At 38.1% G+C, this 71,653-nt stretch overlaps 6 protein-coding genes across 7 annotated transcripts in view; 3 read left to right on the top strand and 3 right to left on the bottom strand.

Moving 5' to 3' along the window:
* The first annotated feature begins 4,464 nt into the window (after nt 1-4,464).
* On the top strand, nt 4,465-14,957 carry gabra2a (gamma-aminobutyric acid type A receptor subunit alpha2a). Its single transcript, XM_047015053.1, has 10 exons — nt 4,465-4,515; nt 4,933-5,009; nt 7,022-7,137; nt 8,152-8,219; nt 9,581-9,801; nt 10,904-10,986; nt 11,302-11,445; nt 12,440-12,592; nt 13,895-14,097; nt 14,664-14,957. The coding sequence occupies exons 2-10, from the start codon at nt 4,948-4,950 to the stop codon at nt 14,955-14,957; spliced, it is 1,344 nt and encodes a 447-aa protein (XP_046871009.1). The 5' UTR covers nt 4,465-4,515; nt 4,933-4,947.
* Nucleotides 14,958-21,976: 7,019 nt separating this feature from the next.
* gabrg1 (gamma-aminobutyric acid type A receptor subunit gamma1) lies at nt 21,977-36,552 on the top strand. Its single transcript, XM_047018412.1, has 9 exons — nt 21,977-22,148; nt 24,054-24,218; nt 28,988-29,051; nt 30,012-30,232; nt 30,480-30,562; nt 31,667-31,804; nt 31,985-32,137; nt 32,837-33,036; nt 35,178-36,552. Exons 1-9 carry the CDS (start codon nt 22,048-22,050, stop codon nt 35,451-35,453), a joined length of 1,401 nt encoding a protein of 466 aa, XP_046874368.1. The 5' UTR covers nt 21,977-22,047; the 3' UTR covers nt 35,454-36,552.
* Nucleotides 36,553-43,907: 7,355 nt separating this feature from the next.
* On the bottom strand, nt 43,908-49,094 carry LOC124466434 (glucosamine-6-phosphate isomerase 2). Of its 2 annotated transcripts, none has more exons than XM_047018280.1 (7): nt 48,812-49,094; nt 48,331-48,510; nt 48,148-48,249; nt 47,098-47,280; nt 46,493-46,677; nt 46,082-46,256; nt 43,908-45,178 (listed from the first exon to the last, which is right to left on the bottom strand). In XM_047018280.1, exons 2-7 carry the CDS (start codon nt 48,452-48,454, stop codon nt 45,120-45,122), a joined length of 828 nt encoding a protein of 275 aa, XP_046874236.1. In that variant the 5' UTR covers nt 48,455-48,510; nt 48,812-49,094; the 3' UTR covers nt 43,908-45,119. The 2 variants fall into 2 exon arrangements, with proteins under 2 accessions (XP_046874236.1, XP_046874235.1); XM_047018279.1 differs by having other exon boundaries at nt 48,792-49,094.
* Nucleotides 49,095-50,312: 1,218 nt separating this feature from the next.
* On the top strand, nt 50,313-54,409 carry rrh (retinal pigment epithelium-derived rhodopsin homolog). Its single transcript, XM_047017440.1, has 7 exons — nt 50,313-50,564; nt 51,291-51,481; nt 52,076-52,175; nt 52,565-52,718; nt 53,050-53,218; nt 53,643-53,821; nt 54,029-54,409. Exons 1-7 carry the CDS (start codon nt 50,453-50,455, stop codon nt 54,132-54,134), a joined length of 1,011 nt encoding a protein of 336 aa, XP_046873396.1. The 5' UTR covers nt 50,313-50,452; the 3' UTR covers nt 54,135-54,409.
* Nucleotides 54,410-55,482: 1,073 nt separating this feature from the next.
* Nucleotides 55,483-67,191, bottom strand: LOC124466512 (glutamyl aminopeptidase). The gene is made up of 21 exons (XM_047018417.1): nt 67,121-67,191; nt 66,260-66,924; nt 65,052-65,193; nt 64,443-64,577; nt 64,059-64,179; nt 63,809-63,963; nt 62,505-62,618; nt 62,220-62,354; nt 61,784-61,849; nt 61,458-61,523; nt 60,713-60,873; nt 60,414-60,496; nt 60,079-60,215; nt 59,770-59,825; nt 59,512-59,662; nt 59,353-59,426; nt 59,119-59,223; nt 58,301-58,471; nt 57,355-57,495; nt 56,859-56,940; nt 55,483-56,497 (listed from the first exon to the last, which is right to left on the bottom strand). Exons 2-21 carry the CDS (start codon nt 66,892-66,894, stop codon nt 56,348-56,350), a joined length of 2,880 nt encoding a protein of 959 aa, XP_046874373.1. The 5' UTR covers nt 66,895-66,924; nt 67,121-67,191; the 3' UTR covers nt 55,483-56,347.
* Nucleotides 67,192-70,267: 3,076 nt separating this feature from the next.
* lrit3b (leucine-rich repeat, immunoglobulin-like and transmembrane domains 3b) overlaps nt 70,268-71,653 on the bottom strand; it is a 2,452-nt gene continuing 1,066 nt past the window's right edge. Inside the window, exons 4-6 of the mRNA XM_047051746.1 lie at nt 71,208-71,504; nt 70,447-70,748; nt 70,268-70,288 (exon numbers count right to left, since the gene is read on the bottom strand). Of these exons, the coding sequence (XP_046907702.1) occupies nt 70,268-70,288; nt 70,447-70,748; nt 71,208-71,504 (620 nt within the window). The remainder of the gene's footprint in view (nt 70,289-70,446; nt 70,749-71,207; nt 71,505-71,653) is intronic.

Below are 71,653 nucleotides of genomic sequence, written 5' to 3' on the forward strand. Positions count from 1 at the left end.
GCAATTTGGCACAGGCAGACTCAGTAAACTGTAGGTCAGTAATTCAAATTTGCTGTACTAAGCTCTTGTGAAAACATATTTTAACTGATGTTCTTCTTCAAAAGGCCATAATAGGAGCACTCGTAGATGTGATGTATGTAGAAGTTATTCATATAAGTAAGTATGGAGGTCACAAAAAATACTAATATGTATATATATATATTAATGAATTGTCAGTGTTAAAGTATTCTTGAATAATACATTTTATTTTAATGTTGTTGTTTTTTTCAAATAATTAAATGCAACCAAATTGTTGATGGTGGATTTACATGTACAGTATTATTTGTATGCAGTATATTTCTTATCTTTACCTCCTTCCCTTCACTACATCTACCACATTTCCCCCTTGAAGCAAACAGAGGTGTCGTCCACGTGACAGGCTGGCACCAGCTGTCATTTCCCCACTTTTGCTCCTCATCCACCTACTAATTTTGCCCCATTTCCAACCCATCACTGCCCCAGGAGGAAGACATCTGCTCTTTGTTCAGCTCCTGTTGGTGAAGACAGATCATGTGCAAGAGATGGAAGAATAGAGGCATTTTAACATCATGTTAATTTCTGACCTTTTTTGTACCATGTTTGTACCATCACTGGCATTATCCATCTACATACGTACAACCACAAAAAGCACATTTGTGAAGCATTATGTAGCAGGGAGAATTAATCAATGTAGGGGTAGTAATGGAACTATCTCACCCTGAACGATCGGGTTAGGGAAAGGTTCCAGGTTCACTCTACCAATACAATTAGTGACATACAAGGCAAAGATCAATTAATTTTGTGGTCACATGATCAGATCTACAGCATGTCTTGGACACTCGGGTAAAGCTGAGCAGAGCGGTCAACTGATCACCACCTGGTGGCGAGTTGGATCAGATGGCAGGGGAGACTGCCAGACAGACCTGGTAAACCCAAAACATGTAGTGAAGGTGGCCTGGAAACATCCGATGGAAGTCCCTGTTCATGAGAGTTTTCAATTCCCTCACCCAGAGGAATTTCTCATGCATCCCAGGTGAGGTTGGAGACCTTTCAATTCTGAAATGTGAATTGGCCATGTTTCACGGCCACTTAGGAAACCCACTGGTGGACACCGGCGAGGAAAAATGCAGTCGAGTTGAAGGTGGCCATCCGGGCTTGGTTGGCCCAGGGGTTCCTGAAGCAGCAGACAGGTACCGACAGGCCAGAAGGGCTGTGGCTTCTGTGGTCGCTGAAGCAAAAACCCGGGAGTAGTTTGGGGAGGCCATGGAGAAGGAGTTCCAGTCGGCCCCAAGGAAGTGCTGGCAAATAGTTTGGTGACTCAGGAAGGAAAGTAAGGGCTTGCTTGTTGGGGGTTATATTATTGAGCGGTGGAAAGGGGTGGAAAGGGCACTTTGAGGTGCTCCTGAACCCGCCTGACCAACACGCCCCTCTTGGAGGAGTCAGAGTCTGAAGACTTGGGGGAAGCCTCATCCATATTCCTAGCAGTTTGCCGCAGAGGTGACCTCCAAAAAAGGGGACCGGAGGGTGCGCTCCAATTAACCCACTGCCCAGCCTCACCGAGAAAGTTTATTTCAGGGTGCTTGAAAGGAGGCTCTGACCGTTTGTCAAACTATAGATTCAGAACAAGCAATGTGCATTCCTATGGAGCTAGAAAGCTGACAAAAGTATCTGAATTTGAATATGAAATATATGTATGCTGAATTCAATAAAACCTAAATGTTTTGCTGGCATAAAAAAAATCTGATTCAGAAATACAATTTGCGTGAATTCAGATTTTGTCTGAAATAGACCAAAGGTGAAACAGCTTGCATTCCCAGGGAAAAGTAGAGAATTTCCGTATTGGACAGAGTTGAAGGATGGAGCCCAATAAGGTAAGTGCTTATGAAACCCGTGTCTTCTCCTCTGCCAAATTTGAAGTCTTAAGTAGCCTAACCTTGTCCTTGTCAATGTTTGTGGTTTTCATTAAGTATAACATATTAGCTTATTTGCCCTAGCCTAGTCCAGGACAACATTTTAAAGTACATAGGCTATCTAATAGTGTACATGACTACCTATTTAGTTAAGTACAATTTTGTAAAAGCTTCATGAGCACTTACCTCACACATTTCTCTACACCAGCTGCAATCTACTTGGTGCATTAGTGACACCCTGTGGCAATCCGGTTGAATTCCCAAAAGCCCAAGGGGCATAACAATGCTGATCTATGCTTTTCTTGTTCAGCTACTTCAACTTCATAATAACTTGACTTGAGATCCAGAATAAAGAATCACTTTGTGCCACTGAGAGCAGAGCGGTCGCTCCCCCTCCCGTGCTCCCCGGAGTCTTTTGGTTGCCAGTGAGGCTGATGAGGGAACGAGATGCAACTGTGCTGCTCTTTAATTTGCCACAGAACGAGAACTCTGTGATGGGTGCTGTTCACAGCTGTGTTCAAGCTGGTTTTGCTGTCCCTGGAGCTGAAGGGACATGTACTCATGGTTCTGGCTAGTGGCACTGTCCCTGGTGCTGAAGGACATGTTCTCATGGTGCTGGCTAGTGGCACTGTCCCTGGTGCTGAAGGACATGTACTCATGGTGCTGGCTAGTGGCTCTGTCCCTGGTGCTGAAGGACATTTACTCATGGTGCTGGCTAGTGGCACTGTCCCTGGTGCTGAAGGCACCAAGGGACCTCAGTCTCAAAGGATTGTCTGTTACAGTGTAGTACAGAGCGAAACCCAAATGCAGCACAGAAACTCAGGATAAGGCATTAATTCAATGTTTTGGATGTATTGTGGATGTTGGCCGGAGGATGTGTGGCGGTATGCAGGCAGACTGACAGTCAGGCAGGCAAGGCAGGCAAGCAAGCAGGTAAACCAGTGAGTTGGCAGGCAGATGGCTAAGTAGGCAGGCCGAAGGTTAATGGTCCAGTACAATCTGATGAGGAGTGGTTGGAAAACTGGGGTTGATATAATGCTGGAGGATCAGTGGATGGGCATCAGGTGTGGAGGATTCAGGCAGGACAGGATCACAAACAGAGAGGGACCAGCCGGGGGTGAACAAGGACAGAAACCTGAACACTCTGGAGGCTGTAACATTCTCACATTGTTTAAACATGTCTGTCTCTCTTGTGTAATGTAGAATATATTTGTTGGTAACCCCCCAATAAGCAATGGGAACTGTGCTAGAAAGGCACCTAACAACAAAAGGAAATGTTGACTGTTTTGGACAAATCATTGTAACAAATGGAAACAAACGATGGACTATAGGGCACTCTATTGAGAAGGAACTGTGAGGCTACTAATTTCCTTGATAGGTGTTAGGTTACTTTTATTTTACTGAATTGAGTTGGGAAAAGGGGTAGTGTTTGCTTCTGTTAGTACATACATACGGTTGATTATTTGTTAGATAATTGATTTTTTCAAAAGCAGACATTTAGTTGCCATCATCGTCTTTGAGAACACTGAAAATGAATTGGGTTGAATGTTGGAAATAAACAGTTTGGAACTACTGGATGCCCCACAACATGCGTTACCTTCTCATTCTTTGATAACAATGGGAGTGTCTTAACTATTTTTCAATTGACTCTGGTTTGCCCGTGTTTTTCCTGTATTATTATGTTGTAACAAAGGGGTAATACTGTTGAGAGTGCACTGCCTGCATGCATAATAGTGTTTTTCCAAATTTCTCCATAGGATGGCGTACTAGGCTTGTTTCATTTTGTACCCAAACTGCACTCTAAGATTTCTTGAAGGTGGTGGGAGAGTGGTGTTCTGAATAAAATATAGCAGTCAGATCAATCTTGACATATTTTTCTGTGAAACTTCTTAGTGCCCCAGGATACGTCTGGTTTATACTGCCAATTTTTATTGTCATTGTGCTATTACTTTTTCAGGAGTTAGTTTTCAGGAGTTTTTTGTGTGTAATGAATCTAATAGACAAGGCAAGGATCTAAGGAGATGTGTATCTACATGTCATTGAAATGAGTCACACGTTTGAGGTTTCTCATTGATCCACATCAGTAACCTGTAAAAAGGACACACCGTTTTTTAATTCTTATTTTTGGATAAACTGGAACTGCTGGTCATTGCCTAATTTCAAGGCCAGAGAAAGATAATCTAATACGAATATAGCATCAAAAACAATAATGTACAACAATAATTTCTAATCTTAGAGGTTTACGCGTCTTTGGAATTGCCAGTCCTGTCAAAAAATGAAAGATCAGTGGAGTTATATGAAGTAGGAGTATGCCTACGGATGTCTGAATCTAGACTGGCGTTAGGACCTAGTTTGTTTCTTTGCACTGTTCAACTGAGGTTTGCTTCAGTGGCTCAAGCAACATCGAGTTGATCGTGCCGGTGCAACGGTTACAGGTGAACAGCAAGTAGCTTCCAATATCCTTTAGGATGGAATGAACAATCAGGATTCACGGCAGTTTCCATTTTCTCTCGTGACAAATTTTGTTGGGTGCTATTTTATTTCTAGCCTACTTAGGCACTTCTTCAGTGAGATATCTGCGCTTTAGGTAAATGGGAAATCTAAACCTTACCCTAACCGTAATACAATTACAGAAGTCTAATATTATAAGAGACAAAAAATACGTGGTGCATTTAGATGGAAGACATAACACATGAACGTATTTGTTGAATTAATTGGTTGATCTATATTGCTCTGGACTATTTCTCAATAATTTAAAGCTTTATGTAGCCTATTATTAGGCTGGGTATTTCTATACCTTTTTATATGTGTTGTCGGAAGGCTCCGCTGACATTAACTGCTTTTTTTCAGGACCGTGATGCGGATGGTAAAATAGATTGAAAACATTTGTTGAACAAAATACAACGATGTTGGTCTCATCTGTATGGGAATTTGAGCGAGTTTTGATGAATGAGATTACGTTCCAGAGCAATTGCATTATTATACCTCTCTCCGGTTTGTACAGGCTTGACTGTCAGCAATGAGAGCACGGAGCTTAAACTTTCAGGCAATGTTTTCTTTGGTGGTACTGTGGCAGACAAGGTAAGCATTATTGTCCTATATCTATCTTTTTGGTATACTTATATATTTAGGTAGAAAGCGAAAGCAATGTGTGGCAAGCCCTACTCCCCTTTGCACATATTGTTCGCAACTAAATCTATTGAATAATTGTTTATTACATCACATTACCGTTTTTTTTGCGTACGTGTTTTCATAGTGTGCTATTTATAAGGTAAATTATAATGGCACGAAATTACCCAGTGACGCGCCCTACAATGGAAACTGTAGGTGGAGTCCTCGCACAGCATCAGGGAGTTTACCATTGTTTTACAGAGCCTGTTCCCTGTCCATCCCCAACCAGTATGTTTAGTGACTAGGCCTATAGTCAGAGCAAGTTGAGTTGGTGATTTGTTTTGGAGACGAGTACATCATTCCTATAAACGGTGCTTCCAAAAGTAGGCCCTATTCAACACCCTGACCAATTCTATTATTTACATTACATTAGGCCAACATTTTAATCATTTAGATGCACAAATAGTGCACATAGAAATACTGATCTCATATTAGTGACTTACAAATTGTATATTTGAAACACTGAAAACATAAATATTTTTGGGGTGGATATACTGAAAGATTTTGCATGCATAGCCTACGTTGGATATTCAAACCCTGGAGTTATTTGGTCCATTCTTGCATGTGTCCCAGTTTGTTCAGATTTCAAATAGTTCCGTTTTTAAATCGTGACATACATTTTCAATGATACTGAGATTGGGACTTCAATCTTCAATTCTCCCCAGCCATGTCAAGACCTTTTAGCTGGGGAGAGTGAACTGAGCTCTGCAGCTCCTTCAAAGGGATTGTTGGGTTTTCATTAATGATTGTATCATGATTACTGATGCAACTGTGCTCACTGGAATATTCAAACACGTTTTTTTACCCTTTCCCTGATCTAACTTTCTATTCATCTACTCTAGTCTTGGAAATGTTTGATACCACAGATTCTGGAAAGGAAAGAAAAAGATGCAATGTTTGTCCAGATACCATATGAAATGAATGGCCAGTGTCCAGAAAGCTGACATTTTGTCCAGATATAGTATCAAATGAATGACCAGTGTCCAGAAAGCTGACATTTTGTCCAGATATAGTATCAAATGGATGGCCAGTGTCTAGAGGGCTTACATTTTGTCAAGATATAGTATCAAATGGATGGCCAGTGTCCAGAACGTTGACATTTTGTCCAGATATACAGCTCTGGAAAAAATTTGACCACCGCACCTTTTTCTTTATTTTCCAATAACGTTGAAAATGACCATTTTGAGTGAAGACCAGAAGGGTTCAACATCAATCAACATGTTCTTACTCAATGTTTTTGGATAGGAAAGGAAAAGGTGCAGTGTTCCAAAAAAAATTGGGAGCTGTAATATAAAAAAAATTGCCAGTTTCCAGAAGGGTGGCATTTTGTCCAGATGCAGTATCAAATGAATTGCCAGTGTCCAGCAGTCTGACATTTTGAGTAACAGAAGGGTTCAACTTTTATTGGCCTCTTAAATTTAACCCTTCTGTTCCTCACTCAAAATGTTCCTCCTCAACCTTTTTGGAAAAGAAAGATAAAGGTGCAGTGGTCTTAAATCTAAGTATTAAGTTATCATGACAGTAAAACATATACATTTTGAATCTCTTTTTTATTTACCAATACATAAACTGATTCAGTATATTATTAGTCAGCACATATACATGCAATGCATCTTGAATGGGAGACCATTCTTATGGACTGAGGTAGGGGTTACTGAGGACGGCTTTCAGTTTGGGGTTTTTAGTACAGTGAGAAAAGCAGATAAACTCTCACAAATTCACCAGCTAATGTGAAGCATATTTTTCAGATTTTCAGATTCAAAACATCTTTAACTTTCAAAACTATTTACTGTTGAGTGTGAAATTTAGTTTTAATCCAATAGATCTCCTTCTCTGCTTCTCTTTTCTAGAGTATAATGTAGTTCTCCCTTTCTCTCAAATACATTATTGCACACGGACAATGATTTGTTGCCTTCTTTTAGATCAAGAGCAGAATCCAATTCCACAGATGTCTTCAAGAATAACATCAAAACCTTCACCAAAATATTAGACAGCCTTCTGGATGGCTATGACAATAGGCTGAGACCTGGACTTGGGGGTGAGAACATCTTTAGTACTATGTAATTTTGTTTATTTTGTTATATTTACTTTCCAACAAATAAGCATTTCTTGCAACATGATCTATTAAATTGTGTCACTGTACTGTGAGTGAATATGCTGTAGAGTAGGGATCTACACATCCTGATTAAATTGCTAATGATAAGTCTTGCCTGAGACTTGATTTGGTCTTCTGGAAATTTGGTTTTTGGTACAACTCACCTGACTAGGATTCAGTCAATTACACTCAAATTGAGATTTCTATCTCAGATCTTTTGGGGGTAAGGTAAACCCATGGTATTCATGACTTAAATATGATTCAACCCTCATATAAAATATGTTTTCAATTAAAACCAATTTTATGAATGACTGGCACAACAATATGCTGCTTTAGCAGGAAGTTTCCAAGCTTCAACTTAAAAGTCTGTCTAGCTGGCTAGAAATCTCTACATGCTTTGTGCGTCCGTGCATACAAGTTGCAGTAGTTTTGTACAGTTTACACTTTTGGAGTTTGAATTATGGGAAAACAGACAATGAAAAAAAAACATTCCAAAAAGTGCCGGAAGATTGCTGTTGGTGTGAAAGCACAAGTCTGGGGATGAAGTATCACTAATAAATACTGATTAACGCTGCTTAGGAACAAGGGAACTGAGAACGTTGCCAAAAAATAGGACAATAAAATAATTCTCAAACCTGCCTATCCAAATAATGCCTCTCTAATACCTAAAATCAAAACACTTGCATCAGTGTCTTCACCTGGCCATCACACCTTTTGTGATGATATTCAAATGTCTAAACAATTAAGAAAAACTGTAATTTTTCAGTTCAGTCTTTTGTCAATGGAATGCATAGGAATTGTGCAAGATGATGCAACGCTCCTAAAGACCATATTGCGAGTTTACAAACGAGTGTTTTTGAAACAGAGGCCGTTTTACTGTACAAACAAATGTCGCAATTAGAACAGTACTAGCTTAATGAATGTGTTTTTATATGTTTTCTTTTGTGTGTTTCACAGATCGGGTGACAGAGGTCAAGACTGATATTTATGTCACCAGTTTTGGTCCTGTATCAGACACAGATATGGTAAGTTTGATCAGTTTTAACCTTCATTTCCAATTCTTATCCTCTGTCTTTGTTCTCCAAGATCCTACCTGCTGATGCTTGAAAAGCTTTTTTCTGTTCCTACATAATACTCTCAGTCCTGCTCTGCTTTCAAATATTTAAACCGTGAAGAAGAGTAGGGAAATGGTCACTAGAGCCAGCGCCTTCAGAAGGGAAAGGAATGGTGTAATATATTATTCATCCCGTGGCTCCATCAAATTCAAAAAGCATAATTTCACAGAAGGGGGAATCTCTATCACTTGGCTTTGATAGTTTTTCTCTGTTAGGCACACCCGTCTAGGTCTCTTTCGGATATATTTGAATGCATTCCTGCTACTCCTTGTGTCTGTGTTTTTATTCACTTAAATCTAGTTATCCACTGTCACTGTGATTAAACAATACACCTTGTTTCTGTTTTATTTGCACAGACAAGGTTCGTCATCACAGGCAGACAGGGTAATACAGGCAATCCAAAGACATACTCGGGGCTAACAGACAAAGGTCAAAACACGATGAAAACGACAGAATACAATGGATTATTATAGGTTATGCTTAGACTGAACTAAGAAAGACTTTTCAGAAACCACAAGAACACGGGTATACTGTAACAAGACACAGGAGCAGGCAGTTATTCTCACAGGGAAGCAGATCACAGCCTCCTGGTCTTGGGTGTGCTACTAATAATACAACATACAGAGGGTCAGATGGCTGAGCGGTTAGGGAGTCGGGCTATTAATCAGAAAATTGTTGGTTTGATTCCCGGCCATGCCAAATTACGTTGTGTCCTTGGGCAAGGCACTTCACCCTACTTACCCCGGGGAGAATGTCCCTGTACGTACTGTAAGTTGCTCTGGATAAGAGCATCTGCTAAATGTAAACATACCTTAACTTCTAAAAATGAATGTGTGATTGCACAAATGTTTTGTGCAAATATTTCATATTATAATATATATTTTATTTGAAAAGAATTACTATAGAAATATCTACATTCACAACAATGTAGTTCCATAGGAACTGGTATGTAGTTACACTTCCTTATGGTTTAGCGCTACAAGTTATTACACATGTGAAACTTGGTATGGGGGTCGTTGGCCTTTCAGGGGGAAGTGGATGTTATATGTTTTAGCCCTTCACAACATCTACTTACAATTACACCCATCACCATACTGTGCCATATTACACATTTGTAATAACCTATACCACTAACACTTACTACCATTTCATTACATAGCAATTCCTATCTACCTACAATGTTTTACTAAAGTTATTGCTGAGTAGACTTGTAAGTGAATGTAACCTTCATGTGAAGCGTTGCCTAATTCTTTTACCTTCTCCTTCCTTAGGAGTACACTGTAGATGTATTTTTCCGCCAGAGTTGGAAGGATGAGCGATTGAAGTTCCATGGGCCAATGAATATCCTGCGACTAAATAATCTAATGGCGAGTAAAATCTGGACTCCAGACACTTTCTTTCATAACGGGAAGAAGTCCGTAGCTCACAACATGACCATGCCCAACAAACTTCTCAGAATTATGGACAATGGAACTTTACTGTACACCATGAGGTATGTAGTGACTTACACTCGTGATACCAAGTGTCTGTTTTATATTAGAGTATTTTATTTGTTTTGTGTGTTTCTTAAATTCTTCAAAGAATATTCTTTACGGGTTCATGGTTGTACAATTTGAAGGCAAAAACAGCAGTGCTGCTCCTCCTAAACATGCCTCTTATCAGCGATTGTAATTTATTTCCAAAACCACAATTCCAATAAAGGCCATCATTGTCACTAAGTACATTTATTTACATTTATTCATTTAGCAGACGCTTTTATCCAAAGCGATTTATAGATATGCCATGTAAATCTTTAACTTGCATAAATATTCAGGCTGTTTGCAACCCAAGAAGTTAACTCACTCATATATATTGTATTAGCCTACCTTGGGTAAGAACAAGATTAGTTTATATTACGACATTTGTAACTAACCAGAGCGATGCTATAGACGGGTTGCTGAGAGTCAACAATGATTGTTCATTAATGACTGCTCATCAGGTCATTCTGTTCATAGTCCCCCTCTGAGACAGTACGCATTCAATCAGTAATGTCAACGTCTCACGTTGTAATTCAAAGAATATTTGTCTGCAGGAAATTGTTTTTCCAATCAGGGCTCTCCATGATGGTGAATTTCTCTCAGCCTCGGGTTACCTTACATCTCTGCACAGTTATTATGTATTTCCACTTTGGGTAGATAAATTATACAGTAGTTAACTTTTGCATTTAACATTGTAGACATACACCCAAACACATACTGTACATATGGGTGCACACACAAACACACACACGTGTGCACACACACACACACACACACACACACAGAGAGGCATATACTACTGCACATAGAGACTAGTCCTTGACACTCTGTCTACCCTTGTTGGTATGAGACAACAGAGATGTACGAATAAATAAACTGCCTGACGTCATCTGTGTTGTTCTTACTTACTAATCAAATAATCGGAGCCCTTGTGTAAAAGCCGCACCAAAAAAACATGTTGTTCGAAAATGCGTCAGTGTTTAATAGAATAAATCTGGTATGTCTATTAACCAGGCATCACATTCTGGAACTGTTTTGATATGGACTCTTAAGAGTGTTATGTTTGTGCCATCTTAGGTTAACAGTCCAGGCGGAATGCCCCATGCACCTTGAAGATTTCCCAATGGACTCCCACTCCTGTCCACTGAAGTTTGGCAGCTGTAAGTTTAAATATAGTCCAAATGAATTCACACACAAGGGATGGATCTGTAGCTAAATACTGTATTTGAAAAAGCACAGATCATTAGGGCTGCTCAGTAGGTACTGAAAAAATCATAATCACTATTATTACTATTCTGATTACTTTGAGTTTGTGTATCTGTGTTAGTTACACTACCTACTACACTATGAACAATTTCTCAACCCTAAACTATAAAGAGTATATATTTAAATGTCCTCCTTCCATCTTAATTACTATATTGTCTTTAAGCCTGTTTGTGGAATTTCATGTTCTTATCCCAATCTACTCTTTTCAGATGCCTACACCATGACAGAAGTTACTTACATTTGGACTAGGAATGCATCTGCGTCTGTGGTGGTAGCCCCGGATGGCTCCCGGCTGAACCAGTATGACTTGCTGGGTCAAACAGTGGAAAATAACACAATCAAATCTAGCACTGGTGAGTTTATTATAATATACTATGGGTCATATAGTATATTAGGTAACAGTAATTCGAGAAAGAATAAAAGAACACAGCATGTGCTGTGATATATAATACACAAGTGAAAGCACTTGGGCAGCGCGTTTCAAAACACTCATTAACTACACCTGTGTAAGGTGTAGGCGGCATTATAAGGCCGCACGGATACGCACACACTTACTCCAGGTTGTTGTATCATTGTGCTGCAGCCGCCCTCCACCGTCTTCATCTCCCCCGAGTTGTCTGTATGTTTCTGTCCATCAGGGGGATCCTTTTTCTATTTGCTGCCCGCCTCATATTCTATGTATGTTGTGCGCTAATTTTAGAGGCAGATACATCCACTCTGGTTATCAATAAATGTTCAAATCTAAGTTTTGATTGAAATGTGGTTGTCTCACTAACTCACAAAGTTTAATATCACCAAAAAATGACACACTTTACTTGACAAATAAGTGAGTTAATGATAACGAATCACTATGGCCCAGTTTTCCAGACATGGATTAATCCTAGTCCTAGACTGAAAACTTTTTCAACAGAAATATTCCTTGAATTATTCTGTTACTAAAGGACAAAGCTTAATTCATGTCTGGGAAACTGGCCCATAGTGATTCGTTAGTATTTTCAACAAAGCAGCAGTTAAAGGTATAATTGGTATGTTTTTGTCATAAACACGTTGTGTACGATAAAGTGGCTGTCTCAGAGTTGTCCAGTAGTGCCAATGGAATGTCAATTTCAAAATTTGGGAGTGGCATGATTCTTTCCAGTCAAGTAGGTCCCAGCCATCCTGTGCCAGCCAATCACCTTCTAAAGATCAGCTTTCCTTCTGATTCTTTTAGTTTTTGTTGCAAAACCAGTCAATCAAACATGAGTGGGATGAAAACGTGGAATTCTGATCAGAGTTGGGGTTCTGTTCATCATATACTATATATATGTTTTTTCATAATCTTGCTGCTCTCTCTTTCTCTTTATTTAGGCGAGTACACAGTCATGATGGCCCATTTCCACCTGAAGAGAAAGATTGGTTACTTTGTTATCCAGACCTATCTTCCCTGCATCATGACTGTCATCCTCTCCCAGGTCTCCTTCTGGCTGAACCGTGAATCTGTGCCAGCCAGGACTGTCTTTGGTGAGTATGTAGCTGATTTGTCTTCCAATGTCATGGTAATACTGTATTTTAGACACAGAAAACGGAAACCTTAACCTTACATTCTAGAATGCAATATCCCCACCATGTCATAAAATAAGTCATTCTGATGCCAACATGAACAACCTGTGACATTGTATAGGCCTCTTTGACACTTGCAATTAATGTTGTATATAATGTGATCAGGCTCGTGCACAGAACACAGAGCCCCCCCCCCCCCCCTACAAAAATAAAACTTAAATTAAAAAGCTAAACAAAAAACAAACAAGCAAGGGCTCCTGCCCCTCTGCCCTGCCATTGACAAATTGGCCTCGTCTGGATGTTTTTTTGTGTTTGTTTTTGAAAGAACACTACCAAAGAGTATGTGGGAACATGAAAAATGAAAGTAAAAAACTGAGCACTCCTCTCCTTTGAAATTATTTTGACTGAAATGAAATGCACTGCTTGTCTTGTGTTCAATGCACTGCCCATTAGCTGGTTCAAATTTGTAACAGAAAAACAGCTAACTATCGTGAAAGAAATTCTGCCTTTTGCTGTTTAGAATATTATTCAATGGAGCCACAAGTATAAAAAAGGCTCACAAATTATTTAATTGTGCCATCAAAACGTGTTTGAAGAAAGCAAGACATGTTTGAGTGTAGCACTTATGTTTGTAATTTATTTTTAGGCAAGTGTTTGTCACTAAGGCAGTGGGGGAGTGGGAGAAGGTAGGAACAAGCTTGCTTTGGTGTGTCTGCCAGTGAGTGTAGCAGAGCGAAGCAACATCAAAAGGAAAACACATTATTCACTCAAAGCACTAGGGTGGTGTGTTAGGAATGTGATAGGGTGAGATTTCCACATGTCCTACAGCACCCAACAGTGTGTGTGCCACAGGGAGGAACTTGAATCAGCTGTGGGGTAATACTTTGCCTGAAAATGCCTAAACCTGCCTCAAGTATTACTCACTGCTAATGCTTTCTCTTCTAACGCCATGGAATTGAATACCCCAGGGTTCACTTATACTGGCATACAAAACAGAAATCTGGGAATTAACTTAATTGACCATATACCATTTCTCGGTCCCTCAATGGGTTTGTGTGTGTGAAAGAGAGATCAGTATGTTAAGCAGACTCATTTTACAGATGAATCTAAAGAGCTTATACATATTCAAGGTCTGTCAATCAGAAAGTAAGACAATCATTTTATTTAGCCTATTCCATATCAATTTTACAGATTGTGTATGTTGCAATAGCTAAATTAATTTTAAAAAGATTTTCCTTTTGTCTCTGCCCTTTGATGATGCAGGTGTTACAACAGTACTCACTATGACAACCCTCAGTATTAGTGCCCGTAATTCCTTGCCTAAAGTTGCCTACGCTACTGCCATGGATTGGTTCATTGCAGTGTGTTATGCCTTCGTTTTCTCTGCACTCATCGAGTTTGCTACAGTCAACTACTTCACCAAAAGAGGCTGGGCCTGGGATGGCAAAAGTGTGGTCAATGACAAGGTAATGTCACTTAAAGAACTCTATTTTTGCACTTTTAGATGTAGAAGACTGATGCAGTTTTTCTGATTGTTTCAGAGAATCATTAGCTGCCAGGCAAATAAGAAATATAGAGACTTGAGCATAGCTTCTAAACCTTAAAATATGTTGAAAATATTTTTTACAATATTTTTTATTGTTTATATGAGCATTAATCATCAGCATTTTTCCCTCACATTGACTGACAAGACAGGGCAGATAATACATAGGCCAGGGGATAGCCATTAGCCACGGAGAACAGTAAGCTGATAGGGTCAAGTAGGTTGTGTCTCTGCAGCATGGGATGACTAGGGACATACCCCTACTTTGAGTGTGTTTTGCTTTCATATATAGCCTACTTTCAGTTTTGAGATTCAATCATTTTGATACAATAGAGGCCAAAAGCATTTCATTTAAATAATAACTATAAGTTATTACAACACAACACAAATCCGCACCCAAATGATCACACACACAATCTCTTTCTTTGTATTCATACTGCTTTACTGATTTGTGTAGTTTACTGAAGATTGGTTTTCTCTTCTCTACAGAAAAAAGAGCCATCTGTCACAAAGAAGAACAATGCATTTGCAGTTGCTGTGGCAAACTATGGTCCAAATGTCACCAAGGACACAGGGCTGTCCACTATAGCCAAAAGTGCTGCCACCGACAAGTCCAAACCAGAGCCCAAACCAGAGCAGAACAAGAAAACCTTCAACAGTGTGAGCAAAATTGACCGCATGTCCCGGATCATGTTTCCTGTGCTCTTTAGCAGTTTCAACTTGGTCTACTGGGCCACATACCTCAACAGAGAACTGGTTATACAAAACATCCCGTCAAATTAACAAAAACCTAAAAGAGTGTTCACACCGAGACTGAGACTAATTTTTATGTGAATTTGGTTACTTGCAAAGTCTTGGAGTATATTTTCCACTACATTTATTGGAAATTACATGTAATATTTGTATTGCTCGTAGCATACGGATTTGTTTTAACTCTGAAATGCATAAAATGTAGCAAAGCTGACTTGTAGTATAGCATACTACTTTCCAGATTCAGAATTAGCCCCACCCTGCCCCACCCTGCCCCGCCCTGCCCCACCCTGAGTCCACCCTGCCCTACCCTGCCCCGCCCTGCCCCACCCTATTATGGAGAACATCAGTCAGGATAATAATAGGAGTTTCCGTGATTGTAATTGTATGCCTAGTATAATGTTATGACATTAAAGTCAGCACCATCACGCCAGGTATAAACTGATACTACTAGCAAACAGTAAATATATACTACAAAAATATACTTTACATTTACAAAAGCTAGTGAACCCAAATAAGGTTTCTTCATTGGTAATTTGGCAGTTTAGCCTTCGACTCCAGTTGTGCTGACAGTGTTTTGCAATCCCACCCTCCCGCTAAATTATTGGAATTCTTATTAGCTATTTTATTCACTTAAAATGCCAAATACCATATCATTTAATATGTTACCTACATGAAACACATTATGTTTTCAATTGGGTTTAAGATACATTTTAGAAAATATTGGGACTGTAAAAAAACAAGTGATAATGCAAATACTGATATGACAGTCAAGGGTTCGACAACCCTTGGTATAGTAGTGGAGAATAGCTAGAATATTATCTTACATATCAAAAACTGTGCCAGGCAAAAAGTGGAATTACCTTTTGTTCAGTACTTATGTGGAAGCTATTTAAACATGTTTAAAGTGTTACTAATTTGATGCTGTGCATTATACTTCTAGAAACTTGACATGTATGACAACATGACAACATGTATTAAAGAACATGTACTGTAAACAAAAGCACAAACCCTAAAATTCAGGCCACAGGGATGATCCTCACCAAGCCTCTCGTAAATAGTATACGTCATTAGCAACCCTTGTTTAAAAAACATACTGAAGAATAATGCTGCACCATCTTTAAACCAAGTGAACTCAAACTACTTTTTCAATGATCACCATAAGTTCAGGGTATATATTTTACATCTGCCACTCAAAATGAAAACAACAACACTGTGACACAAGTTACTAAATGGACACATAAGTGTAATGAGTGTAGAAATATATGTCAGTACTGTAAGGGACACATTTATAAAGTTATATATAGGATATATGTCAATCAATGTAGTGTTTATTCAGTTTAGTATTTGTTGAGTAGTCTCCTGATATGGAGATACTGTATGTAGATCGTGCCCACACATGAGTCTAGTGTATTTAATCCGTGGGAGATGGATAGAGGTTATTGTTTTTTTTTACAATAATTCTTAAGAACAAGCATCTCGGGTTTTCTGTAAGATTTGAATCACTTGTGGACAAAATTGTTTCTGATGTCCTATGTGTCTCTACATCACCTTGTGAAATGTTAGTATTATGCATATCATTGTTATCAGAAACTGTTTCTATGTTTGTAAATTTGTATCTTAATTTTTATGTTTCTATGTTAATATACTGTACACAAATGTGGTATATCAAAAAAAGTTACACAAAACATTCCAATTACAGATAAGACACAATTATGATATCTAATTGTTTTGTAAAATGTTTTTATGTGAAGTCTGAGTGAATTTGATCTTGTTTTTCTCATGCTCAAAATGTCAAAATCAATGGGAAAAAAAACTATTTTTTAATAAAGTTTTGCACATTTTAATTCATTACTTGATTTGAAATCAAAAGGGCAACTGTTTATCATCCCTCCATTGACTGGTCTATGTCAATCAACTCGGTCCCACCATAGTAATTTACAAAAAACCAGACACAGGTGATGAGCGAGTGACACCCTATTTTCGTGTGCCTCCTTGTGTGTCACGTGATCAAAACGAGGCACTGAAGACTGCAATATTGACTCCAACATCAACCGTTCAACGGTTGTGTAGTCAACACGAGGGTGCATCAGCGAAGCGCAACGCTATCAGGAAAATGTACAGAAATTGAATAGATTAATTGACCAATGTACACGTTTTTATATTAAGAATGCTATCAACCTACAATTCCCATCAGGGTTAATAATTGTTTCTGCTCAATCAAAATGTAGCTTTTACTTGGAGCTGAATTTGAGTTTGTTGGATGCCAACATTTGGCCAATGAGCGAAACCCAATGAGCCCAGTGCACATAGTCCAAGTGGGCCTTAATTATAGCCCAAGGTAGACCCCTATTGCTCCAACCTGGTCATGTCTGCAGGAGACTTGAACCTTGCCACTGAATGGTAGAGTTCAATGCCTACTGTAAGCTTAACAACACTTAATTGTGTAGATATGGAAATATGCATGTTTGGGAATAAATGTACTGAATGAATTAGGATTAGGGATTAAGGGGAGGATTAAGAGGATTGAGGATTAAGCCTTCAATCAGGAGAACCTCTTCCACCAAAAGGACATGCCTATGGTTGAATATTATGAATGTTTTAATATTGTGGATCAACTACCCTCTTCCCTATAACTCTACTTGTATACATTTCATATCATGTGAAATTACATGTTCATTGACAACAAAACGTAAAAAAATACAAAATAAAAAATAACTTTAGAACTCTCAATGTTGAAATATGTTCCAGTCACATTTCATTTAAAGTGGCAGATGGAACCTTGCGCACGTTTAAGCTTCAAAATGAATCAAGCTTGTCCACATACAAGCCACCCCTTAAGCAGTCTCAGCTCTCCTAGCCAACACACATGCAAGAGTCAGCAAGACATCTAGTGCATGCGTCCACAGCTGAAATCTCAGCACTGCTACAATGTGAAACACTGCTGATAGCAAGTTTGAGTATTAAATGCTTGGACTTGCCCAAAAGTCCACAATCAATACATAGAGGCTATGCAAGAAAACAGCAAGTGCTGCACAGTTCATCAGCAGATTTACCTCTGTGTGAAGTCTCACACTTAATCCTCAACCTGCTTCTGCATCATTAGTCACAGTTACTGTCTGCTTTTGAATGATCTACCCACTCTAATAAAAACCCACGACTGGCACTTTACAGTAAGATGTAAATAAATCAACCCATTGAATGTTATTTTTGTTGAAGTTCAAGCAGAGACTTGAATGGCTCCAGTATAATTTACACTTTATTACAGACTAATTTAGTGCTAGAAAAACTGTTTTCATGGTCATTAGGTCTCTCTGTGGATAAACACTGTCCAGTACAAAACTGTTAATTCATACATAAATTTCAACTACCATAATTACAGTTATTAACCATCAGTAAGTAAATAGTCTGTCACGTTTTAAATTTGAAAACATTAAAGGCGGTAATGATCCATAATTAAGACCGGAGACTTGTAATAGAGAAGTAAATTCATTAGATTAATAGCAGAATTATTGGTGGTATGTAAACATTAAACATTTTTTCTTTAGTTGGATACAACACACCGGATGGACAACCAGTTACAATATTTCCAATGATACAACTAAATGGAACTAAGAAAAGATCACACCCCATACCAGCTGTTGAAGTTAAAACTCTGCAAACTACCTTTGGAGTCTTAACTACATGGCTGCATTATCATTAAGATCAGCAATTAAGTAACAAACCTCATCATTCAGCTGTCCACCAAGCAAGACACAACTTTGACAGTTGCTCATCGTCTTTTTTTCCTCATGAGAAAAACATGCTGTCGGATAAAGATGAGCTATCATGTGTGCTATGTGTATTTTATTTTAAAAAATATTATCAAATTTATCAGTGTCACAATCGCTGGATAATCTGACCATTGTCATTTCTATTTTAGCACATGAAGAATAAAGAATGAATTGTATATCCAACTCCAGTTATTATCAGCCCAATCCCTAACTATTCTATTTCTTGACACATTTCTCAAATGTTTTTACATACACTGACACACTGTTTGCTGTTCGATGACCAGAAGATGTGACATAAAAGATGAACAAAATAATGGTAGAAGACTGACTGTATAACAGCAGTAAAGGTAACATGTAAAATGGTATGAGGGCTGTAAAGGAGGATACACTGTTATGCCTTATGCAGGATCTAGGTTCAGAGCAGAGCTGGCCTGAACATGGAGATCAAATGTGATGAGTGGTGTTATTAATAGATTTGTACAGAAAAAGAGACAAAGACTGTATGTGGACAATGTCAGTACCTCAGGTACTTTGCAGCGCTCTTGTGAATGCTTATGGTTTACATCTCCATGGTGACATTTCATCTCCTTTCAAACTCAGTATGCATTTTTGACTGCTGTCTCATTGCCTTTGTTCCCTTTAACTTTGTCTTTTGCTAAGCTTGGCCTAGAAAACAAATGTTATTTGAGGAAATTAGGTTCTAATTGCATACGTTTTTAAGTACAGGGCATTACATCTCAAATAATGGTGGTTTATTGAAAAGGGTGGGAAATTGCTGTGCAATAGATTGACTAGCACAGTATTTCACAGCTTGAACACAAGCAGAGCCTCAGCATTCTTTACTCACAACCCTCCACGCATGCAATTGTCTTCTGTGTGCTAAGGGGTTTTGGAAAGTTTTTCAAGCCAACCCTGTCTAGAAAACAAAACAAAAACAAAAAAACTATGTTGCTATTCAGTAGCATCATGGGACATTCAATCAATATTTTAAACAAATGACAACTGAGGAAACCCAGTCCATCATCCGTCACACAAATATTGTGTAGGTTGCAGCAGGCACAAGTCACCTTCGGGGCGACCAGAGGCTGGATCTCCAGGGTCCTCAAAAAGAAGCTGCATCAGCGTTTTCGAGATCCCAAAGGTGCGCTCAATAACGTTTCTTGCTTTTGCATGGTGCCAGTTGTTCTGGGCTTCAGCTCGGCCTGTTCACGTTGAAAACATATGGTGTATATTTAAGTCACCAATGTAACAATTTGCTCTGTGTGTGCGTAAAAAACTGTCAGATGGATTTATAATAGCATTAGGACATTGTGGTTATAGGTATCCTCCAGCTCTCCCAATATAAAGTATCTAGCTTGTGGATGCAGCGCCTGTTGGTACATGGGCAATCTCCATAGGACAAGTGCATCCTATACAGATCCTGTATTGCCAGTGTAGAGTACACACCCTGAAGTGTAGCCAGGGCCGGCGCGAGTACCTTCACCGCCCTAGGCAGGATGTTTCAACAGCCCCCCCACTCCATCTTGGCGCCCTCTACTGGTGGTGCGGGACAGTTAATTAATGGACGCACTTGGGTACTTGGGGCCCCCCTCTTCATGGCGCCGTAGGCGGCTGCCTAGTTCGCCCATAGCAAACGCCGGCCCTGAGTGTAGCCTTGGCATTGCAGACGCCCTGCAGTAGCACAGATGGAGAAAACTTTCTGCTAATTTAACATTTCCTCTGTGACTCTGCGGGCAGAAGAATCTTGACGTGGCACACGTCAATGACACCGGCAGCGCAATGCCTCATGGCCATTCAGGTGAACAATGCCAGCCTCCACCTCCTCCGTTTTCTCTGGTGTTGGGAAAGCTTTTTTGAGGATGGTCATCCTTTCCTCCATAACATTGTGAACGGTCCTGGAAACTGTGGCTACTGGCATGGCAAAGATGTCTGCAGCTACCCCTCTAGGCGTTTTCACAGACTAGCTAGTAGACCAATCTCAACTTGCGTTCTGTATCTGCAGTGGTTTTTCCCTCCAGCTGTAGATACAGAACCTCAGTTTCACGGCTCCACCCACCTGGACCAGCATGTTACTGCTGCTCCTGTGTGGGCCTCAAGGCTGGCTTCAAGTAAGCTCCAAAAAAGAACTTGGCAAGGGTAGGCACAAGGTCATTCATTTTTGTGTTTTAAAATATGCTTTACATTGTTTATTATCTTGAGGGGGAGGGGGCGGGGGTTGGGGAGCCATTGTGCATGTCATTGCAATATGTTGAGCCAAGCTGTTCTAATATGACAATCAAATTAAATGAGTAACATTTGTATTGTCAGAGGGACTGTGTTGTGTGTGGACATTTGGTCAGTATGCAGACAAGTTGGTCTTGTACCAGCTATACATTTTTGAGGATCTTGTAATGTAAGATTTGTTTCAATTCAGCCACAACAGCATTAGTGATGTCAGGTACTGGTGTTGGGTGATTACATGTAGGTGTGGGGTTGCAGACGGCTGTACATTTCATCCCAAAGGAGTTTCTATGGGCTTGAGGTATAGTATTCTTGTGGGCCAGTCAAGTCATTTTACACTGAAATCTACAAAACATTTGTTATATGGAACTCACAACTATGTCTCTGTTCATTTACTTAAATGCACTCACTAAGCATGATCAATTATTAACACTTGGGACACGGAACACTCCATTAAAATGTAAAGATCTGATTAATATTTTGAAACATTTTGTGGATGGTATTCTTTCCACTGGCAAGGTTGCAATTGGTAATGAGGATATTCATCCATGGAATAATACATTCAGAAACATCTGCCTCATTTTGCTCCCAGTGCAAAAACGGAAAGCATGAGTGCTCGTTTTTTAAAGGTCAGTGAACATTAATGTCCTTTTGTTTACTGTCCGACTAGTTTCTACATTATTGTTACATGGACACAAAATTGTTTTTTACGTAAACACACTGATTATTTACATTAGTTTCGATACATAAATACGAAAATAAATCATGTTTAGTGTTTGTGAAACTATAGAACAGTAATGGACAAGGCAGCATCTGCAAGGTTAGTGTAACAGCCACTGGTGCAGTTGAAGATATTTACCTCGACCAAAGAGCGCAGGCTCTCTCAAGTCACATTATAGTCTACCCTATCCTCGCGCTTCTTGCTGGTGCACAACATCATAAAGATAATGTATGCAACACTCAAATGCAAGGATTGGTAGAATTTACCGTCAATTCGGAAACATCCTGAACCACCTTCCTAGCGTATCTAGACTTAATTGGGCTAAGGCAGCGGTAAAAAGCAACACCAAATTGTGTATCTTCAAAGGACTAATTTGATATATTTGGGGTATAGGCTATATCTTGTAAGCATGAGACTGAAGATAGTAGCGTTTTGCACTAAGGTTGTGCTGCAACATGTCAAAGGCAAAGCGACTATTTCGTGGCTATTGCTGGCTCTCCTTGGACTCTGGTAAGTTTGATCGGATCCGCGGAGCTATTTGACTGATAATATTGCGATGGATTTGAATTAAAACATAACGGACAAGGTATCCTGAAAAACGTGAGAGGGGAAAGGGGTGATAGATTGTGCTGTGTGCAGTGGGCTTGTTATCAAACCAAATGTGTCAGACGGCTCGTGCGTTATCCCCTTCACAAAGCATATACCTATAGGTATTGTTTGCATAAACATAATCGCACGTGTAAATTGTTTAGTGTATAGGAATTTTGATCCTATTGAATGTGCAGAAAGCCTATATAGGCACCATATCGTTCTGTTTAAGTTGGCAATGTCATTTAAATCACATGGAAAAAGCAACCTTTAGCAAACATCCCTGCATCTCTGTGTTTAACAGCTTCACCAACAATAGTTCAACAAATTCAGTCATTTTGAAGAGGAAGAAAATGACAGTTTGCGTCAAGATGGTTTAAATTGCGTCAAGCAAAACCAAAATATCACATTAAATGTTCAGATTACAACACATAAATGTATCAAACGTGCAACCTATTCCATTTCATATTTGTTTCAGTCACATACATGATTAACAGTGTTTCTCACATTGCGGCAAAAAAGCAACCAGTACCTGGCAGTCAGAACCAAGGACATGATTTATGGTTTTGATCCTTATGAATCAAAAAGCCTAATACATGACATATACCATACCTCTGGGCGAAAGAGTAGCCTATTATAAATATGGTGTAAAGTTCACATCAGAATAATTGTCAATTAATCTAACACATTTAGTGAATAAAAAGAAGGTTGTCAGAAAATACTATATTAGTACTATATTTATCTAATCCCAACAATACTGTGTACTTTGATGACCATATTTAATTAGTTAACTTTATTTTACACAATTTAGGCTATTCAATACAGCAGCTTTCGTGACCAACTTGTCTGCCTGGTATTGCAAAAGGCTTTGATTCAGCCAAACCCACATAACTATTTACAAAATAGCTAACATGGTACCACAGCATGGTTATGGGTCAAAACATTTAGCCTCACAGGCTAATTCCGCTGTCCAGTTCAATAATATACTTGATAACATGTGTACAGGTTTATATTAAGTTATTGGATCATTGTTTTTGTACTTGTGCCTTGGATCTCTCTGATTCATTCCATCCAGCATATTTCACCCAGACACTTTGGGTAGAACATTATTTACGATATACTTTCTCTGAGGTCAAAAACTGGTAATGTGATTACTTATAGAGGTGAAATGCACTGCTTTCCTTTACAAAAGTAACAATGTGGAGACATTGAAAGATTTATGAAGTGATGAAGGTTTTAAAAAGAAAAAAAAGGTGTCTACAATCAATTTGAGCATGCAGTTGGGAAGTACATCTGTCAATGGATTATTGTAAGGATGAGATCTGTGTCTCCGAGCAGGCCAAGGATGCACGACAATATAAAAGTGTTGACTCGGTTTTGCGTTGTGTAATATTCCATTGAGTTTATAGCATGACAAGTATAACAGTTTGAAAGATTGGAGTTTCCTCCTTTTATCAACTCTATCAATATGAACCAGTGGTTATATGGTCAATGTGGTCCCAACCAGTTGTTTAGTGGTCTTCTATGTTAGGATAAAAAATATACATTTATATTTTTGTCCACAATTGTGTCTACAATACAGATGTTTAGGTAGTTCTGTCACCCTGAAAGTCTACTCTTCACAGTGCCTAATTTAACTCCTGCCAAAACACCCAGCTTCATGGATCCCTGCATCACCATTTGTGTGTTTCATTAGCTCAGCCCTTTTGTAGGTGCAAGATTATACTGCACAGACTGTAGATTATACTTCACAGACTGCACACACACACACACCTGCACACACACACACAATTCTCCACTTTCTCACTTTCTTTTCTCTCTTCACAGTGTGGCTTTTGGGCCCAGTAAACAGGATGAAGAGGACTATGAAGATGTTCCCATAAATAAGACTTGGGTTTTATCCCCCAAGGTCTATGAGAGTGATGTCACCTTGATCCTCAATACATTACTTCAAGGCTATGACAACAAACTCCGACCTGACATTGGAGGCAAGTTCCCATCTATCTGTAATGGCAATGCTCAATATTCAGTGTCCACTCGCGCTTTTTTACAAATTCATACTGTAGTCCATTGGTTAATGGGGGGATTATTCAACATTACATGACACTCATTACTTAATTTAGCATTAAATGTTCATCTCTGTAAATGTCCAGTAGTACTGTATTAATTAATAATTTGGTTATGCTGCGAATTTCAGTTGCAGTTTACAGCACTGCTTTTATTGATATAGATTTGTGAAGTATTTCAGTAATTCAACACACAAAAACAGACATCATTTAAATTTGATCTTTCCAAAGTGCTCTTAACCTTCTAAGTACAGCAACCATGATATCTGTCTGTGTATATTTGACTACTGTTGATATATATACACATCGACATCCTGGTAGAGACTGTACTTTTGTCCTTAAATGTTTTCTCTCTAACCTTTTAGGACAATCCATTTAAACATTCGTAACAGTTATGAATTTCTTTTGAAAGGGACACTTATATAGATTTTTTAGTGAGATCAATGTTTGCATCCATCAGGTTTGCATGTAATTGTGAACTCCTATCTTAAATCAGAAATTTGAGCAGCATAACCAGAAACTTCTGAGACTATACAGCAGGTTTGTTTAAAAAAAAATGAAAAATTATACAAATTAATTTTTAGTGTTCTGGCTTCAGGCTAGATTAAAGATAATTAATGCAAGAGGATTACTCTTGTCTATATGCAACAGCACTAGAATAGACTGTTACCAAAGAATCTTCAGCCATCGGTTCAGATTGAGTTGAACGTAAAAGCACATGATAGTGTTGAGTTCCATTACACAATCATGTGGCTGTTCACAAAATATACTCTTTAATCTGATTTTATGGCAAGTAGTTTATCTACAAAAATACATACAAGTCAAAATAAGCATTATATATCCATTTACACAGAGTAGGACAATGTCTGTGATGCTTATTCCTGTAATACAGCCGGTGATTAATATATTAGTTAGCTGATTTGGTTAGCTAACTTAAATGGAGTTTGTGCAAATTCACATAATGCAGATAGCTTTTTAATCAGTAAACTTTTTAATTCATGAACATAACATAATTCACTGATCTATATTGAAAATAAAGGATCCACTGTATATTGCTTTGCTGAAAGTTGCATGCCAGAATTTAATCCATATAGAAAACCCTTCTTGGTAGAAGCTGATGTTAACTATTGTGCCAACATTGATAGTCAGCACTGCTCATTAGGGCATACATGCACTGTAATAGTGATACAAAAATCAGTTTGTAAGTGTGAAAAAAACCATCTGGCGAGCCAGGGTAGCCTAGCAAAGGAATGGAAGTCAAACACCTGTAGTATAGGGCAAAACTGTAGGCCACTAAACAAATGTTTGGATCGTGAGTTGTTTGTGTACCTCCGTCCTTACTGTGAAGTGATTTGCTGAATGAAAAACTGATGTGTGCAACATGTTTAGGCGGCCTATTGATCACAGGGGTGCTTTCGGCAGCAGAGTTTTTGCATAAAAGGCCTGTGATTTAACCCCATTTATTTTTTGCTAACTCGAACAGCTAATCAAAATTATGTCCTTTTCAAATTTACACAGTGCATGGTTCTTGAGATAATCAAGCCACACACTCACACAAACAGGCAGGCACACACAAATATTCCTGGAATTATAGATATACAGTGCCCTCCAAAAGTATTGGAACAGTGAGGCGAATTCCTTTATTTTTGCTGTAGACTGAAAACATTTGGGCTTGACATCAAATAATGAACGTGAGACCAGAGATCAACGTTTCAGCTTTTATTTCCAGGTATTTACATCAGGATCTGATGCACAACTAAGAAAATATCACATTTTGTTTGAATCCACCCATTTGTCATGTGAGCAAAAGTATTGGAACAGATATACTTAAAACATATTTAAGTGAATAAGACTTAATATTTAGTTGCAAATCCTTTGCTTTCAATAACTGCAGCAAGTCTGTGACCCATTGACGTCACCAAACTTTTGCATTCTTCCTTTTTGATGCTTTCCCAGGCTTTCACTGCAGCCTCTTTCAGTTGTTGTTTGTTTTGTGGGGTTCCTCCCTTCAGTCTCCTCTTAAGCAGGTAAAATGCATGCTCTATAGGGTTTAAGTCTGGAGATTGACTTGGCCAGTCTAATACCTTCCATTTCTTGCCCCTGATGAACTCCTTTGTTGTTTTGGCAGTGTGTTTTGGGTCGTTATCTTGCTGCATGATGAAGGCTCTGCCAATCAGTTTGGTTGCATCTTTCCTTAAATTGGCAGACAAAATGTTTCTGTAGACTTCCGAGTTCATTTTGCTGCTGCCATCATGTGTTACATCCTCAATGAAGATTAATGAGCCCGTCCTAGAAGAAGCCATGCAAGCCCAAGCCATGACATTACCTCCACCGTGTTTCACAGATGAGCTTGTGTGTTTGGGATCATGAGCAGTTCCTTTCTTTCTCCAAACTTTAGCCTTTCCATCACTTTGGTAAAAGTTAATCTTTGTCTCATCAGTCCATAAAACTTTGTCCCAGAATTTTTGAGGTTCATCTCTGTACTTTTTGGCAAATTCCAGCCTGGCCTTCCTATTCTTCTTGCTAATGAGTGGTTTGCATCTTCTGGTGTAGCCCTTGTACTTTTGTTCATGAAGTCTTCTGCGAACAGTAGATAGTGATACCTTCACTCCTGCCATCTGGAGGTTGTTGCTGATCTCACTAACAGTTGTTTTAGGGTCTTTCTTTACAGCTCTCACAATGTTTCTGTCATCAACTGCTGATGTTTTCCTTGGTCTACCTGTTCGACGTCTGTTACTTAGTACACCAGTAGTTTTCTTCTTCTTCAGGACATTCCAAATGGTTGTACTGGCTATGGCCAATGTTTCTGCAATGGCTCTGATTGATTTTCCATCTTCTCTAAGACTCACAATTGCTTGTTTTTCACCCAAAAACAGCGCTCCGGTTTTCATGTTGTTTTCACCTCTGAATACAGTCTGCACAGACAAAACCTATCTTACCCAATCTGAACCTGAGTGTAGACATTCAGTGGTATTTATTGATTGAATAATGTACAGTGCCCTCCAAAAGTATTGGAACAGTGAGGCGAATTCCTTTATTTTTGCTGTAGACTGAAAACATTTGGGCTTGACATCAAATAATGAACGTGAGACCAGAGATCAACGTTTCAGCTTTTATTTCCAGGTATTTACATCAGGATCTGATGCACAACTAAGAAAATATCAAATTTTGTTTGAATCCACCCATTTGTCATGTGAGCAAAAGTATTGGAACAGATATACTTAAAACATATTTAAGTGAATAAGACTTAATATTTAGTTGCAAATCCTTTGCTTTCAATAACTGCAGCAAGTCTGTGACCCATTGACGTCACCAAACTTTTGCATTCTTCCTTTTTGATGCTTTCCCAGGCTTTCACTGCAGCCTCTTTCAGTTGTTGTTTGTTTTGTGGGGTTCCTCCCTTCAGTCTCCTCTTAAGCAGGTAAAATGCATGCTCTATAGGGTTTAAGTCTGGAGATTGACTTGGCCAGTCTAATACCTTCCATTTCTTGCCCCTGATGAACTCCTTTGTTGTTTTGGCAGTGTGTTTTGGGTCGTTATCTTGCTGCATGATGAAGGCTCTGCCAATCAGTTTGGTTGCATCTTTCCTTAAATTGGCAGACAAAATGTTTCTGTAGACTTCCGAGTTCATTTTGCTGCTGCCATCATGTGTTACATCCTCAATGAAGATTAATGAGCCCGTCCTAGAAGAAGCCATGCAAGCCCAAGCCATGACATTACCTCCACCGTGTTTCACAGATGAGCTTGTGTGTTTGGGATCATGAGCAGTTCCTTTCTTTCTCCAAACTTTAGCCTTTCCATCACTTTGGTAAAAGTTAATCTTTGTCTCATCAGTCCATAAAACTTTGTCCCAGAATTTTTGAGGTTCATCTCTGTACTTTTTGGCAAATTCCAGCCTGGCCTTCCTATTCTTCTTGCTAATGAGTGGTTTGCATCTTCTGGTGTAGCCCTTGTACTTTTGTTCATGAAGTCTTCTGCGAACAGTAGATAGTGATACCTTCACTCCTGCCATCTGGAGGTTGTTGCTGATCTCACTAACAGTTGTTTTAGGGTCTTTCTTTACAGCTCTCACAATGTTTCTGTCATCAACTGCTGATGTTTTCCTTGGTCTACCTGTTCGACGTCTGTTACTTAGTACACCAGTAGTTTTCTTCTTCTTCAGGACATTCCAAATGGTTGTACTGGCTATGGCCAATGTTTCTGCAATGGCTCTGATTGATTTTCCATCTTCTCTAAGACTCACAATTGCTTGTTTTTCACCCAAAGACAGCGCTCCGGTTTTCATGTTGTTTTCACCTCTGAATACAGTCTGCATAGACAAAACCTATCTTACCCAATCTGAACCTGAGTGTAGACATTCAGTGGTATTTATTGATTGAATAATGTATGTAATAGGACACACCTGGGCAACAAAACACACCTGTCAGTCATATGTTCCAATACTTTTGCTCACGTGACAAATGGGTGGGTTCGAACAAAAAGGTGATATTTTCTAATTTGTGCATCAGATCCTGATGTAAATACCTGGAAATAAAAGCTGAAACGTTGATCTCTGGTTTCACATTCATCGTTTGATGTCAAGCCCAAATGTTTTCAGTCTACAGCAAAAATAAAGGAATTGGCCTCACTGTTCCAATACTTTTGGAGGGCACTGTACTTTATTATTTGGTCATTGGTTTTGTGTGTTCCAGTGAGGCCAACAGTGATTGAGACTGCGGTGTATGTTAACAGCATTGGACCAGTTGATCCCATTAATATGGTGAGTCAAAGTCTGTTCTGTTTTAATGAAATAACCCTGATTCATTTAGCAGACACTTTTATTTGAAAGTACCGATAATAAGTGCTGCCAATCAATAACTAGAAGTGCACAGTCCTAGCAGTAATGCAGAGGTTAATGTCAAGAAACAGTATTTGGTGAAGAATATTACACTATGAAGCAACTTCAACATACCCGGGAAATCTTTTCGTTTGCTGGTTTCACTAAGCCTAACAACAGGAATTGTGCATAAGCGGCAATTGAAACCGGTGTATAACCGCTTGTGACACTGAAAACTTCCGTTTGTGACACTGAAAACACTGACAGGGTTAAACCTTAAAAAGTTACTTAAAAGTTACCTCGCTTACCCCAAATCCTGCTTTGTTGTAAAGGCCACTGATTCTAGGATACTGTCTGTGGTAAAGTTAGGAACTAGTACCAACCAATAGGAACACAGAACCATGTTTACAGTCATAAACTATATATAAAACTATATATAACCTATATACATTAAACTATCATATAGTTTGAGTTAGGATTAATGAATAACACTTGTGTGGTTAAGGCTATGGTTCAGTTTACTTTAACAAAGGACTAGCACCATTGTTTTTACCCAGCCAATGTGTTCACTTTAGGTAGCTTCAATGCGGTACTGCCTCTCGCCTTTCTGCGGTCAACCTTGTAAACACAACTGACCATTTCTCAAAGAACATTTTGGCCAGCTATGCCAGGGAAGAACTTACAACTGGATTCCGGGGGTTGGTTATAATTGAACTAGTATTTTTGAACAATTTATCCCAGTTACATATACACAGTTACAACTTTAGAAAACACTGGGCCTCTCAATGTGTCCATTTGTTTTTGTAATTTGAGGTTCTCATGAACATCACTTAATTGTAGAGGTACTACAATGAATGGAAATGGACAGTAATGGCATTCCTACCTACATGGCTCTGTTTGCAGGAGTACACCATAGACATCTTTTTTGCCCAGACGTGGTACGACAGCCGTCTAAAGTTCAACAGCTCTATGAAACTCTTGATGCTTAACAGCAACATGGTGGGAAAGATTTGGATTCCGGACACTTTCTTTCGTAACTCCAGAAAGTCAGACGCCCACTGGATCACTACTCCAAACCGCCTGCTTCGACTGTGGAGTAACGGGAGAGTCATGTATACGCTGAGGTAGGAGCGATACTCTGTCATGTATTTCAATTTGTTGTGTTTTTTAAATCGTTGTTTGTGCAGCTCTAGTTTGTGCATCTGTTTTCTTTGTCATGTAGCCCTGTTTTAGGCCCCCACTGTTTGTCAAAGCAGAAGTATTGGATCTTTGTGTGTTGAAACCATTTTTGAGGAAAGAAGCACTTTACTAAAGTAGTTTAACCCACCACTGAGACTTACTTTCTTTTTGTGACAATTCTGTTTTTGTCAGGTTGACTATTAATGCGGAGTGCTACCTTAAGCTGCATAACTTTCCAATGGATGAGCATTCGTGTCCACTGGAGTTTTCAAGCTGTAGGTGTTCAAACACTCTCCCCCTCTTCCCGTTTCAATCTGTCATTTTGACTTCAGCTTCCATAACCAGCCCAGAGTGTGAGACAGGGGTGTCAGAATGGGCTAGAGTTAGAAGCTAAGGCCTTGTCCTTCCTTACCCCCAAAAAGGCCCATCTGCTTTGTCCCATACGATCAATCATCTGCTCCACCAGTGGAGAAATTAGGTCGGACAGTCCCATTCTCTAACGGACTGATGAATTATGCACCCTCCGTCCCGTCCCAAGCTGATTCATGCTGTCTGTGTCATTGTCTATGTCAATTTGTCTCCTGCATCATGCTTCAGCTTTTCATGTCTTGTCATAATCTTAAAGCCTCAACCAATCTTTTAAGTGACTGTAAACTGCAAGGGCATCCCATGGGTAGAGGGAAGATATGCTTCATTTTGAATGCTCCCCTTTGCCTGACCATAGTATGCCTTTCCATGTTGTACAAGCTAGAGGTCTTCACAGGTATACCAGTCTCCAAAATCCCAGATCCCACCAAGGACCCATGAGACTAGGTGAAAAAGGTTGGACCTGGGTCAAAGTTTCAATATTGCAATTAAAAGATTTGAACAGGATTCCACTGGATCCGTCTAGAACTGAATGTGTATTAGGTAAAAAGTGAACTGACCAATTTTATATTCCATTTGATATCACTTTTGCTTTGTATTTATCATCACACAAGCGGACACCCGTTGCCAATAGGCCTATTGTATGCCATGCATGTGTCTGATGCATTTAATTCTGAAAGTTCAATATAGTTAAACAGTGTCTTAAAACTTTTAAATTGCAAGTAATTGTGGATTGGGTACATTGATCAGGTTTTTGGGGGATCTGAACAGAACAAATGTAAAAATAAATTTTTAATCAAATGGTCTGACTTTTTATGGGTTTATTCAGTCTTGATTTGGGTAAGATGGGTAAGAAAACCACTGGTCAACTTCAGAACAGGTCCAACCTTTTTGAATTGTGAAGACCTTTAGAAGAAACATTGACTGTTCCATGGCTGGATCGCCGTTTTCACATGAAGTCTCAAATAACCATGTGTGAGTGTGTCACCCTGTGTGTGTCCCAACTTTTGTAGATGGCTATCCTAAGAATGAAATTCAGTATCGTTGGCAAAGACGCTCTGTGGAAGTGGCAGACCAAAGGTACTGGAGACTCTACCAGTTTGCCTTCGTCGGCCTGCGTAATACTACTGATGTGGCACACACCCAATCAGGTATGGAGTATACTTTGAGAATCATGTGAAACAAATGCAAAAGTAATGCAGAATATTTATTAATAAAGATAGAATAAATACTTTTAAGAAAGGATAGCAATTTCTCTATCTTAGTAATACAAAATAAGCTTTCAATTAACAAAATGTTTTGTTTATATATTTGTTCACTTCAATATACAGGGGAATACGTCATCATGACAATCTTTTTTGATTTGAGTCGGAGAATGGGCTACTTTACTATTCAGACGTACATTCCTTGCAGCATGATTGTGGTGCTGTCCTGGGTTTCCTTTTGGATCAACAAAGATGCAGTCCCTGCCCGGACTTCATTGGGTATAATCTGGTCTTTCACTCTCTTTCAATCTCCCTCTATCATTTTCTATAACACAACTTATGGCAATATGGCCACAAATTTGATCACAATATGTTTTTTCTTCATATTGATCGATGATGATCACAATATATATTTAATGATAATAATGCTCAATGTTCAGTTTTAAGTGTATTCACCTTCGAGCAGAACTGTGAAGAAACCAGAAGTGTGATTAGTAGGTTATGCTTGCTACCACACTACTGCTACCACACATATTATTAGTATGCTTGCTACCATCAAGGCCAACTACTATTATCTCAAATATATATGACTTTTTTAGCTACCGCTGCTCCTCCCCCAGGTTTTGCAGCAGCCTATGTAGTAGACATGAAAGGTTTCAAAATGTGCATGTCGTTCCTGCTGCAGCGAGGTAGCTGCATCAGCAGTGTCAACCTCAGTATGACAGTGAGTGGGAGGGCCTGGAAACGTGCGTCATCTACATTGTTTGTTTCTTTGCGAAACGATTGACTGTTCGTGTAGTGTTTATGAACATGTTCTAAATTGTTTTGTCACCCAGTCCTCAAACCACTTGTGAGGGTTAACTCTACAGCTTAAAAAAACAAAGTGGTGATGGTTCATGGCAAGACTTAACTACTAATTGATTGCTTGTGTAGTCCAATTATTAAGCCAGATGAATTACAAGGTGTCTTTTTCTTTAGGTATAACCACGGTGCTCACTATGACGACTCTCAGCACCATTTCCAGGAAGTCCTTACCCAAAGTTTCCTACGTTACAGCCATGGATCTGTTTGTGTCTGTGTGCTTCATTTTCACCTTTGCTGCTCTCATGGAGTATGGAACTCTCCACTACTTCACAAGCAACCGTCAATCAAAGAAGACCAAAGCTAACAATGCACAGGTAAAAGAACCAGATCATGAGTTAACTGACCTAACTTAACTGTTATTTAGCATGCTGAATAACTCGTCGCATTTAAGTCTAACACGTGAACTGGTTAGGCCTAGGACATGGACATACGTGGACAGTTTGTGTGTGTGATTAGATTAGTGATGCAGATGAAAAATGCCAGTCAATTTTAAATATATTTCTGATGTCATTATAAAAACAAACAATTAATTTGTAAATGTATCTGATATCTTATATGTACATTTACAAATAGTGCATGAAGTAAGTGCATACAATAATCAAGACCAAAGTGGTTCATGTCAAGGAATTGTCTGTATTTTTATCCTACAGCGCAACAATAGCAACATATTTCAACATCCATATAAATTGTAGGTTGAGCCTGTGTTTAAAAGACATTGCTGCAACAGATTTCAGATAGAACAAGCAGAAAAGGTTGTTTTTGCAGATATCAAATGAGGTATTGTACAGCTAAGCCCTCTCATTCCAGGCAAAAAGGCCGATGTTTGTTCTCAGGCTGAAAGGAGTGTAGTTGAACGGGGAGATCTTTCCACCACTGGGGAGCAAGGAAGGAGAAGCACTGCAGGGTGTGTGTGTGTGTGTGTGTGTGTGAGAACCCTTATTTCTCTGTGCGGGAGTTACCAAACAACACAATGTCACAGTGGGAAACCAGAGTTGGGGCATTAATAGTAACTTGAATTTCATTCCTTTAGACTAGCCCTTGTACTTGGGGTGAAAACCGGAGGGCAAGCTGGGCGGTGACATAATGAGGGTGCAGAGCGTCTTCCAGAACCATGAGGAAAACTGAAGTCCATTGAACCGAAAGACATGCTGCACCTTGAGCTTGGTTGTTTCGTGATGGCAGCCTTGGCACCTCTATTGATGGTGCTCAGCTGTCATCCTCTCTTGGGGCCATGGATGGTAGAATCTTTGTTGTCAGAGGTAGGATCATGGACACAGATGGTTCAGTTTCAGAACACAATGGATGTAATCATTTTGAGGGCTTTGAGCAGAGGAACTGTTCTGCTACTTTCACGTCATCATCATACAAGGTGATGATGTATTTTTTTTCAGGGTCTTGTCTGTCAGTTTAGAGTAAAAAGCATGAAAACATGTCAGAAGTTGACTTCCATCTTGTTGGTACATCATATATGAGCTTGTGGGTCGGTGGCGGTAGTATTTCTTGCTTGGTCTTAAGCACGAGTGGCTATTATGCTTCGGTGGAAACCCCCTTCCTGATCCTTCCAATGAGGCAGTCTATCTGGTTTATTGAGATTCCCCCTTTGCAATGCTAAATTGATGAAGTGCAAAGCAACCTGAAAAAATCTGTGGCCCCAGTCTAGGTTCTAGCACTGCATTAACTTGGTTCTTGGCATCTGTGGATATTGGGATGTTGATATGGGGCCTTTCTAGCTTGCACTGTTGTTACTACTCCTAACACTACCTGTGCTTTATTTGTGCCTGTATGACTCTCATAGAGGAAGCGTGACTGCAGCACTAGACTTTGCATCGCCCACTCCTCTGTGGTGTAGTGAGCATTTGCAGTCAAGCGGTTATCCGTTGCCCTGGAGGTCCACCTGTCTGTGATGAGGGCAACAGAGGATGCCTTGGATAATTCATCGACCATTTCGATTTTTTTCCCTGTTCATAAAGATCTGGCATGATCTTCATACTGAAGTGGGTGAGCGAGGGGATTTTGTAGCATGGCTTAAGCACTTTCACCATATTTTCAAACCCTTTGTTTTCCACAACAAAATATTGCCTCGTGTCTGAAGTGATAAACATCCCAATACGTTTGGTGACGTCTTCAGCCCTGTCTCATTCTGCAGCAAAGGGCTGCTTAAATGCTGTGGTGAGAAGTTGTTGAAGCTAAGTTGGCTCCCGTCACAAACACACCAGGGGGATGACTCTTTAAATGTGTGGCCATGCTGGCTCAGCACGCATCAGAGAGACAGAAAATGAGGGGTATTTAATGTATCAGGTGTAGTGAGGAAGGGGGAGACACCTGGAGGGGGTGGAGACAAACACAAGACTGGTGAAACAGATCAGTGTGTGACACTAGGCTTCATCTTGTCCAAGTAAAACGAATAAAGGTGTGGAAATGTATATTCTTCAGAAAATGTGTTTTCCTCCAACAGAAGTCCACCGGAGTAAGCATCCAGCCAGGGACTTCCCTTCTCCAGATGAACAACATTGCCCCCTATCATGAAGATGATGATTATGCATACGAATGTCTGGATGGGAAAGACTGCACAAGTTTCTTTTGTTGTTTTGATGACTGTCGCTCCGGAGCCTGGAGGGAAAACAGGATGCATGTTCGCGTATCAAAGATTGACTCTTATTCGCGAATATTTTTCCCTACAGCCTTTGGCCTCTTTAATCTTGTTTACTGGATAGGTTATCTGTACTTATAAAGATTTTGAAAGAGGAGCTTTTGCCGTTAATGTGCTTCTTTAGGAGAAAACTAGTTTTTTCTTTCTACCGCCTTGCTATTGTTGGTAATGGAAACAAATGAGTTTATGGAGTTCAATTTCATCTATTGTGTTTGAGCAGCTCTTATATTTGTAAGGGTTCTATTTTTATAGGCAGAGACGTGTTAGCTATAACAAACAGGGCTAGAATGGGGTCATTGTTTGAAGAATGAGATGGTTTCTATCATCGGTGGATTTGAGAATTATAATGCCAATAAATTAGGATTTTTTCATGTTAGATTTTTTTTGTAACTGAAATTGTAGCAATTTATAGAATATTAGAACAACAAAAAAAGAAGTAACTAGTATAATTTAATCATATGCTACTAACCCTTGCAGTATTGTGTTGCAGTAAACGTTATATATTCCCATAATTCATTGTAATAGTTGACACTGTGAATCCCTTTTTAAAACAGTACTTTCAGAGGCATTTTTGTTAAGTTATTTTACAAAACTGGCCTATTTTGAAGTGGCACCCACGTAAATTCTCAAGCTACAAAAAGGATTATAAACAGAATCCTTTACCTTTTCAAATGACAGTAGATTTAATAACAATGGCGGGTGCTTACAGTGTAATTTAAAGATGATAAATTAACTTTTTAGAAACTTGCATTTAGAGAAATGTACGTCATGTGATACCATAAATGCCGAAATACGAGTGACAGAATGGATTATGGTATGTATTAATATGGTTACATAAAAAATATGGCTAGTTTGTATTCAAATAGCATGAACCTTACATTTTAAATGATTAATATTGATGATATCATGCAAAGTAAATGCTATTTTTGATTAATGATTCCAATGAATCTTGACAGGCATTTAGAGAAATGAAAATCAGAGAAACTGTTGGTTTTTGGTAATTGTAAAATTAGTATTTGGCTAACAATGCTTGTTCCAGGACACCAAACCAAAGAAACTATTGTACCTGGTTTTGTAGCATAAATGTTTGATGTTGTGTTGAAAATCTCTGTGAATCCGTAAAGCATTAAAGACTGTGACATACAACATGGTAAAAATAAAGAAATAAGCAATTGTAAATGTAAAGGGGGGGCGGGGCGGGGAGGGCGGGGGGGCAGTGGGGACTAGCAGCACAAGATCCTGTGAAAAATGAAAATAATTGGAACCTACATGAACTATAGAAAATGTTTAATTTACTGTCAGCTACCCCAAACAATCACTGTAATTTAAAGTTAATTGTCTTTATTTTCCCTGAATGATTTACAATGATTTAGGCAATGATGTACTCTATTTAAAAGTTTAAATGAGTGACCAGTTTGAACTTCAAATGTAAAAAAATAAGAATCCTCACTTCAGCAATATTAGACCTACTTGTACAAATAAATAAATATATAATTAAGATATGCATTCAAGAACATTTCTCACAATGCAGTAAAAATTACAGTTAAGGTTAGTTGAAAACATGTCATATACGTTCCTGAATGGTACAAGATTAAAAATGTATATTTTATTAGAGTATGGCTCAATTTCCACAATACAGATGGTAAATGTATTGGTAAAGCAACTGGCTGGTGGCAGCAAAAACTACTATTGAAATTATATTTTACCAAAAAGGACACTTCTGGATTTTGGTTCATAGCTATCCATTACAAGAACATAAAGCTTTGAGTGCTGACTGGTGGGAATCTATTTCAAACAGATAGTATCTCCTGGTCATAAATCCTTAAATGCAAGCCCTTGTATCCTCCAATTCCTCAAAGGAAATGTATAGATGCCATGCTTGCTGAATTCTTGCCACAATAATGCTTCTATGGTGTGCTGATTCTGTATTATTCTAATGTACCATCATTTGTTTTCATCTGTTTGTCCAATACCTTTAGGAGTATTTAATGCTAAATGTGTTACTTGAAATACATATATACGATGACAATTTATTTAGCTCCTCCTCCTCTGTCCATCATCGTCATGATTGCGATTTTAAAAGATATTAGAATCTATTCAGACAGTGGCATGTGCCTACAACATTGGCTTTGTGCCATGAATACAGTTGGAGCCTGCTCGTCCTATTTGTATAGATTTCAGAATATATCATAGACACATGAATGGCTTACCGGGTAGAACACGTATACCACAAAGGCTAAGGCTATGACGCAGAGGCCGAGTTTAATTCTGGCTTGGGTCATTTTCTGCATGTCTTCCCGTCTGTCTCTCTCCCCGCTTCACTGTCTCTTTTCAACGGTTTTTATCAATGTGAAAAAGGTAAAAAAAAGTATTGCCATTTCATGAAATGTAAAATGTTATCCTCTTCAAATGTTGTATCTGATGTTTTGCAAACATTACATGTACACTGTACACACAGAATAAAGCAGTGTCTGAGAGAGCCAACATTTGTTTTGTATCATTGAAGTCACATTTAGAGAAATTTAACACCAGAAGCGCCCAGCCCCTGTCATTTGACCATAGTGAAGATAAAAATAAATACCTCACACTTGATCAAATTACAAGACTTTGCTTTCTTGACTTTTCCTAGCTCTTTGTGTTTTCTCACACAGTATTTACATTTTATAATTTTACTTATTCATTTACTTTAAAAAATATATATTTTTTAGAATTTTTAAAATATCCACTCAAGCATGTCTGAAAAGTGCATGGCTTTGAGGTCTTCTCTGATTGAAAGTATTTTCTTGGTACCAAAAATCCTCCATTCGCATGGCTGCTTTGCCTTCACACACAGCTAAAGATAGATAGGGGGCCTTTTTGAGAAGACATTCAGAATCCATCAGCTTTAATAAATAATAAACCTAATCTTGGAATCCGTCTAAAGTGTTCAACATTTCAGGAGAAAAGCCTCAGTTACAAGCCCAAATTAATGCTGTTCCCAAGAAAGGTAGGATAATTTCACAACAGTGTCTTTTAAACAATTCTGCTTGAAGTGATTGTCATTTGGCCATCCTGTAGATTTTATCTATATATTGGTGATAGAATGTGCCACAAATTCAAGGAAATATTATAAATTATGTTTGTTGCTAACATTTAGAAGTCACTGGGCAAAACGATTTTTGAAAAATTAGTTGATTCTTATTGTAATGAGGACATGGTCATTATGTAACTATTTGTTGATCACATAGGTTCATATTCCATGACAGCACATATCCATAGAGACATCACAATGTTTTGAGCCTCAAGAAGAACGGAGATGTAGTGATCAATTATTCCACTGCTTCAATGTGTCAGAAGTGACATAACAATTCCTACTCCCACTTCTTACCGTGACTGTTGGTTATGGATATGGCAAGGTGAAAGTTTTCATTATTAAGAATAAACAATAAAGCGTGAAGCACCCATTTTCAGTCATATTAGGCTAATAGCAGCTAAGCCACTTTGGCTTCTGCATCATAAATGGCCTTTTGGAATGAGCTGTATTCCTGATGGTGGCATGAAAAGAGATACAGATAATTACAGAAATTGTGTTTGCCATGGATGTAGAGGGGAAGGCCAATTTAATTGGTTTCATGTGGATGTGTAGACGATAACAGATATTTACAATACTACTCAATTATAACTTGTAGATTCTGGAACATCTGCTCTGTACAGTTGCAAAATATTGATCCATTAATATCAAAGACTGAAACATTTAATCGTATTAAAACAAAAAATATATATTTACTCAATTATAATCTATCTAAACTGGAATTATACTACCATAAAAATCTGAAATCCCTTGGAGTTTTATCTCAGTCTCTACTTCACCTCATGGCCATCTTAGTTTGCTGAGTTACAAGTTTAATATTTTGTTAGTTAGTTACTATCAAAGTAAATAATACTGCATGCTTGGTCACTGAACCATCACCTTGCAAGCTCCTTGTTGTAACCAACCAGGGAATAAATTATACTCACCAATAAGTGCAGCTACTTCAGGCAGGGCAATCGGGCAGTGCGCATCATACACTCATTACCACACCTGTGTTAGTAGCACAAGCCCATTGGGCCACGTCCAATAAGAAGGCATTAAAAGGCTGAGCGGATATGCACACACACACACACACTCACAACGGTTGTTGTATGATCAGTGCTGAGGCCGCCCTCCACCATCCCCTTCTCCCCCATGCTGTCTGGATGTTCTATCCATTAGGGGGATTACATCTCTATTGCTCCCTGCCTCATATGTCATGTATGTATGTGTTGCATCGAGGAGGCAGGGAGTGCTTCCCTTAGATCATCCGCCAAAGTCAAACCTACATGTCCATGTATTGTAACAATAAATGCTCAAATCAAATATGTGATTGTCTTGACTGAACTGAAATGTCCCACATACAGGTTTTCTTAAGAGTTTAACACATATTCAATGATATTCTAATTCCCTTTTCTAGTACGTATTCTTGTTGTGCCTGGATGTCCACACAATGTATAGACATGATCACATCCTAGAGTTATTTTAGGAGGCATGACCTTTGTGACATTCTAAGTAAGACAAAGGGCCCTTTCCATCAAATCCTAAATCCTAGTATCGCTATAAACCCAAAAGGTATAGAAATATGAAATGCATGAAGAAAATGAAAAGACATGGTTTAGAAAAACAAGAAGTCTGTGGCAAGCCTGCAGCTATCTATTCCTTCACTCAAACCGTTTCAAATGGACCTAGGGTATACATTTGTTTAGCACCAAAGACATCCTTAGGTTATGTTTCCAACAACATGCAAGTTGTAAACAAGGTGACACAATATATTACGTCTCTCTACCACGTAACAGCTTTTCTGCATCATTAAAATACCTTTAATTTCATTTCAATAATACCTGCCACATCTGGATCATTGGTGTTATTCTCTCTGTAGAGTGTCTTCGTTTCCATGGAAGCAGACGATGGCCAGTGTGGTCATGACTTGCATACTAGCACTGTGAATGATGAGAGTGCATGCATAATACAGATCAGATGTAGACTTAAACTGTGAATTGTATGAAACTACTTGAAATAGATTTTCCCTCTGGAGCAAATATTATGTGAAGTAAATGTCAATGGCATATTGGTTGCTTAGATACAAGGAATCACAAGGGTGCTCTCACGGGCTAAATATATTTGTGACATGAGTGCCATAAACAAGATGCTTAGTAGAATAACTGAATCTCTCATCATATATCACATAAGTATCAACATATAGAAGTAAGCAAACACAAGATTTCTTTTTCTATGGGTGTAAGGTCATCAAAGACCGTCATTTAATCTGTGAATCATCAGTTCCATTACCAAAAGAGAGAACTGAGGGTAAAATTGAAAAACATTGCAATGCATTTTTAAGGTTTTCCGACCAGGGAGCTGTTATCCTACATATAAAAAAAATTAGTATTTTCATTTATTTCTGAATTGAACTCTAACCCTTTCATTTGTTAACAGACAATACCCTGTTTGACCTTCCACATTTAGCCTTCCCTAACCTTAGTGATGGACTCTGCAGTCATTAGGACTGGTGCATATAGCTACGAGACCAGTCTTGGACACATAGAGTAGATTGTCAGTTTCCATGGTGATAGAGACCAAACTCTACAGAAGGGATGTCCGAAGATGCTTCCAAAGGGAATTCTAATCATACGCTGAGATGCTTCGCTGCAGTGATGTGGAGGACATCATGGGTCAAACTACAGCAATGTCTATTTGGTCTAAAGTAACAATGATCCTTCACACACCAAGACATTAAATTATTCAATAATTATAGATTTAAGCTCTGCAGTAAAAAAGTGTATTTAAAGAAAACAGAAAAAGTATTTTCTAAAATAAGGGTAAACGATAAACTGATCGTGGAACTAGCTTTGCAGTGTGGTTCAGATGGAAAACCTTAGGGCATTCAAGACCATAGCAACAGTGTCCTAGATTGTGATTTCAACTCTTCTACAAACAACACATCACATTCTTACAATCACAGTCTTACATTCATACAATTGTTCTTGGATAATAGTATTTTTTAATTATTGTTAATATAATTAGTGGTGCTATTACCTGTCAGCAAGAATCAGAAACATTACATAGACCCTACATTGACCTTTGGATGAGAAAACATACCCTGCTCTGAAAGAAAGGATGCCTGCCGCACCCTTTTGTTGTTCACCACATGTATTACACATTGAACCAGTTCCAAACCACGCATATCACAGTGTTGTTATCTTCAAGAAAGGCTTGTTACTATGGAAACCCCTCTTCCTGTCAAATTGATTATCTGAAATGCAGAACCAGTCAAAGAGAACTGTGCCAATGAAAGCAAGAGTAATGCCATGGCCTTTTACACACAATTCTCCTTAATACACTCATGTATTTACACACATACATTATCTATTCTTATACATTAATAAAAAACAACACGACTGATGGAAAAAAACACAGTTGTCCCTCCTGACTTCTCTTACCTCAACCAACAATTTTTTTATGTAACCTTCACATTTTTTGTGGCCAATGTCATTGACTCAGAATGAGTGAATCTTGGGCAAAAGAAAGATTCATCTCTGTGTATGAAATGATGATGAGTTTTGGTGTTTTCATTTGATTCTCATCCAGAAGTACACAGAAGCACATTCTCATCCCACATCTTTCTACATCTGATCTCATGGCTGTGATTTTAATTATTTTGACAGTATGAGATATTACACCCATGGGTGATCTTCCAATAAATTGTAGGAATAAAATTGTTAAAAGAAATGTAGAATTGCTACCGTTAGTAGAAAAAGACAAAAGCACAACACATTTGGTGAAAGTTCAACTTTAGAGTTCTTAGTTGGAATAAGAATGACGTACAATGTACTTTACACAAGAGTTGTAAAGGAAGTTGATGACCTAACTTTTTAAATATATCAATTGTAATGTCTTTATAGCAATGCAATTTCTCATAGAAAAAAAACTAAACATATGACACATTAAGCACATTTTTATTAAAGTAGCTGAGCAGGATTCCATACGTACAGATGTTCCTCATTTAAATTGAGGGCATTGTGGCAAGATGTGACATGATGCGAGATGTTGCGTGATGGGTGTATTATAAATGTTTGCTATAGGAGGCAGTATAACACTAAGAATGTGATACTGATCAGACAATCTGATTGATCCCTGTTCCTGGTATTGAGATTTGTTGGGGGGGATCAAATTAAAACTGACTTAAAGTTTCACTTTTTGGGAATTTACTTGTTATTGTTGTATTGCTGAATTATTTTTACTGTAAGTACTTATGGATTCTGCGTAGCACTATTCTGCTTGATAACGTTTTACACATATGTTGTACATACATAAGTATGTTGCACATTTTACAAGTTTGCATGGTAATACAATGTTGGAGCTAATACATCTAAAAGAACATCCAAAACAAGTTTAGAACTTAGGTCAGTATGGTGGAAGGAACATCTGAAATGTATTTTTAATCTTTCGGTCACATGGGGTAGTCAGGCCTATATTCTCAGTGTATTTTCATAATTATAGCACCACCTATAGGTTGCTTGTTCCCTTACCCCATCATTTTAACAAGACCAATATGTATCCAGAATCATTGCCTTTTTTTCTGATAAGACAGAGGTATATATTTGCTTATTGTGAGAGAACATTTCTTTTAAAAGCTCCCAAGGAATGTATTGATGGGGGGGGGGGGGGGGGGGGGGGGGGGGGGGGGGGCAAGGGTCTGGAAAGGATTTTTGCCACGTCAGATGTTGTCATCATCCCCCTTGATCACTGAAGTAGTTCAGACTGAGCTGTGGTTCACTTCAGTCACTTAGAAGGATATAACATTGTTGTCTGTGATCTTTTCAAGGTACAGGAAGCATACATTTACATACACAGCCAACACACAGAGGATGACTAGTTTCTGAAAAGAAATTGAGACAGCTACTCTTAACTAAGTTACTTTTCTAAATTACTACAATGAACTAAAATTATCATCTCATGTATGACTGACATGGTTTTCCATTCAAATGCATTCACTTCTTCTTAGCTGGCCTCATGTTGTGCCAGATTAATTTGGTTCTACAAGTAAAATAGACCAAATCATAAAGTAGAACAGTTCTAAGCATGTTTTTAGATGTGTCAGGGTGACCACCCAGTATACACCAGCCATTAAGGTTACCATGTGAAACTCCACAATTGTTGAACCTTAGCAGAGAGTGACCTCTTGTGTTTTTATGTTAGTGATACCACAAGGAATCGTATAGAAAAAAGTATACGATATTCTGCCCATTCTTGTGTGGAAGGGTTGAAAAGAAATCACGTAATCTAAGCAGACCAGATGACGGAAGACTTTCTTCTCCAAAATGGAATACAATCCGTAATGGACCATGAAATCCATATACAAACATTTCTCAATTTCAGGTAAGTAAAATATTTCTGTCCGCAATAGTCCAAATAAAATCTTTATGTACTTGTTAGTTTGTAATCGTTTGCATTATCATACTGAAAAGAATAGGAAAATTGAGTCCTCTTCAAAATCATCTTTATTAGTCACAAGCTAGCATGTTGTATGCAACATCTATTAAGTTACTTCTGAAGCCCAGACGTGTGTGAAAATTATTGGTGCATTGAGAAGACTGAACATGGAATGTACAACAACAGGAATCTACTTACATGAAAATAACATTGTAACAGACAATTTGGCCCAAAGACGGCAAATGACTCCCAAAATACTTGACCTAAAATTATAAACTTTTGCACAACTTTTACCTACAGTAAAACCAGATCCGGCCATAAGGGGTACTACAGTTCACATTCAAGTTTCATTTTAAAAACGATGGCCTATCCACCCAATCTAACTTACATTTCAAAAACGTGGCACCTTTTTCATCCATCGAGTCCATCAAGTCTGCCATAATGGATTTTTCTACAGTGAAAATCTTTAAGTAAATGGTAGGTATGTGAGCCTTATTTCACCTTTCCCCTATGGAGGAGCTCGTAACAACAGTTGCTTGAAGCTATATTTATGTTTGAAATCCTTTAATTGACTTGGGTTGCTTTTATGTCTCTACTATTGGGAAAACCCATTTTAATTCCAAAATGATGAGACAGCTGCAAAATCTTTGCAGCTGTTTGTAGCTTGTGTACAGTATACTATAACAATTATAATTCCTTCAATACAAGTTCCTGATTTCCTGACAAACAGATTGGGAAACCAATCATAGTGCCATAAAATGATACCAAATAAATGAACGGAACAGGTTGAGTGGTTTTAACTAGACATTTTGAAACACCCGTGAACAACCGATGCTTATTAAACCTTATCCGTGTTCATTACTGTCTTCCAAGCCGATATCTGCTTTGGCAGGGTGTCGGGATTAAATTGCTACATTCAAACATGTGACATGATATATTCAACACTTAAGAACTATGATTGGTTGATTAGTGTCTTTGCCCTCCAGAGATGGTTGGCCAACTCTGTCCATGCCATATGCAGTCACAGAATAAGCGTTTGTAATACCCTTATAGAACTTACCAAGCTAGTCTAACCAATGCAAAAATGACACAGTAGTCATAAGTCAACTGTTGGGTACAGAAGTAGATGTACAGAAGCTGGCACAACTGACAGCTGAATCGCAGGATTGTCCAAATGGCCACCTTGGTTATAATTACAGTATCTGAATACACGCATCTTACGTTTTGAGGTACAAAATATCTGCCTTGGTCTCACCATCCACTCACTGGTCCTTTATACTGAGCACTGGGTCCACCAATCTGTTGTGAACATGCATCAGACCTGAAAATGAGTCAAACTTAATTTCACAATTGACCTTGGGAAATAGTGTTGACATAAAACGTATTCAGCATGAACTGGACTGGGCAATTTGTTGTTATTATGCTTATTATAATAGTGTGGATTGCATTCTATTGAAATGAATGGACTAGAAATTTAAAGAAAAACTCATATATTGTGATATATAGTGTTACCATCAGTGCTTCAAATTCTACCGTAATGAACTGTGAGACCTACATGTGTACCTTTATAAACTATGTCCAATTCAATTTGCCACAGACGGACTCTAATCCAGTTCTAGACATATTTCAAGTATAAGTAAAGCAAACTGGATGCACCTGACTTATTATGACAATTTGGAGAGCCACATCAAAGTAAAGGTACAATTATGAAAAATGTCTAATTGAAATAGCTAATTTACATGTTTTTACTTTTTCTATTGGTAACTGAGTGTAGATTAACACAAGCCCCAAGCACCAGTCATTTGACAAAGAAAATGTATTTTGATCCAATTGCTTTCTTGGCTTTTCCTAAATGTGAATTTGTTATCATTTTAAAATGTTCTAAATCACCCCGGGTCTATGAACAGCAGATACAGTAAAGTCACTGTAAAGTCAGGATGTGACCATATCCTGCATCTTTACTAATCCTTCCATACTCAAGTGACTCACCAAAGAAAAAAAGAGAATTAAGTGCAGAAACTGTAACAGACATTACTAAACTGCATAACTTATGAGGAATGGAACTCAAGGTCAACATTACACAAAATTGAACATGTCCAGAGAATGTAGAATTTCTCTGCAATTTTACACAGTGTCACAAATTGAGACACTAGCATTGTGTTATATTAGGTCATATTAGACCCAATCCTGTGACCCCTTTGATCCTGCCCCTTGCCATCCTCACCTTTGAAATACTTGACCGTTTTGACTCGCAGTTCCAATGTGGCATCCTCATCACACACAAAAATGGTACGGGGGTGCTGCTGAAAGGCTGACACAGTCCACATATGGTTAACACCGTCTTCTATTGCTTTATACAAAGCAAAAGCTTTGTGTGCACCTGTGATGACAATCATGACCTGAGAAAATAAATCATCATGTGATTGGCATTAAGTTTGATCATCACTTCTGAATGCCTAAAAAGCTATAGAGGGTGTTGTGCTTGGCTGCATATGGTAAAACGGCAGTATTTGACTATGATTCGACCCATTGCCTCCCAATATTGATACCATTTATATTGAGAATATGGTATAAATAACAACAGTTATTGACACCAGTCTTATGTGGCTTCTGGCTGTATTTGAACCAAGCTTACCTCTCTGGCATCCATAACAGTACCCACTCCCACTGTTAAAGCCATGGTAGGGACCTTGGATAGGTCATTGCCAAAGAAACGGGCGTTGGCCACTATGGTGTCCTTGGCAAGAGTCTTGACTCTGGTTCTGGATACGAGACTTGAGCCTGGCTCATTGAAGGCAATGTGGCCATCAGGTCCGATCCCTAGACAAATAGGGGATGAGAAATTACCAATATAAATACTCATATTGGGAAGGTAAACTCCCCCCAATCTTCAAACGACAATGATGTTTGTGAAAATGAAAATCTACGCCCTTGTAACCAAGTATATACATATTTTCTTATTTTTTTAACTTTTTTTCTCATTAAGTCTTTCATTATCCAATAGATGGATTGGCGTACTTAAAATGTACTGTTTATATAATTTTTTTAATCTTTTTTGGGGTAATCATTGTTTTTTTATAGAGATATTCGCTGTGTTTCCGCCAGTTTTCTCCCTTTCATTCCAACGGCAGTCTCCCATCTCTAGAGAACCCCCCCTCCCGTCCATCAGCAAATCTCACCCTACCACCTTGACTAACACATTTTCTGCGGGAAACACTGTGTACTGTATATAAATCTCACCCCCTACAAACAGGTCGATTCCTCCTGCTTGGGAAATCTTCTGTTCAAAGGCCTCACACTCTGCCACCAGGTCTGTTGCGTTGCCATCAAGGATATGGGCGTTGGCAGGATTGATGTCAATATGTTTAAAGAAATTGTTCCACATATAGGAGTGGTAGCTCTCAGGATGATTCTGAGGAAGACCTACAGAAACAGAGACGACAAGTTAGATATGTCCACTTCACAACCACAAAAAAGCTGACAGACTATTTTTGGCCCCTGAATGCTTGTTGGCTGGAGTTACAATCACATCCTTGTCCCTGTTGATCGTCTCTGTTGGTTTGGTGTGAACAATGAGACAGAGACCCGTCTTCTGAACCCCAAAATAATTGCTTGTTAGTAGTGCAGTGCCTGTGATGCCCGTGACACAGCCATTGAATAAGAAGTTGGTTACTTTAGTTGATTCTGTGTTGATATGGTTCCTCAAAACCCCACACCATTAAGGCAATTGGCACATTATGACTGGTTGCTTTACACCCCATTCACTCCAATTTATATCAAGTCTGTCCAATCAATCAATGTATCTATCTATCTATCTATCTATCTATCTATCTATCTATATAACCTACATCCTTAAACTTAACTTTCAAACTTTAAGCTTTTTAGCAAAAAGCCGACATAATGTTTGTGTTCTTGACAAACTTTATCTAGTTTTTATTTATACATTTTAATTTAACATTTCCTGTTTTTAATATTATTTTAGTGTCTTCTATCAGATTTGTAACAATTTAGTACCTGTAGATTTTATCACAACAGGTGCAGGTCCGAGCCTTTGCCATAGTTAATTGACAGTGGAAGCAGACAGAGCTTCTGCTTTGATGACACATTATAGCTAGGAGTAAAACATAAATAAACAATGCTTACAAAGTATGCAGCAACACATAATAAACGTTGAAAAAGTATGACGTTTTTATTTCATGGAAACCCATGCAATGCTTCTGAATAGGCCACTTCTCAGTCATTACTGTGACTTGGCCAAAGTGATCTACATTTAATTTGGTGCAAACTCACCCACATACTCATCCATGTTGAAGGTCTTCACATATTTGAAAGAGAGGTCCCCACTCATGTGATACTCAATCAACTTTTTGTAGCAGCCATATGGAGTGCTTCCTGGGAAAGGAATTTAGAATGTAAACGTACGTGGTCAGTAGTCAGCTGATCTATTTTACGTTTTAGTGCCAACGTGTTTACCTGTTGGTAACCCCAAAGTAAAGTATTTGTCTGCATTGGGCTTAAACTGGACGATTCTGTTGCGAATATATTTCGCTGCCCATTCGCAAGCCAAATCATAGTCCTCCAGAATAACAAGTCGCATTGTAGATTTTTTTTGATTGAGGCTTGCTGCCTCCAGACAGTTCCAACAAACAGCAGCTGAAACGAAGAGAAATTAACCAATTAGGATTTTAAAAAAAATGTTAGGACCTAACTTAGCTAACTAACTAGCTGACTAGCTAACACTGGTGGATCATGTCGATGCAGCGTCTTGCCAGCTCCCAAGCACTAGTACTGTACCACCGTCTCACTACTGTCACTAGATACTAGCATAGCTAACTAGTTGTAACGTTAACTCCTTGATAGTCTAGCGACTGTGTAGTAACCTCCAATACACTATACAATAATATAAGTTTTAAATTAACATAATTGGCAGCTACCTTGCCGCTGAAAATGTTACCTAGTTGTAACTACTGATTACAGTATTGCTACTCGAAGTCTCGAACTAAGCGTCTGTCGAGTAGCCTACTTCCGCAGTTGCGGTCGTTTCCGTGTAGCAGTGTACCGAGGCTTGTATCGTTTTCGTTACTTTTACTGCCTGGTTACTACTGAAGCACTTTTAGAACCAAGCCCCCACCCTCTACTCCGTTCTCGTTTGAAACCAAGACTCGATGCAAAATTACGAAATGCCGGATCTTTTTCTTCAATGATGTTTGGAAGCAGTTGGCATCCACGTACATGCATTACCGCCACCTTCAGGTTTCACTCTCCCGGGCTCAGTGAACATTTGAAATCCTTATGTCCAGTCTCAATTATTATTACTTTTTTAATTATCTATAGTGGACATCGGGTTTACATAATAGGCCTTTAATTATGTTCATTTTCATGTGAATTTCTATTCGTTGGTGGAATGTACTCTTCATCATCAGTGCTCATGTCATCATAATCATCACTGGCCATCTTGTTGACCTCACCCACCCTGTGCCTGAGCAATCATTTCTTCAGCCAGCAAAAGCTTGAAGTCAACATTCTTCTGCCTGTCCTTCTCTCCCAGTGGACCTGGTGGTCTGACCTGTACTTGATCCAACTGTTTGTGGCAGCCAGGTTAGAGAAATGCCTTCAGAACAGCCTTGTTGTAGTGCCACTTCATCACGGCAACCTCTGATGGTTTTGTGACAACCATTTCACATGTACCTACTTGTTTTTGTGGTGTCTTCTGACATCTATGATTTTATGCAGTGCTGGGATAGTCCACAATAGTGCATGTTCCCTGAAGACCATTTGCTTAAAAAATATGAATTTCATATCCTTAACATACTGGGACCCTGAATCCAATTCCATCGACCGCGCCTCAAGCACACCCTGGGAAGGGTGATCATGGGCCAGGTATATCCAGTAGGGCTCACCTTCGCCTGTGGTCTGCATGGTACTTAATTAAGTGTGGAACACCCCTGTTGAACTCAGTTGTTGCCACAATATCCTTAACATAACGATTTCAAAGGAAAAGAAAGTAGCAATTCAATCAAGAATGGAATGCACTTGGGCACTGCGATGGAATGTTACTGTTGGGTTGGAGCCAGAAGACATTGTGTTTTTGGCCTATCTGGACACTAATCTGGAGATCAAAACATAGCAAAGTCTGTCATATGTTACTGGTAACGTTAGCCATACTAAGGGTGCATCGCCCAGACACTCACCACCAGAAATAAAAAGCACAACGATACTTTTCCATTGTTGAGCCAAAAGAAAACGTTAAGTTGGGACTCACATGGGATCAACCCCACCATAAAGACATTCCATGTGACTGGTAATCCGCTCTTGTGTACTCTCACTCATTACCCATGCTATGCACAAACAATCTCCACAGTGTTGGGAAATTTTGGGGGAAAGAGAATGTTGTAATCCCTAACACACACTCACTCTCTCGCTCTACACTCATTGCATACACACCCCGTATTTAGACAAGCAATATGCTGATTCGTTGCTTCTATCTTTGAGCATGGACCATTCAGTTTCTGGGTAATCAATGAGAGTTCACTTTGACGTTACTTCACTGACTTCTTCGCTTTTCTGTTTCTATTGAGTATTTTTTCTACGGATCATGGAAACGGAGTCTGGACTCAATACCTCAGGGGAGGCCGTTCCCTATGGAGGAAAGAGTGCCTTTACACAATTTGAGCACAACATAGTGGCTGGATATCTTATTACTGCAGGTACACATTCAGTATGGTAATGTACTGCCACTCAAATTGTCTTTTTTGTCCTTTGACTTGACCATCAATATCTTTGATAGATGTTCTTGTATCTTAATTTGTGGCAGGTTTGGTGTTAGTGTCGTGATGACCACGAACCATCCACTATCCTATTCCCTTTTTCTTTTATTCAGAGAGTAAAACAAGAGGTGAAGCAGCCATTGTCCAAAAAACAGTTAGTTTGACTTTTTGATCTACATTGTTTTTTTTACCCATCAAACTTGTCATCTTTGACCTCTGTCATCAAACCTTCCAATGTTATAGGTGGTGAAAAAACACATTGTGCACATTGTGATTTGGTTCATTTTCAAAGTTAACTGCAAGCCTGTTGGCAGCAGTGATTTCATAAGAATCAATTCAAGTCAGCTTAAGCTTTCCCCTACTGTTCGGCAGCTGAAGTCATAATGGAACCAGTCACCAAGCTAGTTCATGGTAATTATTAGTTTGCTGAGAAACTCAACTTACTCAACAATCTTAATGAATAATAAATGACCTCCACTAGGCAATATATTGTATTAGAACTACAGGGTTTCTTTTCTTGAAATGTCTTCCTTATTTAGAGCTTGTGATATCAGAGGAAATGTGAGATTCTCTGACAGTTTTCTTGCCTTATAATGTTCATTAATAATGTCTTTAGTAATATTTTTGTGTACCAAGCATACTTAAGATTTAATTTTGCTCTCTCAGGTGTCGTCAGTTTAGCCAGTAATATTGTGGTGCTGCTGATGTTTGTGAAGTTTAAAGAACTGCGCAATGCCACCAACGCCATCATCATTAACCTAGCATTTACTGATGTTGGTGTGGCTGGCATTGGATACCCTATGTCTGCAGCATCTGACCTCCATGGCAGCTGGAAATTTGGTTACACAGGTTGTCAGGTTGGTAAACTTTACTTTATTTTCAAATTCTTTAATATGCATAGTTGAATCTTCAACACATGTATTTGTAAGAACATAATTCAAGTTTTATGAAAATTAATACTAAAATAGTTTTATGATAACGGTTCAAATATGGTTCAAATAAACATGGTGCAGGACATTTGGGAATTTTAGAGTGGACATTTATAAAGTGTTGTAAACGTCCACTCAATGTCAATGAGAAGCGTAGTGTCAAAATGGTGTGATGTCATGTGATACTAATCCTGGGTTGAGGTCCTGACCTCAGAAAACCCCAATTGGAACCAGGTTTATATCAAGCCCTTAGATTGTTGTGTTAGCTGAACAAAGGTTAGTGGTTATATACCAAAAGTTAAGCACTTCATCCCTCTGCTTAGATATGGGAATTGCCATTGATCAGTCACATAAAAATGACCACAAATAAATTTCACAGAAAACTTCCACAAAGCTTCTTTTCATAATGGACGGCAATGTTGACATCCAACATAATTACAATGGTAAAGTGTAGACACCCGAAACATAATAAAACATAAAAGCAGGTTTCCAAAATTGTAAAAACCTTTTTTCTCCCTACAGATCTATGCAGCCCTCAACATATTTTTTGGGATGGCTAGTATTGGACTATTGACTGTGGTGGCCATTGATCGCTACCTATCCATCTGCAGACCTGACATAGGTATGTAACATATTCATATAGAGATGCTTTACTGCAAAGCAAGAACAAACAACCTTGCCTCATTTTTATGAAAACCATTTAATCCTCGAGACATTGCTAATAGGTACTGCCAACATGCTAAACCAACATTCAATTAATCAAAACAACAAAACTGCCATTTCAACACTTTGGCCAGAGGAGTTGTTAATATCCATACTTGATCTGACTTCTCTGATAGGTCCAGTGGCAACAGTGATAGACTGTCTGTAAATGTGAGGTGAAATGCCAGACTGAGCTGTGAAGTTTGACAATGAACAAAAGCTTGAGAAGAGACTGGTTCACCAAAGCATTTCTCAGAAAGTTGCTTTTTGAACGTAAACATTGATCATGTGTTTCTAATTGGTGGTTAGGGCAGAAAATGACCACCCGATCATACACTCTCCTCATCTTGGCGGCATGGTTGAATGCTGTCTTCTGGTCAGCCATGCCAATCGTTGGCTGGGCAGGCTATGCCCCCGACCCTACTGGAGCCACTTGCACCATCAATTGGAGAAACAATGATGCGTGAGTTAAAGGCCTTATTTTATAATTTCAGCCAATAAGTAAAAATGCGAGTACCTTTTCGAGATGTTGTGATGTATCTCAGGGAGAGGTATGGTCTACATGGTCTGACTACCTTCCCCTGAGATGTGTTAGGTGGTAGCAGCACTAGTCATGTTTGTGGGAGGTTTGTGAATTGGAATTGCCATTGTTGGTAGGGCTGCAGTGTACAGTACATTGAAGCACTATGTGATTAAATATGGTTCTTGGACTTTGCTGTGAATTGTGTGCAACCAGTACAGTATGGGTTACAAACATTATGACCATAACCAAATCTTTACTCTCTGTCCCCCAGCTCATTCATCTCTTACACCATGGCTGTGATCTGTGTGAACTTCATCATCCCCCTGTCAGTCATGTTCTATTGCTACTACAGTGTGTCTGTCACTATGAAAAGGTACAAAGCCAGCAACTGCTTAGATACCATCAACATGGACTGGTCAGATCAGATGGATGTGACAAAGGTAAGCCCCCGCTTTAAAGAAAACAAAAAAACAAAACCTTTCAAGTGTGTGAGCTAGAATTACGATACAGCTAACTTTCTAACTAAATATCAACACTCACATGAGGCCCAGGTCACCAGCTCTGTGACCATACTTTTTGCAAATGCTCCTGTTACTTTATGTTTTTCATGCCGTCTCAGGTGCATTTTATTTGAGATTTTATTGAGAGTTAGCTTACATTTACATTTAGTCATTTTAGCAGAAGCTCATCCCGAGGGACTAACGTGGCAAGTAGGCACTTCACTTTCACTTTTTTTCTATGCACAGCCAGGAATCGAACCGACAACCTTCTGATTAATGGCCCGATTCCCTCACCGCTCAGCCATCTGACCCCATCATTGGGTACATAGCTACATTAACCATCATTTATTTTGTTTTTTGTCAGATGTCGATAGTGATGATCGTAATGTTCCTCGTGGCGTGGTCACCATACTCCATTGTGTGCCTCTGGGCATCTTTCGGAGACCCAAAAAAGATACCAGCACCCATGGCCATCATTGCTCCTCTCTTCGCTAAATCCTCTACGTTTTATAATCCATGCATCTATGTCATCGCCAACAAAAAGTAAGATAATTTTGTCCTGCTTATTTAAATACATTTGTATTCTAAAGTACAACTAAATGTAAACAACGCTGCTTCTTGTACAACCATAAGGTTTTAACAAACAATGGAATTGGATGCAGGGTTTCTATTTGATAGCTGCATTTGGAATGATCTGAGGCTATGTACAGTATTTGTTTTACAGTATTCTGGGAATTTTGTTTCATTCAGGTTCAGAAGGGCCATCACAGGAATGCTCCGGTGTCAAACCAGGCAAAGAATCACAATCAACAATCAAGTCCCTATGACAATATCCCAGCTCCCTTTGACCCAATGATGAAAGATTATTTCAACTGGAGACATTGTGCCCCATATATATAAGAATTTGTTCTTAATGATCTTGCCTGGGTAAATAAAGGTGAAATAAAAAATAAAATATATATATTGATGCCATTGATAGACAAACCCAGAACAATTACTGAGGACAGGAGCAGTGTTACTATAGGTCGAAAGTATATAACTCTTTTAATCTTTTCCTTCATGAGAACTGATGTGAAACGACCTTGACAGTACCTACAAAATATTAGGTACCACCTTTCCATGTTTTAAAGTGCCTGCAACTAATTTTGAAATGTACAGATGTGTTTAGTTGTGTAGCTAAACAATTCTTATACAAACACTGTTCAGAGAACCTGTGTTATTATTCTGAACTAAATAGACAATTTGAAAAAAAGAAAAGAAAAAAGAAATGATACAATAAACGTAACATTTGGTGCAAATGCTGCATATGTATATACACATATACACAAATAATCAATGTTTCTTATTGCCGTGTATGAGCTTCCTGAACTTCTCTATTAATAGCATTAATAGCCCAGTTTTGTGCAAACTGCCAATGAATGGTGAATTTTCACAATTGTTGTTTTCAGGTCTCTCCACAGGTCTTCATGGTTTTATATCTGGACTTGCTGGCCACTTCAATCCAGAATTATGATGAACCCATTCCAGGAAGAGTGACCACAGTGCCATTGGCTTCATCACATATTATTATTACACACTATATTATTATGGACATGGTGACATCAATGTCCACATTTCTCAAAATGTAGCCTTGAGATTGTAAATGCTTAGAACGTCTTCTGGATTTATTTTCTCCTTACTCATTGCAGTAAACATGTTGACACCAGACAGGATAAGGGGTTGTTTTGTTTATTCAAACTGGTGGAATAAGTCATTATTATATTTCAGACACCTTTAATTACAGGTTTAGTCAAAGTAAAGGACGATTATGAGCTAAGATTAAATAAATCGTTCAGCTTTTTATGCATGTTCTCACAGAGGTGAAAATGTGAGCACTCAGCCAAAGATCTCAATTATCTTATTAGGCTGAACCAAGATGTCCAGCAAGAGAGGGGAGTGGGAGAAAGAAATGGAGCTGCCATCATAGGCCGCTGTGAAGTAGACAATAAAAAATGGCAGGTTTGAGCAGGTTGTCCCTTTTTCGCATTTCTCACTTACCAATCAGTAGTCTTCAGGCTTTTTCTCGTCACCTTTTGGTATCCTAACTATTTGGTTTTGGCTTGTAACCAAGAAGGAGAAGCTTCCCCTGGGTACCAGGTAATGGAATAAATAATTCCCTTTTTCAAGACACTGTATTTGAAAGATCATTTTGTGAAAATCCATAATACTTTACAGATCTTTATTGTAAAGGGTTTAAACAATGTTTTCCATGCTTGTTCAATGAACCATAAACAATGAATGGACATGCACATACAACACTGATAGCTTACTGCTTTCAGCTGACTCACCAAAAAAGAACATATTTATATGTTTTTGGTCCCTCATAATATGTACATTTATATACTGATGACAAGAAAGCGTTTTCACTTTAATCATACATTCTACAATTTCATAGTTGATGGCTGATTTCTGAGATAATTTACAAATGCACGTTTCTTAAATAAAGAATTTACTAATTAACCTTTCTTACATAAATCCGTACAATGTAACTCATAGGACAATAAAGTAAATCATATTTAATGTTTGCAATAATGTGTAATGACGTGCTGGGTGATTTTTGTATTTCTTTCTGAACAGTATTTACAAAAATATGAATAAATGCATGAAAGGCCTTGTTTGCATACCTAATTCATATAAATACTGTAAAACAATGATCTCTTTATTGCAACAATCCCTCTTGAATCTTTTGGTATTTTGTTTGGCAGTTTTGAGATGGTTTCAACAGTTGAATGAGAGTGATTCCAATGTTCAAACCAATTTAATTTTGAGAATGATATTGACATCAACTATGATTTAACTATCGCATAAATTAACCACCTACCCAATTAAAATATTTTTTTGTTTATTTTCCTTTCTGGCAAATTACAAGAAATCAAGTTGTGCTGTGGGTAAGTTATTACCATTAGACAGAATACCACTTGCTATGTCACATAAATCAAATGTGTACCCAACATTAGGTCAACACTAGCCACATCGTGTACACTCTGCGCCCCAAAAATGTGTCATCCAGTTTTTTATTCGAGAATATTATTATGAGGGGACATTGCTTTCCAGCCATACACCAATCTCTTCCTTGTTCCTCCTGACCCATTCAATGTTGTTCCTCACAGTCTCCAGAGCTTGCTGCCTGGGCATCTCTCCAGCACCAGCGTTAGGTGTAAGTTTAAAAAAGTGCTCCATCTGATAAAATGATCACATACAAAGGCTTCTTTGAGTCTTGACCACAAAATGAACTTAATACAGAGATATGTCTAGAGGATATATTCTCTATAAACTATAATCCAATGTTAAAGACAAAATTATGCAAACAATCCACAGCCTTGCCAACGATACTTTACCATTGTCTGTGAGCAAAGATTTATTACTTAGTATCTAGTAGTTAGTTTGGGAAAATATATTACTAGTATATACCAATGTCATCACCATACGACAACTTCAGGAACCGTCAACAAATCATAATCTTAATCGATTGTTAGACACGTGGAATTAGGGTAAATAGTGGAATATCATCTACATTGTTGTTACCAGAAACTATTCTTACCTGCCACAGTTGAAGTTCTGTGTTGTAGGTTGAGCTAATTCGGGTCAGCAGACGCCCCAGGTTTCTGTCATTGATGGTGTATCTATGTCAAGGAGAATTAACATACACAACATGATGGTGTATCTATGACAAGGAGAATTAACATACACAACATGATGGTGCATCTATGATAAGGAGAATTAACATACACAACATGATGGTGTATCTATGACAAGGAGAATTAACATACACAACACGATGGTGTATCTATGACAAGGAGAATTAATATACACAACTTGCCTCAAGATTTTTCAGTCATATCAAGAAGCACAGTGTCTAAATAAGTTAACATTTACTCACAGATACAAAATTGATTTTGTGCATTATTACCTATTCAGATGATCTGTCTTCAGATGAGCTAAGTTTTGCATGTTGAATAAGGTTGACATAAAATGGCCTACATGTAAAAGGTAATATTAAAATGTATTATACAGTAGCTACTACTATATTAGCTTACCTCTGTACAAGGTAGTTCCAATTGAGGGTGACCCAGTCCCAGGCCATAGTTATGCCTAATTTATTCAGAGAGACGTAGCGAACCACAGTGAACAGATCCTGACTTCTCACAATACTTTCATCTTTAGATGCCTCAAGTAACCTGTAAGATCACACACAGAATCCTCAGCCTCTTAGCATAAAGTCAAAGTATTATACATTCTTACATTTCTTTTGGATTAATAAAGTACACCGGATGGAATAGAATTGAGTTAACTAACTAGTTAGAAATAATTGTTTGTAGGCTGAATACAGAAGCTATATCTTGCATGTTAACATTGATAGTTAAACTGAGACAAATGTTGAATTAACTTTCCTATTGTCCTGGGGTCACAATGACCTGAAATCATGTTCAAACCTAAGAAAATAATTTTAAACATTTGTCTCAGTCCATGGATTCCTGAGTAGATTTCTAAAATAACCCCAAGAGTTTAAATTTGGGGATTTCAAATAATTTTCAGTGTAGCTGCCACAAAAACAAAAAAAACGTATGTTGTTTTTTGGCCACAATGACCCAAGACAATACTGATAGGGTCTTGGTTTGAATTAGGTGTGTGTTTACATCATATGGTTGTGATTTTGTCTTGAAATCAGTGAAATCACCAAATTCCAATTCACACACTTTCATGGGGCAGCTTATGTGTTCTCATTGGCATTGATTTATTTGTAGATGTATCTTTGGGGGAAGAAAGAGCTTAACTAAACAGCTGATGTTGTTGATTGTTTGGTTGCACTTTACAAGTAAAGCTGTAAAAAAAAAAATTACTTTTGTATTCAAAAGTTATAAGTTATGAGATCAATTGGACCCCAAGTCACTGTGACAGAAAGGTAATAAATGTTAGTATTTCTTAAGACAATAGGAGGGTTAACATGACATAAAAGTTTGAGAATGAAAATGTGTTCTTTACCTGTAAAGAAGAGCGACGTTTTCAACAGATGCAAGTCCATAAAGAAGCTTGTCCTTTTCTTGGGCTAAGGTTGCTTTTTGATACATATCAAACATTTGATTCCACTCTGTCTCTGTGCCGGAATTCTTCATGCCATAGCGATACACAAGCAGACGTAAGTTAACCTGCACACTGTCAAAGGATAAAAGACCACAAAGCAATGAAGGTTTTATGGGACAAACGTCAGACTTCAAACAAACAAGGTGAATACTGTCCATGATACATTGCCACTATAGCATATTGTACCATTCGCCTCAAACTGCAGTTAAAGTGATGTGAGGTTAATTTGCTACCGGTGGTGCTCAAGCCTATTTTCTAGATGAGCTGTAGTCACATTTTCTACAAATTTGTGTATCTCTATAAGAGAAACTAAGACAAGGCTAGCTAAAGTAAAGTGCTGTGGATGCAATAGTTTATTATATGGGTGCATCTCTGAATGTCATCATGGCCAATGACCTACTGACACCAATGTAGAGTGAGGCAGAGGTGGTTGTAAATCCCTAGTTTCCCGTTCATAATGTTTGTGACATTCAGTGCTCCAAATTGAATATCATACTAAATTAGTAAACATGTATTAACAATGACTATTAGAATACCTGCCAAAATATATAAAGAGTACAGTATCTGTCTAGTAATGCCAGGAATCTGTGTGTGTGTTAAATTCATAATCATAAAATCAAAAAATAGCTTGACACGTACAATGGGAACGTATTTCCCTGAATGTGGTGATTATACAGAATAACATCTGTATAGTGGATCATTTTTTCATTTTTTTTTACCTTATGTTGTCTGTAATCCATTTGGCAAAGATAGCAGATGCCTCATGGAGCATTTCTTGATCACCCATTTGACAAGCAATTCCTAAAACCGTTTCCCTCAACAACCTGTGTGAATCCAAATTAATTACAAGACAGACCACACACATTACCAGTTACAATGTCTGGAAATTGTGGCAACCCTGGGACAGGTGATCAGATATGATCCCCTCCCCCCCATCCAATTATCACTCATACCTCTCATTTTGAGTTCCAACATCATTCCAACCCAGACGCCTGGAAATGACACGCACGTGCTCTCGGAACAAAATCTGTAAAAAAAACAAGATATGTGATATTATTAGAATGGTAATTAACTGTAAATGAAACCTCTCTTTCATTTTTAATTACACTCACTTGAAACTTTGGATAGAGAACACTGTCGCTTGACAACATGTCTCTGACATATGCAATGGAGGATGACACTCGATCCCAAACAATGTATTCCGTCTCGTTGGTCAGGTATTTTGTAAGGTTAAATGCATTGCCATAATCCACAACATCTGCCCTAAAGCGAAAATAACAACAAATCTTTTTGTTAATTCTTTCTACAGATTTATGATTTTTTTTTTGGTCCGTTTCAGTTTTAGTTTTTTCAAATGTTTGTCAGCCTACCTTGCCAGAGCAAAGACATCATCAATGTAACTGCTTCGATCTGCTGCATCAAACTCCTAGTAAAAACAGTTTTAAGACCAAGGTTCATATCAAATATACTACAATGGTTTCTACCTGTATTGTTAAGTGATTAGCATCCAGTGCTGCTACAATACAAATTTGACATTCTACAATCTCTTTCTTTACAGGTTGTTAATTGCTATAAAATATTACACTTCATCCCTCTAAATGTACTCAGTGAAGGACTGCAGTACAATCAAAACATATGATTTATTTATAGAATATTTTCAGTTTATACAATATAATTACCAGGTGGTTTAGTTCGAGTTGTTGACTTATGGTGCTCCACATATTGCTATCATGATTGACTCTATAGAATCCAATATGATCGTTGTTGACCTTTAGGAGCCCATCTGTATTGGTCGAGTAGTTTTCCAGAGTCAATTCTAAATTTGAATAGTAAAGTAATTAGGAGAGATAAAAAACATGTTTTGCAGAATTGAAATTGATGGTTTTGCCTAACAAAGCACAAAAAACGATGTACTGCAATTGTTTGATATTGCCTATTGATATAGGAAGTGAAGCATTATATACATATATATAAATATAATGTGCTTATATTATTATATATTTTATTATTTTACCTGTTGCACTTTTGTCAAACATAATTGACATATTCTTCTCACTATTCACCGAGTGCCAAGTCACAGGTATGTTCCATTTATATCTGTAAAAAAAAAGCATTGGCTGGATTCTTGAACATCAAACCCACAACAAAAAATACATGTATTTGCACCTTAAAATATGGACTTGGACATTTCCCATTAATTGAATTGAAAATAAACCCTACAAAATATGTTTTGCCCTCAATTCAAATGTACATTACAACAAATGTATGAAATATTTAATCATAAACAGGAATCTTGATTTCTGAATTGCTGACCCAATTGGTGAGGGGGGCTGGGTAGGATTTGCATTAGGATCAAGAAGGAATCTTTTCTGGGTTAGTTTGGCTTCAGTGCCCACAATGGCCAAGTCCAACACAGGGTAGCCCATTTGTTTAGTCCATGTGTCCATTACTTCTGCCACTGGCAACTTGCTTACCTACAGTACATTTTACACAGAATGATACAATAAGAACAAAAATGCATTAAAGGCTGAGTAAGTGGCAAGTTACATTTTAAAGCTACCTTTCTGACAGTGCTAAATAACAATACCCATACAGTGCATCCAAGATCATTTATTAGGAGCACATATTGAGGGATGATTGGTATAGTGTGTCCTTTCCATGTATGAGTACAAATGGGAGCATCCAGATATGAGCATAGGCTAATGTGTATTGAAAAACTTGTAAAGTTTCTCTAATGTTGGACTGTAGATGTAGGTTAAATTCGTATTTATTTCGATATTTTACTCAGTATGTTTTAGTATGTTTCCTCTATGACATTGCCAACCCCAATCGCTTCACTTACTGTTTCTAATTTAGTTTTTTACAAAAACATAGATTTGATAAATGGATCCACTAATTTAAAACAAATCATGAGATTAACAAATTAATAATAATAATTATTATTAATTAAATAGCAAAATTTCCATGTACAAAGATTTTTAAATGGCTTATCATAACATTTTGGGGTAATTACGCATGTTTTGAGAAAGGGTTTGTAAGGATTACAACTCTGACATACCTCAGCAAGAGAATCCCAGAAATTTATTGTTCTGGCATTCATGAAGTGATAGTCTTTCAAGTATTTCTGATCGGGGAAACAGAAAAAGTACTACTATCATTGCTATTAAAGAGGTGAACAATAAAATACTTAAGTGGCATGTTGCAACTGGAAAACAGATCTGACATTTTGGTAAAATGTTTTAGTGTGAAGCTAACATAATGACTATATATTGTAGCCATAATATGTGTGATTTAGGATTAGTGTATCCTACAACATTTTATATGTACACAATGCAATGAAAGTGGCAAATAAGTTTAGTGTATTTGATCTGATGTTTTGCTTACTCGACAGCCATCTCTGAAAGTATCTCGACCCATCCAGTCCTCCAACATTCTAAGAATTGAAGCTCCCTAGGGACATAATGAGAGAGTAATATTGGGTGTAAAGTCGCAGTAAAAAAGGTTTATGTGAGTTTGAATGCAACACAATAGTTAAATGCCATACCCCTTTCATCAAATGTTCATAGACACACTGCTTGTTGCAATACATAATGTATAAACAAGCAATGACATAATCAATCACCAGCATTGATATTGTTGTTAGCTTTGCCCTGTACCTTTATTGTATGTATTGTAGTACATTACAGTAGTGCAGTTATTAATTTGAGCTGACAGCACATTCACTCTACTGTAATAATGTCTAACTACAGAAGCACAATACATTATTTATTATTATTACTATATTGTGATATTGTAGTGAAATTACATTATTATAGATTACCTTGCTGTAGGATATGGCATCAAACACAGAGGTTATCTCAGAAGGAGTTGACACATCCACAATGATTGGATGAGAGGAGAGAAGGGCATCATCCACCATGACCGGAAGTACATCACTGATGATCATGATGTCACGCTTTTAAACACCATGGAAAGATTGGTTAAACAACCAAATGTCTTGTCAAAGTTTTACATAAAAATGATTTGTTTTAAATTCATTTTTTAAGATCTCACAACTGTTAACTTAATTCTAACAGAAGGCCTCAACTTTCTAGAAAAAATTTACCATTTTCCATGTAGGCTCAGCATTCTCAACACCGATGTATTCGAAAAAACTGGCAAAACCTTCATTCAGCCAAAGGTCATCCCACCAATCCATGGTCACAATATTGCCAAACCACTGCAACAGGAAGATAAATCATCACGCTTTTAAAAATCCTCAGTTTGTGGGTGAGTTAGTATTTGTGTATGTGGGAGTGAGAGGATCAATATTTGTTCAGAACTTACATATTTTATATATTTACACTTACTCATATATCCAGAACGGCTTACAGTAAGTACAGGGACATTCCCCCGAGGCAAGTAGGGTGAAGTGCCTTGCCCAAGGACACAACGTAATTTCGCATGGCCAGGAATCGAACCAACAACCTTCTGATTAATTTCCCAACTCCCTAACCGCTTAGCCATCTGATTTCCCATGAGATCAATGGACAATTATGTGGCTGTACCACATAATTGGTTAATACAACTGTGTGCCACTCTCGTGTGTTATTCATGTATAGCCTATGTAAGTATATCGTATAACCTGTTTATGTTTAACCTAGTGTATAACCTGATTGGATTTATTAGATCAGCATCCCACAGAGGATGTGCCTATTGATCTCCAGTGTAAGATTTAACCTTAGCAACGTTTTGTCAATGCTTTACTAAGCACACATGAGATGCCCAGCTCTAGCTTGCTAGTGCTCTTCCCTGCCACAGTCACCAGAAAGGCAATCCGTTTAATATTTTTCATGATTCTTCAGGTGCATTTAGCATAGGCTCTGCAAATTGTACTTGCTGTTGGGCAAGCATGTTGTGGGAGTGCTGGGAGGAGGTGTCTTAGAGAAGAGTAATTATGTGTGTGGGGGGGTTTACATTTGAATTCTATTTGATCAATAAGTATATACTGGCCATGCTGTATTTGAAAACAAACAGTTCACCATTTGTTCATTCAGTGTTTGTTCCTCATTCAGGGAAGGAAATAACCTGTTATTGTAGCTATTCCCGCAACTTTGACCAGTTCATAAAACTTAATGGACAACTTCATGCCCTTGTTGCACAGCTCAGGTGGTATAACGATAAGGTATATCATAAAATTATGTGATGGATAACTGTAATGCTAGACGTTTGTACAAAAGGTTGACATTAAAGTCAAGGATTTCCATGACAAATCTTAACTGAATAACTTACTGACAAATTTCTTAAGATCTTTTGCAAAAAAACATTGCTTAATCCCCTCAGCCAATCGCACCATTGCTTTTCTCTTGTATGTAAGCAAGTCAACAGATAAGCATGAAAGTTGCAATGATACACTCTTGTATCTTTTACCTGGTGAACCAGCTCATGGGCGATAACGCTAGCCACACGTTGTTTATTATAAGAGGAAGATTCATTCTCATCATAGAGGAGGTTGGTCTCTCTGTATGTTATCAGGCCCCAGTTCTCCATGGCTCCCGTGCCAAAGTCAGGAATAGCAATCTTATCTGATAGAATAAAATAATTATTTACATCAAATGTTGACTTTTTGTTTCTTACAGAATGATTTCATTTATAAGTTTTATGCAACACAAAAACATACCTAGCTTGGGGATTGAGTATGACATGTTGAAATACTCTTCAAAGTAGTCAAAAATGACTTTGGTTGTGTCAGCGGCATATTCTGCTGTTTTTATTTGTAAAGGCTGTGCATAGATTCTCAGCTGTTTGAAAAGAATAACAGATTTCATAGTAAGAGAAAACTGATTACACAATGTTTTCATTAGTTTGTGTGAGTGAATGTGTTGAAAGTGTAATTTGTCATTTAGAAAAGACAATCATCTGCCAACTTAAAGTTTTACAATTTCGATGTTCCGGATGACACAACATGTTTAACTTGACCCACACAATCTTCAGTGTATTATACCAACTCAAAGTCAGTTGTTAGTTGTTAATTTTTAAATTCTAGAGAACGTTTTATACTTACTGGAATCCCTCGAGAGGAATTTCTTTCCACATAGGAAAACTGGTGCACAGCGAAACACACCAAATAGGTGCTCATTGGAACAGAGTTGAGAAAGGAGGTTCTGAGTTTATTGCCAGGAAGTATTTGAGGGGTGCCCTGGAACAGAAAGGCGACTGTGGGTTAATGAGCCTCTATTTTTGGGTCATGTTCCCAACTCAACAGGACATGGGAAGAAGATGGATTGCTCCTGGATTTGCATTCACAGCATTCACTCCTTTCTCTCACTCTCGTTTAGACTCAAGCCACAGAAACCTTTGTCTCCAATTAAAATTAAACGGGCGTAAACTCAAACTCCATACATACATACATACATACATACATACATACATACATACATACATACATACATACATACATACATACATACATACATACATACATACATACATACATACATACATACTTACATACTCTACATACTTACAGAAACTAAGCATTATTGTTAGATTTGCTGATATTAATGTACCGTGTATACCATACATTATGTGTAGCGTAGGGTCCTGTAAACCCATCATTCTTCTGTAAAGGGGATTCTACACCCATAAGCACTGAGGCTGAATATAACTGTACCTCCACTGGCATATTGGAGAGGGCTGTGTAAGAATTATCATGGGTGATGGAGATTTTGTAGGTGGCCTTTTTGTTTGGTTCATCAAAACAAGGAAAAGATTTTCGTGCATCAGTTGGCTCATGGTCAGTGGCAGCAATCTTTCTGGAAAAAGAAATTAATGCCTGATATTCAACAGTATGAACACAATTCAGGACTGTAATCATAATGATCAATTGTAGCTTTCTATTCTGTACCTGTGCTTTGGAAACATACTGTGTTATATTGTAAAATCATGAAAAATAAGCCCAATAATGTCATTATTGTAGCCCCATCACAGCAATGCATTACTTGTCTTCTTTGTCTTTGAAATGTTATGCACAGATTAATATAACACAATGGCACTTAAACTTATTTTGTCCCATTAAAACACATTATTTTATAAAGCAAAAATAGTAAGAGTAACGGCATCATATCATTTATCTTTGATAACACATTTACCCACAAATATCTTGCAAAGGAGTAAGATGGCAGAAAACAGCAATAAAATTACTCCCCATTTGGAATTGGAACAAAAAAAAATCTCATTGATCATTCTAAGTAGTTTCCCATGATAAATTTCCCATGTTATCCCATGAGATACACTTGCCTATGTTTGGATTAACTCTATTGCATTAAATCAAATTGTCCAATTGTTATGCCACCTGTTCGAATAAAATATTTAAAGTAATTGGCAAAATGTACCAAGCTTTGCATGAGAAGATTTCTTGTGGTCAAAAGATGGCAAGATATAAGATTTAAGTTAACTTGTATCATTGTAATATCCATTCTTGAAAACGTATACCTTAAATTAAATAGAAATTGAATCTAGTTGGTGGTTTGAAGCTATTTAACAGACAGTCCTCCAGTTCCCTTCGTATATCATAGACATGACATATAACTATGTATGTGTAAAAGGAGCATATTCAGTATACATTTCAAAAGAGCAAGATAAAAAGTTAAAGATTTATGTAAACTTTAACTACAGTTTTGGGAACCTCTGTTCCCATAAATCGATAACACCCTTAACCCTTAGTATTGTTTCAATATGTTCTAGTTATAAAAAGCATTAAATAGGAGAGAATAATCCCAAACCTTTAAGCAAATTCTTCAAACAAGAACCCTATATCCTACTGTCTCACACAGAGTAGAAAATAATGTATACAGACAAACACAAACACATAAAACTTACTTGGTAGCTCCATTTTCCTCATACGTGACCTTATAGAAGCCTACCAGAGATCCATTGAGCCAGCCTTGGAAGTCCAGGGTGAGAACGTACACCTCGCCTGGCTTGGTGGCCGCCAATTCCTCCACAGTCTCTACCACCACATACTCCTGTGGTTTGTATTCAAAGCAACTTTTCACTGTCACATCCTTCTGATCCTGCCCATTTTTCAACACCAACTTAGGAATGTTGTTGACAAACGTTTCTCGGATGTGTAGCCACAGGTAGCGTGTAGGTTGGGTGACCTCCAGATTGATGGACACACTCCCAGTATAGAGGTCAGTAGTCAGGTCAGGCTCCAGATGCAGGTTGTAGTGCACAGGCTTCACGTAGGTGGGCAGACGGAAATTCTTCCATTCCCCGTTGGTTTCATTTGATGGCTTACAGGGCCCTCTCTCAGCCGGAGGAGGTTCAGGGCTAGTGGTAGGCTTGGGAGGAGTTGGAGTTGAAGTTGGAGTTGGAGAGGTGTCAGGTCGCGTTAGGCCCACCCCAAGCCCCACGGCTACAGCAGAGACCACCACAACTAGGCAGATTATAGCCACATGCTTCCCACGGACACAATAGCGCTTCTCTTCCTTTTCCAAGTCCATGCTTTCCATGATCCTGGCCTTTAGAGGACCTCAGGAAACCTCAGGAAGGACAAATGTGGCCCAGTGAGACAGCAGTTGTTTTTTTTTGTCACAGTTCCACTGAGTATGTCCCTACAAGACAAACCTATGTGTATCGTCTGTAGGAAAAAACTAACCAGTAATTTAACCCTCTTATTAAGGATTTAATGTAGAGGTGTGGATTCAAAGCTGACCGCAGATCAGAATTCAAGCGTACCTGCTTAGAACGATTGCACAGCTCAGCTGATCCAAGCCTTGACTGCCTCTGTCCCAGTGCAGAACCCAATGAGAGATCTAGAGGAGAGAGCCAAGGAAATTAAGAGGAGGAGTGCAGAAAGGGGAGTTTACAAACTCACAGGGAGAATACTTTGCACAAGAGGCACGCCTTCCGTTTGCACAGCTAGTCGTCTCATAAGCAATGCACCGCTATTCATTCTCGAGCATTGCGTTAAAGATCTGTGATTTTCTGTAAATCGACAACCGGAGAGCAGTGCCTGGCAAGAAGTGGTAATACCCTTACAACAGTTCCGTTTTCAACCTTACTTTCTAATAGAAAATAACATAGTTTTTGTCATCTGTCTACACACAATACATAACCCCTATGAGTCAAGTTAAAACACATTTCAAATGAAAACCAGAAACGTGTACGTTGCATGATTCACACCTCTAAATTCACCTACAATAAAGGAGTATGTTTGGTTAGATTTTCTTCAGTCTATGACTCATAAACACTTGGTATCTAGCTGTTTGTCATTGAAGCTGATGCTACAAACACATTTCAATGTAACTGAATAGACAATAGCAAGTCATCTGTGTGGGGACTTGTGGAAGCAAACCAACATACACCTGCTACTGAGGGTCACTGTAGGCATGGAGGACTTCTGCGCTGTTCCTTCAGACCAATCTTTCCAAAGATCTAAAAAATGTAAACTGCTTCAGTAAATGCAATAAACATTCTGCCAAGTCTGAAACTTACTTTATTTTAGACCTAAGAAGTGTGTGTAAGGTTGCTTTTGAATATGAAAAAATATTCTGGTTACATATTGGAATTATTAAATTGTGGATGGATTTCATGCCAATCCGAAAGGTGAAAATAGCAAGCGAGCATTGGAAAACACTTGTTATGCCCCCATTTCAGTTGTTTCATCTCACAGGCCAATGCTTGACCAATATGGAGGCCCATTGTGCTGAGACTACTCATTGGTTACTTTGTTAACATATATGAGAGGAGTACGTTTTTTTCTCACATAAACATCAATTTTGTGGGTGACACTGAATCCAAGACAGACAAACAGTGAAATAATAAGTAGAAGTCTTTCATAAAACACTGTCACAAAAACTTATGGCTGATATCATTGCTGCTGATTTAACCAATGAGATCTGTTTTCCCATAACAGAGACCTTAAAACTTCTGAGGTCAGACTGCTAACACTGGCTACAATATTTATGATCAATACATTTATTGGCCTGTTCATGTTATACGAGAAGCTAAAAAGGAAACCACAAATAACTTGAGGAATGGTCCGTGAAATGCAGTGCATTCCACTGCGTCCCAGTGCACCATTTTATTCTCCAGAGTTCAATGCAAATACTAGAGATTTAGTTTAACTGTGACTGTAAGAGAAAAGGCCTTTGTTTCACTGCACATGAACCGTACATAAAAAGCCACGTTGTTTCAGTTTCATATCTTCGTCCCAGATCTTGTTAATCTCACCAAATTACTACATAACAGTTTGAAACACTGGAGCTCATGTGAACTACATTCAACCGTTACTGTGAAAACAGTTATTTGCTTAAGTATCCACACCCTTTTATTTCAAACTATTCACCATTTTCAGCCGTACCAACTGACAAAATATTATCTAAAACATTTGTTTTTTTGGTCCTACCTGACTATACAAAATATCCAAACAGCTTTTGAAGTAGTAGATGATTAGGATTAGTACTGCAAAAAAAGCAAGAAAAACTAATCCATGGAGCTAAATGAAACACATTTTACTTGAATAGAATGTTCACTTTTTTTTTGTGCCTTGAACAAAATGCTTCCTAAACAGATCAACACCTATGCTTTTAAAGCCGATGCATTATCATTACTGTCCTTCATAGCACAGACAAGTCTAAAAAGATATAATATTTGGTCTAGCCCCACATAAATCATCACACATAGCAAATAACCAGTACCATAACAATTTAGTATCAGAAAAATGATATTAAAACTGTTTTATATATGTATATTATAATGGCATTTCCATAAGCCCTCCTTAAAGTAACAGCTGTTGCATTTAAAAAGAGATAATATATAAATAAAGCATAGAAAAAGTCCACTCCCCTTTCTACTGTGACATTAAAAGAAACGAAAAGAAGAATTCTAACATTTAAGGATTATTTTCAGTCAGAAAACACTATTGGCATTTTCTTTTCTGTTTGCATCAAGATTTACACAAAATTGGAAAGGGAAAATGGAAGTCTCTGGATGAGACATCAGAAAGAGAATAACTTAACTACCAGTGTACTATACTTAGAGTGAACTTGTTGCGTTGTTAAGATCACTTCTTTGAAAATGTCCTTGTGTCTTAATTGCTGGGACAGATGTAACAGAGATAAAAAGATGATAGGGTTATCTTTTATCTCACACATTTGAACTCTCTACCATTTGTCTTCACGTTCAGTATATATGTGGAGTGCATAAGGCAATGAAAGCATCACAACCTCCATCACAACTCATAAACAGATGAGTGATAACAAGGCTTAACCTTTTGAAACCCTACCCGTCTCCTTTGCTTGATGACACAATGAAGTTAAAGATGTGTTATTCATTAATGTTTTTTATTTATTTGATCTGAAATAAACATAATACATTGACCATCCATAAATTTGAATTCTCTAAGACAATATCACTAAAAAAGCATTCAAGACAAAGACAGTTGATGCAATATAACCTTTGATACACCTTTCATGTATGTATTAAACGGATAAGAACAAATAAAGAAACAAGAAAGATTGCAAGAATAAATATACAAGGATGCAGAAAATATATTTAAGACAATTAGTTGTTAACTAAATCTGGTATCCAAATTTCAGATGCTCATTTCTGTAGCAACCAAATATTCTGGGATGGCGCTGAATAGTTACATTACAAAATGATGTTATTTAAACCTAGTATACAAAAGATCCATAAGGAGCCTGAATTGTTGATTTAATACAGAAAACTGCTACAAGTTAAGGTTGATGTTGGGAGATATAGTAAGGTTCAAAATTATTTGCACGTAATTAATTGCTTTCATTCAATTCCCTCCATCCTGTTTTGCAGGTAAAGGCCCCACAGTAAGGAATCACTTATTGTATTTAGAGTGCCCTCTGCAGGCTAATCCTTATCCCCAATCTTCTTTTGATGAATTGTCCACAATAAAGTACAATTGGGACTTGACTTTTGGTCTAGGAAGTTTTTTTTTTACGTCGGACAAATGTTTTCCTTGTGATAATTTCATCCTGGTATTTTCCTTTTGATTTGATAGAGGTATTATAACTTTTTTTTTTTTTCACCGATTTTTTAAGTAATAGCCTTTTTTTAAATGTGACACTGTTTGCTTTTTCAGTTTTCTCCGTCTTTTTGGGGGGGTTGGATATTGAAATTATAGCTGGTGTTTGTTTTGTATTTTGCGCAAAAGGGTTTTTAATGGTTTGGGGTGCAGCAAAAAATCCCACTACCTTAAGCCTAATGTAAGCTTCTGCTTTTCCAGCCATGTTCTGTGCCTGACAGCGGTATTCCCCTGCATCTTTGTATGAAATTCCATTGAGGCTGATGATGGACCATCTGCTTCCTACTCGAGGAGATTCCTGCATTACTGTAATGTAATGGGAAAAAAAGGAGCAATAAGGCAGCAAGAATGTTAAAACATGATCTGGTTGTGGAAAGGTCATACTTACAGCTATCTAAGCTCCTAGGTAGATTTTCAGATATTGCTATGTTGTCCGGTTGTTGGCAGCATTCTGTTGAGATTATAAATGACTATATGATTAATAAAAATATAAAAATGTATATAAAAATTACTAAATGACTAAATGTAATAAATAGTCAAACACCTACAAACTACAAAACCATTGATAATTAACTTTTTTCCTAAAGGTAATACACAAACATAACCCTATTCTTCCAAAATGCAAAATCATTATAAATACAATATATTTGGCTTCAGTCTAATCTAGACCTGCACTCTGGGGAAAAAACTATGATACATCATTTTAGATGCGGCCATAAATAACATTCATGTTTTGCCAACCCTGTACTCCTCATCCTTCTTTACCAGTGTTGTAGACAGACACTTTGGTCCAAGTGATGGTTGGCGTGGGGTGGCCAGTGCCATCACAACGGAGTATTACGTTGCTACCCAATGGGGAGGTGACCTTAGTGGCCAAGGGTTGAACAGAAGGTCTCATGCACTGGGATGGATCTGTCTGAGAGAAGGAGACCCCAAGTTGTTTATCAGGCATGCTGCAGGACAGTAACTGATCCGTTAGGAATACAGGGCTTCCTGGGAACTTGGAGAGGGTTGTCAGCACAGAGATCTGGCAGTCACACAGCCAGGGGTTATCATGGAGACCTGGATATACAAATAGAATAGGATATTGTGCACAATTCAGTTTCAGAATACTAGTCTAGACTGCTTTTGTATAGTTCATGTGATTGACAGTATAATGCCAACTTTCAGATATGGAATGAATAGCTCTTCCAGTAAGATTGTGGTGTTCC

This window comes from Hypomesus transpacificus, chromosome 3 (genome assembly GCF_021917145.1).
Source record: "Hypomesus transpacificus isolate Combined female chromosome 3, fHypTra1, whole genome shotgun sequence".
NCBI classification, from domain to species: domain Eukaryota; kingdom Metazoa; phylum Chordata; class Actinopteri; order Osmeriformes; family Osmeridae; genus Hypomesus; species Hypomesus transpacificus.

Bases quoted from the DNA above. Each gene is read 5' to 3' on its own strand.
- LOC124466512 (XM_047018417.1), bottom strand. From the start codon at position 66,894: ATGGAAAGCATGGACTTGGAAAAGGAAGAGAAGCGCTATTGTGTCCGT. The intron at 64,578-65,051 runs GTACAGTTATAT...TTTCTGTTCCAG, and splicing joins TCTCCAATATGCCAGTGGAG to GGCACCCCTCAAATACTTCC. The intron at 62,619-63,808 runs GTAAAAGATACA...TTCCTGTTGCAG, and splicing joins CCCATGAGCTGGTTCACCAG to TGGTTTGGCAATATTGTGAC.
- gabrg1 (XM_047018412.1), top strand. From the start codon at position 22,048: ATGAGACTGAAGATAGTAGCGTTTTGCACTAAGGTTGTGCTGCAACAT. The intron at 22,149-24,053 runs GTAAGTTTGATC...CTCTCTTCACAG, and splicing joins CTGGCTCTCCTTGGACTCTG to TGTGGCTTTTGGGCCCAGTA. The intron at 30,563-31,666 runs GTAGGTGTTCAA...CAACTTTTGTAG, and splicing joins TCCACTGGAGTTTTCAAGCT to ATGGCTATCCTAAGAATGAA.
- rrh (XM_047017440.1), top strand. From the start codon at position 50,453: ATGGAAACGGAGTCTGGACTCAATACCTCAGGGGAGGCCGTTCCCTAT. The intron at 51,482-52,075 runs GTTGGTAAACTT...TTCTCCCTACAG, and splicing joins TTGGTTACACAGGTTGTCAG to ATCTATGCAGCCCTCAACAT. The intron at 53,822-54,028 runs GTAAGATAATTT...TGTTTCATTCAG, and splicing joins TATGTCATCGCCAACAAAAA to GTTCAGAAGGGCCATCACAG.
- gabra2a (XM_047015053.1), top strand. From the start codon at position 4,948: ATGAGAGCACGGAGCTTAAACTTTCAGGCAATGTTTTCTTTGGTGGTA. The intron at 7,138-8,151 runs GTGAGAACATCT...TGTGTTTCACAG, and splicing joins GCTGAGACCTGGACTTGGGG to ATCGGGTGACAGAGGTCAAG. The intron at 10,987-11,301 runs GTAAGTTTAAAT...TACTCTTTTCAG, and splicing joins TCCACTGAAGTTTGGCAGCT to ATGCCTACACCATGACAGAA.
- LOC124466434 (XM_047018280.1), bottom strand. From the start codon at position 48,454: ATGCGACTTGTTATTCTGGAGGACTATGATTTGGCTTGCGAATGGGCA. The intron at 48,250-48,330 runs GTAAACACGTTG...TTCCTTTCCCAG, and splicing joins TACTTTGGGGTTACCAACAG to GAAGCACTCCATATGGCTGC. The intron at 47,281-48,147 runs GTGAGTTTGCAC...CTGTTTCTGTAG, and splicing joins CAACATGGATGAGTATGTGG to GTCTTCCTCAGAATCATCCT.